This window comes from Lineus longissimus, chromosome 7, assembly GCF_910592395.1.
Source record: "Lineus longissimus chromosome 7, tnLinLong1.2, whole genome shotgun sequence".
Lineage (NCBI taxonomy): Eukaryota > Metazoa > Nemertea > Pilidiophora > Heteronemertea > Lineidae > Lineus > Lineus longissimus.
In genome coordinates this window covers 15,725,267-15,797,355 of record NC_088314.1, presented here as the reverse complement: position 1 = coordinate 15,797,355, position 72,089 = coordinate 15,725,267, and the positions used below count along the sequence as shown (strand labels likewise).

The following is a 72,089-nucleotide window of genomic DNA, read 5'->3' as shown; positions in this document are numbered from 1 at the left end:
TTGCTTGGAATAAGTACCATAAGAATATCATCAAAAACAAGTCACTAATAAACGAGATATTGCACTTTTTACCTATTCTATTTTTGGCCTCATGGTGGCCAATCTGAGTACCAAATCAGATCGAAATTCGGTGTCCGAGGTAACATGACGTAGGGAGTCATGTGTACTAAATTTCAAGTTCATAGCTTTAGTGGTTAAGAAACGTTCCATAGTTACACTCAAACGACTAATTTACGCTATTTGACCTCTGTGACCTTGAAAAGAAGGTCAAATCAAAAACTCATATGATATGTGTTGTATCCTTGCCAGGAGAACCTACCATAAAAATGTTATCGAAAACGAATTACTTATAAGCGAGATATCAAACTTTCTAGGTTTTCACTTTTGGCCCTGGCCCCCTGGTGGCCAAGTCGAGAATCAGACCGGACTGAAATTCAGGGTCATAGATCACCTGACCAAGGGGGTCCTTTGTACAAAGTCTCAAGTTCATAGCCTTAGGGGTTAAGAAACGTGCCACAGTTACGCCAATTGCCAATTTACGCCATTTGACCTATGTGACCTTGACGAGTACGCCAAATCAAAAACTTATACCATATGTGATGTATCTTTGCTAAGAGTATCTACCATAAAATTGTTACCAAAAACGAATTGGTAATAAGCGAGATATGGCACTATTCAAATTTTTGCCCCCTGATGGCCAAGTTAAGAATCAGACCGGACCGAAAATCAGTGTCACAGGTTATCTGACCTAGGAGTCACGTGTACTAAATTTCAAATTCATAGCTTTAGTGGTTAAGAAACGTTCCATAGTTACACACAGACGGCCAATTCACACCATTTGACCTCTGTTACCTTGAAAAGTAGATCAGATCAAAAACACATATGAAATGTGATATATCCTTGGCAGGAGTACCTACTATAAAAATTTCATCAAAAACAAATCACTAATAAGTGAGATATCACACTCTTTATGTTTTCATTGTATTCATATTTATGCTTTCATAAAGAGTGTTATCACACTCTTTATGGTTTTGACCCCCTAGTGGCCAAGTCAAGAATCAGACCGGGCTGGAATTCAGTGTCAAATGTTATCTGACTTAGGGGGTCATGCATACAAAGTTTCGAGTCCATAGCCCTAGCGGTTAAGAAACGAGCCACTGTTTTTTAAATAGGATACGACGACGACGGCGACGGACGCCCGACACAGCGATGTCGACTAGACTCCCCGTACCGGTGAGCCAAAAACAAGGATTGCAGTTGGTTTACAAACAATGCTGACAACTTCAAACAAGATTTGTGACCCGTCACAGCAAAACAAGGCGCATGTCGCTCTGAGCTTGGCAGGTTGAGACGGCCAGTTAGTTCATTTCTCTGTTGTCTGCTTTTTGTGAAGTATGGGCGCATCGATTTCTTTCATTATCTCTTGGTGTCATTTAGGCTTATCTTCTGTGCGACAAGCGCCTGGTTCCGCTGTGAGGGTCACATTTGCTAAGGCCTGCACAACTTCTGATTCATTTTGTATCAGGTCGTTGTCAATGGCATACATTTTTATTGACAGCCAATTACAGTGTACCAGCTGACTGGCATGCAGCTTTCAACATTACGGAATGCGGACGACTGCCTATGGAACTGATCATACGTCTATTTCCCAAGGCTCCCGACAACATGTATAATGAAGAATAGAGACCTATTTTGATATCTGGTGGTGGCAAGCAAATGCAACGCATACAGTATTGTGCGCATGACAAAAAATATAAGCTTATATGGGAGGAAAATCTTACCAATATAAATTTCAACTGTCGGGGCCAAGATACCGCGCATACTAAGTAGGCCAAGCTCCATATATGACATCTAAACAAAAAGACAGACGTGCCAATAAGTGATCCACGCAGATTGATCAGCTATTGAGTACATAGGTCGCATTCAAATGTACAGCTTTCTCCGTTCAGTTTATAGTGGAATGAGCCGTATACATAAATACCGGCTGGACATAATGGTAGTCTCTAATGTTTGGAACGTTCCAAATGGAACGACCCAAATGGAACGACCCAAATATCTATATGAACCAGCAAAACTCCCATCAACCTCGTGCCCATATCATTACACAGGCGTCTGGAATTAGACAGGTTCATGAACCAGAATAACTGCTTTGAAACGACAGACTGCCGATAACGTGACATTGGCGGTTCAATTTATGATAAAGACTGTGCTTTTTTTCAGCATTACTGCCATTTTTAGAGAGATGTATGAGGTAAAATCGTCCCAGATCATTGCATAAGGCCTACGGTAATCAAATGCCTGTGTATTTTAGTTTCAAAAGTCACCGATAGGTGGCTATTTCCATCCACACGTGGCAGAGTTTACTGACCTATGTTTTGGAGAGTGCATAATGTCAACACTCCTGTCCATCTGAACATCGGATACGCCATGACTGTGCATCAAATTCCCGCCAATTCATGCGCCTCGAAAAACTATAAAAGTTCTTTGAAAAGATTGTTAGTGCCTAGTATTGATACCGAAATGCTATGTATCTACTATTTACTTGATTTGAATCCCAAAACTAGAGAAATATTCAATACAGTCACCAATTGACCATACAATTGACGAACTACAACAACTGAGTAATCCGCCGGATTCTAATACACCAATGTAAATAGGCTATGGCTGCCCATTTATACAGTCGAGCATTGTTTTTCAACGGTCTGTCCCGAATCAAGGCTCGATGACGTCGATTGATTGGCCTCCTAGGCACGAGGTCTCGTGGTTGCGTATAGATTGTGGAATGCCAAGTTGGTAACGCTGAACGGTTGTTTTTTTTCTCCAAAATTACTAGTCTGAGGGCGAAAAAAAACCTCCTGCATGTATATCGGGATATATACAATCTGTTTTAAGCTAAATTGATTCTAATTCCGTGCGGAAAATTACAATTTGGCAGATTTTGGGTCGTTCCATTTAATTTTGGGTGGTTCCATTTGGACCGTTCCAAACATTAGAGACTACCGGACATAATACATTCAAGGCTATCGGGACTCATTAGTCAAGATGTAAGGACATTTATGTGTATACACGGTGCACAAACGACCCTGCTATACAAGTGATGGGCTACAGTACACTTCCTCGAAATAAAATTTGTGAACACAATAACCCAACACAATATACATTGCGGTAGAATTGACTCTCAATGTTGTCACATTACTGACAGTTTCAGCATCAGCAGCGCATGTTCGTCACGTTGTGTTCACTATGAAGATAAGTCAGACATGTAAAACCCATCTTGTGATGTTTTGGATCGTGTTTTAGCACAAAATAAGGAGAACATAAGTCTTCGTATATTTCGAGGTGTCATATATTGGTTTAGAGGTGGCTTCGTTGTCGTGACGCTATCCGACTGCGTGAAGTTGGCGAAGGCAGCAACCAAGACTATACACATATAGGGTACTTGATTGTTAACTTTACTTGTGAGGGAGGATCATCCTGTCCCTCAAGAAAAGGTGTCTGGCCATGGGTCGTATTTACGGCCGTAGGTTGCGTTCTGCCCCTTCCCCCTTCCATGAACACAACAGTTAAATATGACCTTGCCGATTAGACTATATACTGACGGATTACGGTATGTCATTTTTGAGTAAATAATATGTAAATAAGGGTATATAGACTTCAAAAATGAGATCTAAGAAATAACTGAAGTCCAAGATACATGTATAACAAAAACACAAAGAAATATGTTGCAAAATGTTTGCAAACTTTGATCTTACAGGTAACAAAAATTATGGATCCTAGTGTGCAGACACAAACAAATTGCCACATTGATCAGTATTGATTTAACGCTATCGATCATTATCAAATCAATTGTATTCTCATTTTTCATATTGTTGTTTGCCTTAAGGCGGAACTGTGGTTAGTCACATATTGTATGCAATCAATTTTCTGAGTTTGTACATCTAAATCAGTAAACATAAGTTTTTACCCATTAATGTACCAGCGTGAGGTCCTTTGCCTGTCCTTTGCCTGTCGTTTTTAGGACATCAACGTGTAGGGGATAGCATATCCACGAAACACACGTCGGTTCATTTGGATATATATGTAAAAATCTCTATTACGTCTACAGTTCCTTAATTGCTAATTTGCGTGTTCGTACTACTTCAAATCGCTGGCGCGCATTCAGGAAACGGACGGGTTTTATTATAGTGCCCGGCCCGTTCGTCAAGTGATTGATATTAAGGACGGGCTTGATCTAGGCGCATTGGCTGCTTTCACTCCTTTTGCAATAATGATGTTGACCTGCTTACCTCACTGTGTGATACTCATAATACATCCTGGAAATACGAGTAGCGTGATAGAAATATATTTTTGTACAAGTTGTCATATCGAAATCGAAATATTTTCACCAAAATACAGATTTGGATGTTTTTGGGGACCTTAGAGCAGTTTAGATAGATGCAAATATTATCGTACCGACAGAAGTGCATTTCATTTTCTAAGGCCATTCACAAAGTTAACTCATAGTACGTATGGCATTTCAGCAAAACGTTAGCTCACATCAGACATCTTATTGACATTACGTCAATGGCAACCAATCATGTATATCGGATAACGTTTCTATGTATATCTGATAACGACTGGTACATTCTCATGGTTAAACTTCGAAAAAAAAATTGTGTGTTTTATTTTGTAATCCTGAAGCTTTTGTACGGACTATATGAGTGGCAATTAAAAAAGTAAAACAAGGTTAATCACTGATACAGTGATTTGTTATGCGTTCTACGAATTTCGATACCCAAGTCATTTTTATTAAGTCATTGAGGATGATGTAATGATATTAGATCATTAGTTATATAACAACCCTTTAGAGATTAATACAAAATGTAAATGTCCGTCTACTACCGAGATATTTAACCATAAAAAACTGGCTTTTTTGGCTCACCGTCTATGTGAGTCTATACAATAACGCAGTGTTCGTCGTCCGTCGTCGTCCGTAGTCGTCGTATCCAATTTCAAAAACAGTGGCATGTTTCTTAACCGTTAAGGCTATGAACTTGAAACTTTGTACACAGGACCCCTCAGGTAAGGCGACCACTTATAATGAATTTCAGTCTGATTTTATTTTTCACTTGGCCACCAGGGGGCCAGAAGTGGAAACCTAAAAAGTGTGATATCTCTCTTATGAGGGACCCGTTTTCAATAAGATTTTCATGGTAGGTACTCCTAGTAAGGATACATCAAATATAATACGAGTTTTTGATATGACCTAGTTTTTAAGGTCACAGAGATCAAATGGTCGTTTGAATGTAACTATGGCATGTTTCTTAACCACTAAAGCTATGAACTTGAAATTTGGTACACATGACTCCCTACGTCATGTTACATCGGACAGCGAATTTTGATCCGATCTGATTCTCGACTTGGCAACCAGGAGGCCAAAACTAAAAAAGGGTAAAAGTGCAATATCTCGCTTATTAGTGACTGGTTTTCGATGACATTTGTATGGTAGTTACTCCAAGCAACGATACATCACATGTCGTATCGACTTTGGTTTGACCTATATACTATACATGTAGCATGTTTCTTAACCAGGATGAATCCCTAACCACGAAATATCTATACGGTGAGCGCAATGGCCCTTGGCCATTTCATTCTTCTTATCATTACCCCCATATATGGCTGCAACATCAGAATGGTGATTGTCGTAATGCAAGTCATAACACACTTTAAGCGGAATGCAATAGAATGGGAATATGACAATATCGTGATGTGATGATAACTCTTTTATATTGACATGTTGCCAATATTTTTGAAAAGACATTCGGTAAAAATATTTCGGTGTACATTTATAGAGGATCAGAAAACGGAAATTGAAAAAAATATAAATAATTTTAAGCAAACAAAATTATCAAAGCATACGCCAAAGAAAGTATTATATCACGCAATTAGTTGTTTCTAAGATTTATACGGTTTTCAAAAAACGCTTCGCTTGCTTGAGATTAAAAACATGACCATTGAATGACATAGGCCGACGCAACTGAATTCAATCAATTTTCATAAAATTAATGAAGCACAGCCAGTATTTTATTCGAAATCAAAAAATTGAAATCAACTCACTTAAGCTGACAAGCCAGGCGGTATGAGTCGGTTCCAGTATTGTATTTCATGTAGTTGTCATCGCGGTGAAGCAGGTCAAAGAGTATGTTTGCTTCTGCATCTTCGCCAGCGCTACGACTATTCTAATTTCACCAGGGACACCTTGGCTCTGGCAATGCTAGCGGCTAAGAGATTTAAACCAAGATTACAAGATCATGTCGGAGAGTGTACCATCTAAAGTCGAAAATCCAGATACGAGTCTTTGTTCGAGTTAAGATTCTAAATAAGAATTTTACAGGAATATTGTTAATATTGTTCAGGTATAATTATCGTATACAAATGCTGTATAGGATTTTCCCAACGAATGCGTAAAAAAGACCTGAGGTTTGGTCACAGTAATATTCTTTTAAGATGGACAACTTAAAAAACCATGTGTTCTTACTTGTTCTGTTAATTGCAACGCTGGCGAAATCCATCAACTACAGTTTCATTCTAGTCGGGCAAAGTAAGTTGATCGCATTTCCGGATTTTGCTCAGCGAGATCAGGATAGATCGCTCCTAGAATGCGCCAAAAGTTGCCTGATAGCACTTGACCTCACCTTAGTAATGTACAATTTCGGAAAACGAAGCAAAACCTGCCAGTGCAGCTCTAATTATAGGCCGGCGGAGTCCAAATGTTTTTCGTATAGAAAGGTGTCGCGTGGAGGACAGTACAGAATGTACCAGCGTTACATCGAGCAGGTACGTTTGGGTAGTCCACAGGACTAGCGTGGTAGGTAAATCTGTCCTCTGATAAATCAAAAGTGTGCCAATATCCACAAGGCTTGGCGAGGTGGAAAATCTGTCCTATGATAGAGTGTACCGATATTCACAGGATTGGCGAGGTCCATAAATCTGTCCCATGATAGAGTGTACCGATATCCACAAGATTCTATTGCTGAACTTTGATAATCTGAGTAAGCAACACAATGAGATGACATATGCTTATACTGTGACTTGAGTAACTTTGTCAAAGAATGCAAATCTGCAAACATCAAGAAGAAATTATTCAGAAAAAGGAGGAGTACTTTGCATTTCAATTCTCATTGAAAAAGAAAGACAAAGTCGACACCCTTACAAAAAAGGACTGTGACTGTCAATTGAGAAAATATGGCTTCTATTTTACATGTTATTGACTATTTCCAAAAAACAACGACTGTAGTCAAGATGAGTTATTCGAGTTTGAGCTGTCCACATTTCCTCGTAATTAGTTCAAGAGAGACCATGGCCACTTCGTGAAAAGAACAGACCACAGTTTGCAGGTATGAGAAGAAGCAGCTTGAAGTGGAGAATCTGTGAGATGGTGGTCTCTACTTGGTCAGCTACTTAAAGCAAGGGCACAACCTTTGATGTCATCATGGAAAAGCAAGTGATGTGAAAGACAACGTAATGGGTGCAACCATAGTTTTTGATCGATACTTCGGGCAATCTTCAAGGGAAGACGTTACCGACAAGTGCTCTTAGACATTGTGTATACATTACATGCACATTGCTGTACATAGGTTTTGGTAAAAAAAAGTACCCCTAGGGCCAGTCAATCCTCATCAATTTTTTATGTGTATGGAAGAACTCACCAATATCATAACAAATTTTCACAACATTCCAATATCAATTGCCTAAGAAATAATAACTTCTGTACAGCATATCCGTCAAATCGTCACTCGTACATTGATATGGCCTTATCAAAATATAAGTTCTAAACTGACTAGAGAGACCACATTTTCTTAAATATACTATCAAAAAGCATATTTCTGTGATGGCCTGACTCTGTAGATTTAGAATCGACCACAGATTGAGAATTAATTCCATTTTGATCCATCCCAGCCATGTATTTACCACAACCTGATATTTTAAAAAGCTCTATTTGACTTTGACTCACTTCGGGTCGTAGATGAAAACATGCCTCTGCGCGCCCTGCATAGTGGTAGTCGTATTGTTATTGGTCTCACTATCAACCAGTGGGTGCGAGGTCCGTTTTGTTCTCCCCAAAATATAGTTCTTCAGGCGCATGCCGTTTCCATGGATATGTATGGGCCAGTCCTGTTCTAAATACTATTTACTTTAATGCCATCATCTTAGTTTCCATGTACAGATGATGCTTTGGTGATTTTATGGGACCATCTTCTGTGAGTTTGGGATCAAGTCATCGCCCTGTGTTGGGCCTCATACGCGATGATACGTCCACCTTCCCAAAGATGCGTAGGTTCTTGTATTTAATTTCCATTTCCTGTGGAAATGTCATTTTATTAGTTCATACCAACCCAGGTCAGACTACCCGCCCTGCCTGTCCCCTCAGCAACGGGACTTACTCTTGCGCTCGAGTGACGGTGACTTACCATGTAGTGAATTGAACTGTCTCCAGAGCCGCATAGCAGAACCCAACGGGTGAGACCAAGGGAACACAGAAAAATAAGCTTGGGGGCAACTCGGGCTAATGGCCAAAAGACCCTTTGAGAAAAACCAAGAAGAGCCAAACTGGGGAACCCACCCCTCCTAGAGCAGTGGAAAAAAGCGCACTTGGTAAATGCTCAGCACATTTCGTCAAGAGGCACACTGTGGAATTACAAGAAATGCTGCGATTCAAATTATGGGAACCCAAAAATTGGACACACGGGATAACTCCAAAGAGTCCTAGGTGGCTTAACCCTAAGACATCCGGACGGGGCGAATGCGCGGGCATGACAGCCCGGACAAATGTCTATGTCCCCCCCCCCGCTTTTTTTAACTCGGGGTGTTTCTACGGACGCCGCCCCGCCATGTTTTTTGTCATTTCACTTGCTGTAAGCAGTTCCGGTGCGTGCACTACCTGTCGGGTAGGCGGGCCGGCACTTTGAAATAATATTATTATTTTGTTCTGGTTGAGTTAATTTTTGGGCGTAATCCCAGTCGACCATATTTCGTGGAGTTGAGGAGACGTTTTTTACTGCACTGCCGTGTTCGTTTGGTGTTGTCCTGTTTTTTGTGCAGTCCTGTTTTGTGAGCGTGATGTGAATTTTATTCAAAAGGATTTGAATGGGTCGCTACAGGTGCCTTGCGGCACTGTAGTCTTCTTGAAGGACCGCGATAGGCCTATTCTGTCCAATAGGCCTCACCTTTGTAAGTAGTTTTTATGGTTGGTTTAATTCAGAACTTAAGCACATCGTTGACGTTACGTATTTATAAAACCCAAAAAATAGTTACATAGAGAATAGATTTATATTTCGAAACGTGAAATAGTTTCATGCGTGTGATGTATTACCCTCCGTTATTAGAGGGCTGTTTTAGATTGTTGTTGACATAGAGGAGGGGGTTAGAATCATAGGCCAAGAATTGATTGGAACGTCCTGTCTAGGATACCGACACTGTGTCTATTCGTGAGAGTAGTATCACCCTGGCTTTATCGAGGTTTGCTGCAGCATATAGTCGATAGATGGCGCCCGTGATGTCTGGATCGCTGCGTGTATATAGATGAGTGCTGTTAAGAGTCTCGCCTGTAGGACGTCCACCTGCTGATTATAGATGAGAATAGTCTCGCCCTTTTTACGTCCCGTTCCGTTGTTGCAGAATATATTTCCAGAACTACTCTTTGACACTAATAGTATCACCAGGCCAGCATTGACTTCGTCATCGTTTCGTTTGGTCTAGTGATAGGCTAACCCTCTGTAATTATGCAACAACCCGTTATATATATATCAATTATGTGTGTGAAGCACTACGTGCTGCTTATATTGGCTTAACGCCACAATTTACCGAACTCGACACTGATCTAAAAAATCTTGCCCTCTGGGCGTATAATCCAGAGTGTTACCAATCAGAGGATATAGTCCTGCTCCACGCCTGATGTCGTGACTTGTGTACGTTGAAGCTGTCTTGCCGAGGGGACTTCCGTGTTCGATCGTCACTACTTGACTACTGGGGTTGGAAATGGGTGCCATCTGGCGAGGTCCAATAGCAGCAGATCGACTTCCGGTTCGGTGAGTAAAAACCTAATTATCTCACCTTTCGTCATCGTAAAAACACGGGGGGTGGGCAGAAAACACGCGGAGAGAGAGAAATTCGACGAGTGGACTAGGCAGGGAAACACCTGGACCACGTGCTGTTAACACGGAACAATCGCACATATAAAACTGGGAGAAAGTGGAGTGGGAACTCCACGTAGCCGCATCTAAAACCTCCTTTAGCGCCAATCCCTTGTACTCGGCCCAAGAAGTAGAGATGGCACGAATCTCGTGGGACGTTATGGCGCCCAGACGGCGATGCTCTGGAGAAACGTCAGAGAAAGAGTCACAGAATAGGCCAGCCGGATGGTGGCCACTAATCACCTAGCGACCGTAGCAGCAGCTATCTCCCTAATAAACCCCTCCCGATGAGACACAAAGAGGCGCTTCCTGCCGAGGCGAACGGCAGGCTCCATGGTCTTATCAAAATATAACTTCAAGGCCCGGACCAGGCAGAGAGTTCTGTGCGGGAGATCACTAAAGACCGCAGCGGACAAGAAGGGGCTGAAAACCGGGCGCATGAAGGTGTAAGGCGCCTGGTTCTTTGCAAGAAAACCTGGGACAAATTCTTGGACCGCGCCCCACTCATTAAATGCCAATTTATCAATGGCTAAGGCATGGAGCAAGGACCGTCTCTGCACCGTGGCCAAAACCACGAGAAAGAGGTCTTAAAGGTCAGATGTTTAAAATCTGCCTGGTGCATCGGCTCAAACGGGAATTTCATGAGAGCTCTTAGCACCACCGAGAGATCCCATTTGGGGTACGCTGAATGGAACGGGGACGTTCCAGAGACATATTGCGAAGCAATAATGAGACAGCGTCATCCCAGGACGGTTGCAAGGAATCGGTCAACTTTAAAGTAACCGAAATGGCAGAGAGATAGCCCTTCACCCCTGAACCGAAAACTTCCAGACTGAGAACAAGAAGTTCAAGAAGTCGAGGAAGTTGGAAAGAGAGGGAGCGACCGGAGAAACTCCGTGCTCCCTACACTAGTCTCGAAAGACATCCCACTTGATGTCGTATGAAGCAAGGGTAGACTGTCTCTGAGGCTGAGCGTCTTTACGGATAACGTCCTCCGAAAAGCCTCTCTCTCGGAGGAAAAACCCGACAGTCTCCAGGCGTGAAGCCTGTAGAAAGAAGGGTCTTGATGATAGACCCGGCCGATCGGGTGATACAACAGACGTTCCAAACCCGGCAGACAGCGAGGGTGGTCCGTCAGGAGCTCTGGCAGGACCGGGAACCAAGCTTTGTTCGGCCAGCACGGGGCTATCAGACAAACTCTGACCCGAGAACTGGCCACTTTATTTAGTACTGGAAGCAACAGAGAGGTTGGCGGATATGAATAAGCATTGAGGCCGTCCCAGGAGTCCGCCAGGTTGTCCACTCCCAATGACTCCTCGTCCGGAAGATGCGAATAATACAGGGTGAATCACTTGTTTAGCCAAGTCGCGAACAAGTACACGACCGGGGCGTCTCACATCCCCGCCAGACGGGAGACCACCTCGCGGTGAAGGGTCCATTCTATCTAGACCAGACGGTCCGCCCTGGAAAGGGCGTCGGCAAGGATGTTCCTCTTGCCTGTGATGTGACGAGGAGGAGTTGAATGTCCAAGCGGCGACAAAGCTGCAGGAGCTCCCAAGTGAGGCGACACAAAGTGTCGGACCTTGCCCCCCTTGTCTCCGAATATAAGCGACCACTGTCGAATTGTCGGAGAAGAGAGAAACACTGTGACCCCTTAACCGAGACGTGAAGGCCCTCACCGCGAGGATGACAGCCTGCATCTCGAGAATATTGATCGAGAGGCGCGAATCCTCCGCTGACCACGTGCCCTTGTCGGTCAGGTCCCCTTCGTTCAGATGGGCGCCCCAGCCATAGAGGGAGGTCCATGAACAGGGACATCTGAGGGGAGAGAGGACTGAGCTGCACTCCGCGGAGGAGCTCCGTCTCGGACCCCCAGAACTTCAATACCTCCTCCAGGAGAGAATTCGGGATCGAAATCCGACGATTGAGAGGGTCCAAAAAGGGGCGCCAACTCGAAAGGAGGAGAAGCTGGAGGGGGCGCATTTACAGGCGGCCGAAAGGAACCTGGTCCGCCGCCGAATTGAGCAGGCCCAGCAGAGACAGAAACTGTCGAGCTGAGACGCTGTCCCGACGGCGAAATACCCCGACTAGGGACCGGATCTTGAGAATCTGGTCCGGAAGGGGGACATGAGACCCTCTCGTGTGCGAAAGCGCACACCCACGAAGACATAGTCCTGAAACGGATCTAGCTCGGACTTGTCTAAATTTAAGAGCCACCCCGCTCGTCTGGTTGTCTGAAGCAGGAACTTTGCCTGCTTTCCCAGACGGCGATGAGCCTGGTAACGCAGCAGCCAGTCGTCGGGATAGCAATGGAGCTTGAAGCCCATAGCGTGAAAAGGCGCAGCGAACGCCTTAACGACTGCAGTGAAAATAAGCGGAGCGGAAGCCAGGCCGAAAGGAAGGGCCTGGAAATAATAGACCTTTCCTTCGAAGTAAAACCGAAGGAAGGGTTGAAAATCAGGATGGATAGGAACGTGAAAATACGCGGCCTGGAGAGCCAGCGAGATTGCCCAATCTTTGGGCTGCACCGCCGCTGCTACCGATCTGGTTGTCTCCATCTTGAAGCTGAGAACCCGAAGGAACCGGTTCAAGCTGGACAGATCGATGACCATGGGACAGGCACGGGAGAGGGGGGAGGGGGAGGCGAGTCTGTGTGACAGACCCGTCCGCAAACCAATGGGCCAGACAGGACAGGGTGGGGGCGTACCGGCGAAATGGTGGGCCTAACCGCACCGAAGTTGGGGGAAACGTGGATTCCTCGCCCGCGAATAATGCGCCCTAACTAAGCCCCTGCCTCCGCCAGGTAGGACACCTCCCGGCAGGGAAAAGGGCGGCAGGGACCGCGGTGAACCGTGGCCCTGCACCACCAGGGGACGCCAAAGGCGGGACCGTCGTCCCCAAGGAGGGACGAGGGGTCGGGCGTGCCACCCGCCAAACGGCGAAGGGCTGGTGGTCCCTCGGGGCAAGCGCAAACGAACAAGGGGAACTGGCAGTGCCAGTTACGCCCAAGGACGAGAGCGATTGCAACCCCGTCGAAAGCCCCGGAGGGGGACAGGGGAGCACATATGTGAGGACAGACGGCTCAACACCAAGGGTGGCGCTGCTCACCGACCTGAAAAGGTCAGGAGCGGATCCAGGGGCTGAAGAAACGGCCCCAACGTCGGCGAGCTGGAAGAGCTGGAGGGCGTCCTGCCCCCCTAAGAAGGGAGGGGGCGGACGAAGCCTTTCGGAGCGTCCCTGAAACAGGGTGACCGACTCTCGACGTCAAGGCCTCCCCAGAGGCACACCCCCGAAAGGGGGTTCCCAGCCTGGGTGACGGGGTCGGGAGAGGCCGAAACCTCTCCAGAGCCCCGGGGACCTCGCCGCTGAACAGCGGGGGTTCCGGTGGAGGAGGAGGAGGGGGAGACGAAGACTTCTCCCAAACAGCCTTTATAGGCCCTCCACGCACCGACTTCTTCAACTTCTCGCCAGAACTATTGGGAAAAGGAGAAGTCGCCCCGGGGGCGAAACGGTCTGACCCAACAGGGGCTGACTTGTCAGCACCCGGACCCGGGGAAGAACTAGGGTGGCGACTATGAATCCCAGACACACCGGACACCGGGCCATCACAAACCTCGAAGGGAAGGAGGCCCAGAAGACACGGTGGAAACCTAGAAAAAAATAACAAAGATGTCAATAATGAGTGGACGGAAACCATCCTCATATGATTCTAAACCACAAAGCTACGCAGCGAAGTGAACGGGTCACGTGACCAGAAGCCCGGGAAGACACTGGAAAAATTTCTGTGAGAGACGGATTAAAACCGCTCACAAAGGCAAAACGAGGAGAAAAGTGAAAAAAACGATCTCACCCGCGTCCAGAGGTAATCTTCCTGCGTTAAGCGTCCACGGGAGGTCCTTCTTTGACCCAAAATTAGCTCAGATGGCCGAATAGATGGGAGAAACTCGGCACAGTGTTTAACAATGCGCCGTGCAATACACATGCAGAAGTCTGACCTGGGTAGAGTATGAACGACATAAAATGACAACAATTACGTCTGGGTCAATCAGTACATGCCATGCGTCCCGTGGCAGGGGTACGTCTGACGTCACGCATCGAATGTCATAGAGCTAACGTTCGATATATCGCCCACTACGTTGGGCACCATGCGTCGAGTTTGCATTGTCTCACATTTCTACATGTGGATTAGTCCTTTGTCGTTTAATTTCGGCCTGAAAGATTTTCTGGTTAACCGGTTCGAATCTCCCATCCCCTTTCAAAAGAAATAAATAATATACTTCTTTTTCATCGACCAAAATGGGTATAACATTTACATTAAATCAGGGCCGAAGCAGAGCATAGTGGCCATGAACTTTAGATGCAGAGGATAATAAACTAAATATTGTCAATAAATATACTAATGCATGTTATCAAGGTTTGTCTCATCGAAAGTTCAAGACCGAACTGACTGATAATGTCAGCTAAGGACTGAGACCTGGTATTTTCTATTCAACATTTTAATGCACTCCAACACTTTATGAAAACCCTAGTTTAAAGTCTGCTCTAGCTGTTTGGCAACTAACCTCTGCCACATAAATCTCTGCGATAAACGACATTACGTCATTTTCGTAAACGTTGTTGTTAATTGATCGAGTTCTTTTCTTTTCTACCGGGCCGCCTACCACTCGGAGAGTACATATTTCTACGTATACCAGCTAAACTAACCAAACATATCGATACATATAAAAAAAGACCTGCTTCATTTTCAAAGCTACCCGAACAAATGGGAAATTCCAAATTACTCTAATTATGATGAAATGACGAGTTCGAAAGATTGGATAAAATGTTGTTGATGGTCCGTTTATCAGGTGGTATCAGTGTACTTGGTGAACATTCTACTCAAACCAACAAAACAAACCGTTCGTTTTTTTTCGATCAATATAGGTGTGACATGACCTCGCGAACATCTATCTCTGTGTGCCCCAAACCTTAGTTATAGATTGACGAGGATTCTCTAAAGGAAAACGAAAATACCGAACCTGTTCTGCGACTCAGCGCGCCACATTTATTGAACGTTTGATCTTTCAGGAATCACGTCCGCTTACATATAAACACTGCTACGCATATGAGGATAACGCCTTTCCATGGGGTGGTCGAAAAGTCTTCACATTATATAACAACTACCTAGCAGTCCCAATTCGATGTAGATGCGATACATACAGAAAGATATGCTTTATATCTAAAGCTGACCCGAAAAATGGGCAATTCCAAATTATTCAAAAAGTGGTCAATCTATTCTTTAGTATTAGAATGCTTGGTGAATATAAGCAGTATATCATATTCCTTCACGGGCGAAAGCCTAGAATTCAGGTGACCGATATTCTTAAGGGAGGTTCTGGACGTATTCTAGAATTTCCCAACTCTGACAAATTCACCAGGTCACGAAGAATATCAAAACCAACCATTATTTCAGGGAAAATAATGAGAATAGGTATGATGGAAAGATTTGTTTTAGTGCATTGCATGAACCAGAAACACTACCTTATCAAGATATACCAACAGCAAATTACAGATAACTTTATACGCTTGAACAATGCATATATTCAATTGCAGATACACAATCCTGTTCAGTTAAGCCTCAGTGATGTGGTGGACAAATGTCTACTTTTATGCGATGAAGTGCGTAAAAGGCAAGCAACATATCTTAGGGTTCATATGCTACAATTCGACGAAGAAAACAAGTCCATTAAAATGTCTGAGGATAAGTTACCGAAGCCTAACTCTCGGGCGCGTGTCAATTCAGTTCACTACTATAAAGGGTCTATAGTGGTTTGCTTAGCTCATTCTTCCCGAGTAATATACGTGTATGTTTATCAAAAGAGGAATGGAGGTGGTCGATTGTTAAAGACACATTGTCATCCATTTGTCATCAGGTGCATTGACCGCTGTCGTCAGCTTCACATTACCAAAGAAGGTCAATTTGTTGAACCGATTGTGAAAAAAAAACGTGTCCGTCTCTACTACTTCTAAGATCTTGCTTATACTTCGCTCACGACATTCACCAGGCAGATTAAAGGAGATTCTCGCCGACAACACAGATTGCCATTCCTCTGATCTGTTCTGGTGTCTCTCCTGGTCATCAGCTAAAAAGTAACTTTGTTGAATCTGGACATGTCTAAACAAAATGAACATACATCGTAAAAAATCCAGATTATATTCTTATGATCTTCACTTTCATATTACTGTAGAACAGAAACAAATTGCGTGCATGTTTTTATTTCTCGAATTTCGCAAGAAGGATCATCCTCGCGAAAACATTCTGCTTCGAAAATCTCTTGTTCATCAGCACAAATGCCATGTGATTGTTGCCATGTTTTCACAGGCATTACATCTAGCTAGTCCATACATGTATGATATGTTGATCTCGGACAGCATAAAGGGTGATTGATAAGAGATTGTAATAGCCTGTGCAATTACAGTATATGTACGTATCAAATTACACCAGACAAACACAAATTCCATGAAAATCTTCTCAAAGACTTTTGCCTCACAAATGTCTGCTTTGTGTGCTATACATGTCAGATCAATTACTAAATTCATAGAAGTTTGCTGACACTGGATTTGAGTATATCAAATCCTATATACGACTTATATTTTATAATTGGAAAAGAAATTTGAGTCGCGAAAAATAGTCTGCCGCGAATATGTCCATCGCCCGCGCAAATCTTATGTTTTTAATGTAATATGCATGTGTAAGGTCTATACAGGAGTAATCTTGACTTTTTTCTTACATTCCAAGATCGGATCTTTTAGTTAAACATATTTAAGTGTCTTGAAAGAACCTTATCTGGATTAACGACATTGGCTTCTTAAAAGTGCCTGGTTAAATGTGACCCAGGCGGGCGGGCTAGTAAGAAACCCTTACGGCAAAAACGTTCCTAATGCCAAGAATATTATATACGCCATCATTCCGAACCATCTCCCTCTGTCGTTCCACCCCGGCTTCTACCAAACAAGTGATCAACGATGAATGCTCGTTGCGCAATGTCACTCGATCGTGACCTGTATTGAATCAGCTCTACTTCATTTTTCAATTCATTTTCATTTCATTCTTGAAATCAAAAGTGTGCAAAAGAGTAAAAGATATACCAAAAGTTTGAGTCGTCGAAGTACATTATTGTATAAACAGCAAGGGCGGTAGGGAACGACCCCCCCCCCCCCCCCCCCACACACACACACCTTGGAAATAATCTCTGAAATTAAATGAGGATTTTAATTTTAAATTGTGGTTGTGTAAAATAGAACACGTCCATAACAGCTCAGCCCAAGCAATAAAGACTTCAGCTCCACTCGCCAAATCACTGATATTTAGGACAGACCTGAGGCATATTGGCCATATTTATATAGTCCTTATGTAGAATGATGTTCACATACTCACTTACCTGCTTAATACTTCAAAGAGATCCTGGAAATATCACGCTAGAAATATATTTTTCTCCAAAGTTATTATATCAGAATCGACCCTTTTTATCAAAACACAGATGTTGATATTTTTGTGCACCAAATTGCGTTTAGATAGCTGTGAATACCAAATCGTAGCGACGGAAGTGTAGCAGAGGCACTAACAGTTGTGATGCAATAAGGTTCTGTGGAAAGATTTTAGATAATAGATACTCCGACGCTTTGTGTGGTACGAGCAGGAGATTTTCAGTAAACATAGTTAAAAAAGACCAACCGAAAATCTCATTCATAACGCCACCTACAATACATTGGCTTGGCACTTAACTGGCAGTTAGAAGAATTCAGGCCTGGCCCAATCATCGTCTGTTGTTATTAAACAAAGCCCACGCACACCAAGGCCTTAATTTCCATTGTTCTACTGTCTTAATAAATGGTCATCCGGGAAAAATGGTCAACAGCAACCTCCACGAATGAGCTCATAAACGTAATGTAATGAATGAGCAGCCCAAAAATACAGTATTTCCTCGCATAGCTCGCCGTCTGACCAAGGCCTGATTTGAAAATTTTTCTAAGTGCAGCGAAGTTGTCAATTTTTACTCTAACAATATCGGGTTCGAGACGGGGCATTGATCACCCTTCGACTGGGATTATAGACGTAATTTGATCATAATTGGTCAATATTCTCGCACAAGTGTAGCAGGATAATGACGACTCAATAGTACCGATAAGTGACTGAGACCTGTGTGAAGCGTTTGTCCGATCAGTATTTTGATAACTTGTTTCATGTAAAGTATTGGTGAATAAGAAATTATCGCTCTTTTGTTCAGTATTTGCTGTTCCTGAGCCGTTGCACATGTACATTTCTGATATCATCCTCATTCGCTAACCAGTCCCGAAAGGTTCGTCGATGAATTTGATATCTCCGCGGGAATGCTGTAGGTGTCTGTGGATCAGCGTAATAAAGGTGGGCCTGGATGTAGTCATCCAGATACCAAATCTTCTGGGCAACCGAATAAGCATTCAGACATCTTCGCAGTCTTCATCACTCTCAGTATCACCATCAGCTACCATAGACAAGCATGGTGGCAAGCAACAACAGTGGCTCAAAACCAATGAACCAAAAACAAGAACTTTCCGACGAGTCATTTTGACAGATGGAACAAGTGATAAAAATTTGGACTAAGTTCAAGTCATAGACCCAGAAATCTATACATCACTATTCGGAGTAACTACTATGGTACCTCTAAAATAAGGTTATGTCTTCAACCGCAAGTGCGTATGGGGTGAATCCCAATCTCTTACCCTTGTTAGGGTACAGATTGGGCCAGGATCATAGTGGTGAAAGATCAGTTCCTCAAAAATGGTTCAAGGCATACATTGTTTCAAGATCCCGTGTAGTCATAACCATAGACAACTGTGAAAAATGGAGTTCACTACGTCACGTCGAAAGCTTCTCTTTAGCTGGGTTTGGATGAAGGGAGTCTGGGGAGTGCAAGCGGATATGGCAAGCGGAGTGTCCAGTAATTAAAAAATCCTAGATTTATTCAAAAAACCTTGTTTTTTACCTAATAAACTAAGTTTATTTGGAAAAAATATAGGTTTTTTTAAAACAACCTTGTTTATTAGCTAATAAACCGAGTTTCTTTAATAAAACCAAGTTTTTAACTTAATAAACTTTGTTTCTATCCACAAATGTCAAGTTTAACAAATAAACTTGGTTTTATTCCCTAAAATGTAAGTTTTTCATCCAGTGGTAATAAACTTAGTTTTATAGCAAAGAATCTTGGTTTATTAACAATAACTGGACAAATGGCCAATAAACCTACCTTTTTACGTAAAAAACTTGGTTTTATACAAAACAACTTAGTTTTTTGCAATAAAACCTGGTTTTATTATAAAAATGTAGGTTGTTTTGAATAACTGGACAAACGGCGTGCACAAACCTACTTTCTATCGAGAAACTTGTATTTTCTACCTCGCCCCATGTACACAAATATGCGATGTTATCGGGACGAGGATGGGCAACCTCGGCACCACGTGGTACTAATGCTGCACTGCACTGCACTCTGTAAACTAGTTAGTGAGGCCCTAACCTCATCCCAGTCAACTCAATGTAGGTAGGATCGAGGTTTAAAAATGTAAGTTTTCTAATAAACCAGGTTTTTAAAAAAAAACTAGGTTTATTAGTAATAAACTTAGTTTTTTTAAATAAACTAGGTTGTTTTGGTAATAAACCTTGTTTTATTGAATAAATGGACATTTCTGTCTAGAAACTTACATTTTATACGATTATGTGGTAAAAAACCAAGTTTTTTAGGTAATAAACCAGGTTTTTTAGCATAAAATGTTAGTTTCTGTTAAAAAACCTACTTTATTAGGAAAGAAAGTAAAAAAAACTTGGTTTTATTAAAGAAACTCGGTTTATTAGCTAATAAACAAGGTTGTTTTAAAAAAACCTATATTTTTTCCAAATAAACTTAGTTTATTAGGTAAAAAACCAGTTTTTTTTGAATAAATCTAGGTTTATTTAATAACTGGACACTCCGCTTGCCATAAGCGGAGGAGAAAACACTTTTTTAAAGAAAGAGTTCAGCTCCAAACAGGCATTTTTACTGGGGCAATTGGGGGGGGATCGGAATCGTACTAGAACCCCTCTGGATACTGGCATCATGAAAGCTTTTAAATGCCAACTACGTGCTATCTGGAAAGCCTGGAAAATCGGTCACACCGAGAATCGAACATTGAGAGGTCGTGAAAATGATCAGCTTGTTTTGGGAGAGGATCAGTGTTGATGCTGTGCGCACTGCTTTTGGAGCTGGAGACAATTGGAAATAATTGACGACAATGTAGGTCAACAAGTTGAATTTGGACAATAAGCTGATATTTGAGAATACGATAACCTAACACAATATACATACAAATGCTATATTCCGCGCATCTGGACAGATGGTATGTGCTATACCCAGCATTGTCGTAGAGTTGACTCGCAATGCTGTCACATTTCTGACAGTTTCAGCAGAAGCTCATGTTTGTCACTTTGTGTTAACTATTAAGATAAGTCAGACATATAAAACCCATTTCGAGATGTTTTCGAACAAGTATTAGTCCAGAATAAGGACATACATGAATATAAGTCTTCGTATATTTCGAGGTGGCTTATATTGGTTTAGAGGTGGCTTCGTTGTCGTGACGCTATCCGACGTCGTGAAGTTGGCGAAGGCAGCAACCAAGACTATACACATATAGGGTACTTGATTCTTAACCTGACTCGTCAGAGATGAGTGACTGCCGGCCCCTGACCGAGACATCGTCAAAAACGTGTTTTTCATGCCTATCTGGAGCCTTTTGAGACGAAAATTGGCGTTCTACCGCCCTCCCCACTCTCATAAACACAAAAGTTAAATATGACACTGCCGACTCGACTATATGTTGATGGATATTGGTGTATGTCATTTTTGGGTAAATAATTTGTAAATGCGGGTATATACACTTCAAAAATGAAGTCTATGATAAAACCAAATTCCAAGATATAACCAAAACACAAAAATTATATGTGCCAAAATCCATGCAATCTTTGATCTTACAGGTTATAAAATTAAAGATTCTAGTGTATTCAGACACACAACTAAATTTCCACATTGATCAGTATCGATTTCACGCTATCGACCATTGTCCAATAAATGATATTTTCATTTTTCATGTTGTGGTTTGACTTTAGGCGAAACAGTGGTTAGCTAACACGTTGTATGATAACAATTCTCTGAGTGTGTATACGTCTAATCAAGTATACAGAAGTTTTAACCATTAATATCCCTACGTGAGGTTATTTGCCTGTCCTTTGCCGGCCCTTTTTTAGGACCTCAATGTGCAGGGAATTTTGTATCCACGAAATACACGCTGATTCATTCGGATATGCTTGTAAAAATCTGTATTACTTCAACAGTTCCTTGATGTGTTGAACTTGCGTGTTCGTGCTTCAAATCGCAGGCGTGCATTCATGAAACGGTAGTGTTTTATTATAGCGCCTGGCATGCCTGACCCGTTCGTCAAGTGACTAATTTAGGACGGATCTGATGGAGGCGCATTGGTTGCTTTTACTCCTTTTGCGATGTTGTTTACCTGCTTACCTCCCTTTGTGATACTTCAAATACATCCTGGAAATAGCGCGCTTGAAATTCATTTTTCTACACGTTGTCATATCGAAATCGGAACCTTTTCATCAAATGACTGATTTTGATGTTTTTGTGTATCTTATTGCGGTTTAGATGGATGCGAATATCATATAATACCGACATAAGTGCAGTTCATTTTCTAAGGCCATTCACCAAGCTAACGCCTATATATAGTACGAGTAACATCCTGCAAAACGTTAGCTCACAGACATATCATTAGCATCACATCAATGGCAGCCAATCATGTATATCGGATAACGTTTCTATGTATATCTGATAGAGACTGATATATTCTCATGGCTTAATTCCGAACATTTCGTTTGTTTTATTTTGTAATCCCGAAGCTTTTGTCCGAGTGTGGCAACTTTGAAAAAACCAAGGTTAATCACTGATATATACAGAGATTTGTTATGCGTCCTACGAATTTAAATACCTAAGCCATTCTTAATAAGTCATTAAGGATGACAGTCAATTTTTATTTTTATAATTGACAATATATCATCTTCATTCGCTTTTCCAGTTTGATATATGAACCATGAAATCAAACCTTCCCGTAATTTCACCGAATAACAACCTTGAACTAAGCTTGACCTTCAACTTGGCAAAGACTCACTAATTTGGTAGCGTATAGAAAATAACTGTGTGATCAGGATACGTTTTTGGCCTTTAACATGTTTAATTGGCTCAAAATGGGAATGGATATTCACTTCAGTAATATCAAACAGGGGTACATTATAGCAGACTCGAAAGCCTTCAGCAAATCGCCATGTTTGCGCCATTTTGTTCAAGCAATCTTTCCGCGTACATCATACATTGAATACACGTGCAATGGAAACCATTACTGGCAGATATAATATGCGTGTATAGTATATTATCGCTGCTTTAGAGAATGGATATATGGTTGCAACATCAGAGTGGATATTGTTGCAGTGCAGGTCATCGTAGTCAGTTTATAACACACTGTCTGTTTGATACTGTCTGACACATCCCTGATGTTGTCAGTAACTGATAAGGACATTCCAGTGGTTTACACCTTATCTTATCTCTTTCATTTAGCTTAAAGGACATATATCAAGGTTTGAAAACATGCTTGATACTCATGAAATATGTTGAGGGTTAAAAAAACAAGATCCCAGACATTAAAAAAATTCTAATAATAAAGTCATTATTTAGTTATTTCAATTTTCAATTTTAAACTATTTGAATTTCCCACCACACACAACTTTTGATTAGTTCCACATGTGGCCGCTAGGGATTTTTTGATGACGTAGATCAGGCCAGTCAGAACAAAGCAAGATGGCTTCCGCATACAGTTTAGAGAGTGAGAGCAGTGAATTTGAGGATGTTTTGGTCGATACAGAAGGATATTTAAACGTTGAGCCGTACATGTTCGAGCCATTAATATCACTAGATCATAATGATAGTGATCATTCGGACGAAAGTGATTAGAATTTGTGGTTAATCAATTGAATTTGCATGGCAGACCTGCCGATATAGCAAAGAAGACATTGATAGACGGTTGCAGATGCATAACATGTGTGATTTTTGAACAGACTAATTTTGCACAATATTGTTTCGCCTCGTCTGTGTTGTATCGCAAGTTATGTCATGACACTGAACTACTATTGAAAAGTGACGGTATTATGCACAATCATCTTCACGTGACGATATAATGCCGTGCAACGTTAGATAGGCCTAGATGTCAGATGACAATAATCTGTCATTGACAGTGGCTGTCACTGACACTGACCTGTGTCGCTGTCACCTTGCTATGGCTGGAAAACAAGAAGACACTATGCGGTATCACATGCCCCAATAGGGCCTACACATTATGTATAACAACCGACCTCAGCAGCCTCGGGCATTAAATGCAATTGACATGGTTGTGTAGCCACTGTACAGTGGATGACATGTGCCATTTGGTTAGTATGAGTGTTGTGTGCATCAGCAGTGTATAAATCATGAAATAGTGTTCAACTCACTTCTTGATGTTTACGTTTTTTGGCTAACGAACGTTCCTTTGGAGGCTGTCGCATGTTAGTGGGGTTGGTCAAATTGAATACAGATGGAACAGCTGTTTTTAACAAGTGGCATTTAATATTCAGTTGGATGCAGATATCCGGCTTCATGTGATAATCCGTATCGATAAAGTGATCACTGCAAAGTTTGGCCGAAGGCCCAGGCTTCCAACACTCCACGTTTGCACTTCCGAATCCACAGCTTCCTCCTCTCTCGTTCAACTGGCTTTGGAAATTCATGAAAATGGGTCCCATCCGTCATTCGATTGTTCTTTGTGCTAGCCTTGACACAATTCGGAGCCACACAATACACCATAGTGAATGAAACACATTACTTCCAGGTGTGCATAATTAATTAAGGCCCTCCTGCTTTTTTGATTGCATGACATGTACAGATAACCTGATCTACATCACAACTTTTGCTGAACCCGCCGCCTGGCTCTAACAAGCCAGTTGCTAGCCTGATTAGGTAATCAAGTTGTCAAACACATAATTGGCTATATCTTCAAAATGGATGGAGCTAATTGCATTTGGTTTTCTGTATTGTATAAAGTGTTAGGTACACTTTTGAAATCGTCTTACAGCAGAAAATGGCAAAAAACCTAGATATATGGCCTTTAAGCAGAATGCAATAGAATGGGAATATGATGATATCGTGATGTAATAATAACTTTATAGGCCATATTGACTTGTTGGCAATAGTTTTGGTGTACATTTATTGAGGATCAGAAAACGGAAATTGAAAAAAATGAAAAGATTTTAGGGAAACTAAATCATGAAAGCATACTGATGAAATAATGTATCATACACTTACGTGTTTCGATAGATCTATACCGTTTTCAAAATACGCTTTGCTAGTTAAACAAGACTTTTGAATGACATAGGCCTACGCAACTGAATTCAATCAGTTTTTTTATTCGAAATCAAAAATAATTGATATCAACTCACTTTAGCTGACAAGCCAGGCGGTACGAGTCGGTCCCAGTATTGTATTTCATGTAGTTGTCATCGCGGTGAAGTAGGTCAAAGAGTATGTTAGCTTCTGCATGTGCGCCATCGCTATGACCATTCTAATTTCACCATGGACATCCTGGCCAAGGCAGTGCTAGTGTAAGAGACTTCAACCAAAATGACAAGATCATGTCGGAGAGTATGCCATCTATAGTCTAAAATCCAGATAGAAGTTAAAGACGGGCCCATACAACTTCGTAAACAATTCAGAAAACACTTTGTTTGAGTTAAGATTTTCACTGCGAATTTTTCAGGAATATTGTTGACATTATTCATGTATAATCATCGTATACGATGCTGAATAGAATTTTCACCACGAATGCGTAAAAAAGACCTGAGGCCTGGTCACAGAAGTACTCTTTTAATATGGACAACTTGCAAAATTATGTGTTCTTAATTGCTCTGTTAATTACAACGCTGGCGAAAGCTACCAACTTCAAATTTATTCTAGTTGGGCAAAATAAGTTGATCCCATTTCCTGATTTTGCTCAGCGAGATCAGGATAGATCGCTCCTAGAATGCGCCAAAAGTTGCCTGATAGCACTTGACCTCACCTTAGTAGAGTACAATTTCGGGAAACGAAGCAAAACCTGCCAGTGTAGCTCTAATTATAGGCCGGCGGAGTCCAAATGTTTTTCCTATGGAAAAGTGTCGCGTGGAGGACATTACAGAATGTACCAACGTTACATGGAGAAGGTACGTTTGGGCTATCCACAGGGTTGGTGTGGTAGGTAAGTCGGTCCTCTGATAAATCAACAGTGTACCAATATCCACAAAGCTGGCGTGGTAGGTCAATCTGTCCTATAATGTAGTGTTCCGAATTACAAAGGCCTGGAGAGGTTGGAAAATCTGTCATGTGATAGAGTGTACCGATATCTACAGGACTGGCGAGGTCGGAAAGTCTATCCTATGATACATCAGCAGTGTACCGATATCCACAAGGCTGGCGTGATAGGTAAATCTGTTCTATGATAGAGTATACCGATACCCACAAGACTGGCATGGTATGTAAATCTGTCATATGATAGAGTGTATCGATATCCAAAGGCCTGGCGAGGTCGGAAAATCTGTCCAAAGATAAAGTGTACCGATATCCACAGGACAAGCGAGGTGGAAAAATCGGTCCCATGATGGAGTGTACCGATATCCACAAAATTCGATTGTTGCACCTTTAGAATCTGAGTGAGCAACAGAAGCAGATGACACATGCTTATACTGCAAATGGAGTAGGCCTAACTTGGTCAACGAACGCAAATCTGCAAACAGCAAACGTAGCAATTATTCAGAAAAAGAAGCAATTCATTTCTCGTCGAAAAGAGAGACAAAGTTGAAGCATTTGCAAAAAAGGTCTGTGACTGATGGGTTCTATTTCACAGTTTGTTGATTATTTCCAACAATAGTACTGTATTCGATAAAATGCAGATATGACTATCACCATGATAATGTGCAATACTAGTTTTTGACGAATCCCTGCAACAATAGGCCCGATTGAAACAACTTCGTACGTGGAAGCTGGGACCTAAGTTTATCACTGAAAGCACGTCCAGTGTGCACCTGGGAATAACACTGAATAAGTATCCGAAAGCGACCAACATTGCAATATCTGCCTCTCAAAAGCTGAAAGGCACGCTCATGTCAATCTTAGAGCCAGGTATCCAAGCCAACTCGTTTCAACCCGATTTGCGGCTTAAAACTTTATCGTCTAGTTTGCATTCCTAGAGCACTTTATGGATGTGAACTTAGGTCAGAGCATACCGATTCGAACCGTCTAATTCTCGAACGAGCCCATCGCTTCTGTTTAACAAGTATGCAGGGCTTCAGCAGACACACCAGAACTGTGATAACGCAATCTATGATAGGACAATGCAGCATGAGAGGACTCTTGGACGAAAAATGTATTCTATTCTTCAAACAATTTTCTACAATGTCCGAGCAATCACTGCCGCTCAAAGCATTTGCATTTCGCTATAACTCACTGTGTCAAGGGGAAAACAATGCTCAACTTGGTTTCATTCCTTACTTATGCGCTACATTAGATAGATATGGTCTCTGTCATACTCTTGAAAGTTTCATTTAAGCAGTGGAACATTTTGTTTATCTGTCGGTGGATTGCCGCCTGGCCAGGCGCTTAAATCATTGATTAAGTTATCCATTCCCAATCACGAGAACATTGCTTTCACAGAAGACTGTAGAAAAAATTGACTTAACAGAACTTTCAAAATTGATAAATCATTTGACTATTTTTAACTCATCTGGCTTGCTGCTTTAGAATATACGTGCATTAAGGTCGAAGTATACCCATGCGGGGCGCAAAACTGCCGAACTTCAACTCGTGCTAATTCAACGGTAACATTGATTCAAAACTAAATTATGGTACGTTATGTATGAAGCATCTAAGTGAACTTTCCCCTTGATAACTGGATCCTATTTCTGGATTACCCAGAATGACTTGTTTGGAGGGTAAAAAAATCACCTTGAGCAATTTTATTTCAACATGCTATGTCGCATCGAAGCAGACTCCGTTGGAAAGGACGCAGGCATTCCTAGCGCATGTCCGTATAACCACCAATAATTAAAAAATTATAATTATGCATATAATTAACAAAGTAGAGCTTTTTTCTCCACTTCATTGATCTGTTTCGGAAATTTCCCGGAAATCTATTTGAAAAACCCCAAATCCACGTTTATACGGACAAGCTCCAGTTGGTTAACATTTCCATTTTCAAAATCATAGCAAAAGACTTGAACAATTTAAAGTAAAAATAAGTAAAATAATAATATGCGAAAAAAATTAATTGAAAAAAGGATTCCAAATGGAGTCGAACCCACGATGTACTCTGCAAAATAACATGCCATGCCAGCAGTGCTACTGAGTGAGCTAAAATTGACAGTTCGGAAAGTCCGCGTCTAACTCATCCAGGATGTACTCTGCAAAATAACATGCCATGCCAGCAGTGCTACTGAGTGAGCTAAACTTGACAGTTCGGAAAGACCGCGTCTAAGTCATCATTTTGACCAATAGAAATAAATTAGATTCGCTGTTCGTCACACTTGAATACCCTCGAGATAAATTTTTGAGGCCAACAATACTATTGAAATTCTCGATTTCTGGGTTGTATATAGGTAGCATTATTGGAATCATCATATAGCTCAATAAGAAATGCTCTGCTTGAAAGAGCCTGTTTTGTCAATAACGTTCTCTAAGATGATTATGAGGGACAAATGCAAGCAAAAAAACCTTCTACCATTCTACTTATGCTAACAAAACAAACCGTTCGTTTTTTGTCGATTAATGCAGGATTTTAAAGACATGACTGTGTGACATGATCTCGCGGACATTTATTTCTTGTGCTCCCAGCCTTAGTTGTAGATTGGCGAGGATTATCTACAAGAAAAGAAAATACCGAATATGTTCTACGACTCAGCGCGCCACACAAATTGAACGTTTGCTTTTTTAGGAATCTCGTCCAGTTAAGATGCTCAAATATAGGCACTGCTACGCATATGAGAGTGCCTTTCATGGAAGTAGTCGAAATCTGTTGACATATAACAATTACCTGGCAGCCCCAATTCGATGTAAAGCCGCTGGATATAAAAAGTTATGCTTTATATTCAAAGCTGACCCGAAGAATGGGCAATTCGAATGTGTTAAAAAAGTGGTCCATCTACCCTATTGTATTAGCGTGCTTGGTGAATATAAGCAGTATATCATATTCCTTCGCGGGCAAAAGCATAGAATTCACGTGACCGATATTCTTAAGGGAGGTTCCGGACGTACCCTAGAATTTCCCAACTCTGACGAATTCTGGTCATCACGAAAAGAATCAAAACCAACCATTACTTCAGGGAAAATAATGAGAATAAGTATGATGGAAAGATTTGTTCTAGTGCATTGCATGCACCGGAAACACTACCTTATAAAGCTATATCAACAGCAAATTACAGATAACTTTATACGCTTGAAAAATGGGTACATCCAATTGCAGATACACAATCCTGTTGGATTAAGCCTCAGTGATGTGGTGGACAAATGTCTACTTTTATGTGATGAAATGCGTATAAGGCATGGAACATATCTTAGGGTTCATATGCTACAATTCGACAAAGGTAGCAAGTCAATTAAAATGTATGAGGATAAGTTACCGAAGCTTAGCTCTCGGGCGCTTGTCAATTCAGTTCACTACTATAAAGGGTCTATAGTGGTTTGCTTAGCTCATTCTTTCCGAGTAATATACGTGTATGTTTATCAAAAGAGCAATGGAAGTGGTCGATTTTTAAAGAAAGATTGTCATCCTTTCGTCCTCAGGTGCATTGAACGCTGTCGTCAGCTCCACCTTACCAAAGAGGGTCAATTTGTGGAACCGATTGTGGAAAAAAAACGTGTCCATCTCTACTACTTCTAAGATATCACCATACTCCGTTATCTTTCGCTCTGACGACTGATATATATATATATTTCTTTATTTCCTCCTTGTTAGAAGATTACAGAACAACAGTAATGTATAGTTATTTACAACAAGCAACAAAACAAAATTGCACGAGACAAATCAAGAAATTAAAGTAAAGGTGTCTCTGAACTATTTCGCCTTAAACATTTCCTCACGGCCGCCAGGTGGCGGCAGTAACACCCTAAACTTGTGACATTTCGTCAAAATCGAGGCTATCTGTTTGCCTCCCCAGCAATGTTTCGACCACCAAATCACTGTCCATCATATTCCACAGTTCGCTACTAACATTAACGTCGCATTTTTGCCCAATGCTGTCCCAAAACCGGTCCCTGTTACTGCTAAAGGCAGTGCATTGACAAAAAAAGTGAACTTGAGGGTCCCTGTAGACGCTGTTACATTGTTCGCAGGATTTTTCGGTTGGTTCGACACGCAGTGTACACAACTTTGTCAGAAAGGCATAATTTGATGCTACGTTCGGATCGTTCTTTGCACAAATCCAGAGCATAGACGGAAAGTCTAGAGACTTTTCAATGTTCAGTATTCTCTGATGGCCATTTTCTTGGCAGTCTAACACAAATCGTTTATTTTCAAACAGTAATGTTGCTTCGTTCACTATAATTTTCCAGATTCCTTTATCTGGAAAGCTACATGTATCCGATTCAAAGTAATCGGTCAGATATTCACGGCAATTATATTTGTCCATAAGCTTTACGAGGTTTGGAACATAGCCTAAACTTTTATTACTGTCTTTACCCGCACGTTCGACCATATTGGCATATCGGCATTTTAGAACTTTCAAAGGAAGGGAATTTTCAGACATTTTTGCAAGTTGCCTGAAAAATTGCAAACACCTTCTGTCCAAGTAACACTGTAGCGTAGGACTGCCTATCATTGTTTGGCACACGGTTGTGCTCGTTAGCCGATTAAATCCTTGCATCCTTTTAAGACAGTAACGGTGGGCTCTTTCTAGAATTAACAGCTCTGAGAGAACAATTTCCTGACACCAAATTTCAGCTCCATAAAGAGCTCTGGGAAGGCAAATCGTTCTGTACAAGTTGTGGCTTATTATTGGACTGAAACCACTTGGCTGCTGGTTTGGCCCAATTATGCTCATGAGCGTATTCTTCAATTTCTGAGCAGCTTCAATAGTTCGCTGCGTAGACTTAAGGTATTTATCAACTAGTATCCCGAGGCGAACATGAGAGGATTTTTCATTGACCGACTGGTTACCTAGCGCCCATTTCCTTTCATTTTTTGTTCGCTTCCATTGCGCAGCGGTTTCCCCTAGAACTATAACACAGCATTTTTCGGCATTGTAGTCATAATCCGGATAAAAAACATTTTTTTGGCTACATGCCCGGAGAATGCATTTTCCGAGCATTTCAGAGCCAAAAAACTCACGTGCAAAAACACCGGTTTTCCTACATGAATTTTTGGGTGTCTATAAACCGAAGACCAAAGACCGAAGACCGAAGATCGAAGATGGAAGACCCCCCCAAAACTATAAAACGAAGATCCCCCCAACTATAAAAGGAAGACCCTGATGTCAACTATAAAACGAAGATCCCCCCAACTATAAAAGGAAGACCCTGATGTCAACTATAAAACGAAGATCCCCCCAACTATAAAAGGAAGACCCTAATGTCAACTATAAAACGAAGATCCCCCCAACTATAAAAGGAAGACCCTAATGTCAACTATAAAACGAAGATCCCCCCCAACTATAAAAGGAAGACCCTAATGTCAACTATAAAACGAAGATCCCCCCAACTAGAAAAGGAAGACCCTAATGTCAACTATAAAACGAAGATCCCCCCAACTATAAAAGGAAGACCCTGATGTCAACTATAAAACGAAGATCCCCCCAACTATAAAAGGAAGACCCTAATGTCAACTATAAAACGAAGATCCCCCCAACTATAAAAGGAAGACCCTGATGTCAACTATAAAACGAAGATCCCCCCAACTAGAAAAGGAAGACCCTAATGTCAACTATAAAACGAAGATCCCCCCATCTATAAAAGGAAGACCCTGGTGGTTTTAGACCCTCAAGTTCAGTTACTGCAGACTTGCACGTCATAACACGTGACTGAGCATCTGTATTTCAACAAGCAAGCTAGCCTGAGTGCGGCGTAGTGACATAGGAGATCAGATCATTCAGGTAAATTCCGGATTTTCCGAACACTGCATTTAGGAGTTGGCGACCGACCTGCCAGTCTCGACCCATGATGGTGGAGCCTAACCCCTGGGGACGAGATTCTAAATTACCAAGTCACCCAGAGCAGGGAAACATTGAAACTGTTGGGGGGGGGGGGTAGCTATGGGTCGATGCGCTGCTCGGAGAAAACAAGTGTTCTGGCAATCTGGCAGGGGTTCCGAAGGTCTCCCAAGTCTTGAAAACTTTTTTTTTCTCTTATCTGTAAATTCCATTATGGAGGTAAATCACTTTTTGTATACATGTACCTCCAGGATTCCATGGAGCCGACACATGTAATTATCACTTGGCTCACTCCAAGGAATTGTCAGTTTTTTCAAAACAGAAAACAACTTGTTTGTGTAAAACATGATGATCAAACTTTATTCACTCAACAACAAGAAATCAGCAGTAAAATCATATCTGAATGATTGAGTACAGAAGTGGAGGCTTCTCATTAATTTTATGCACACATGTATTAAATTTACATTAATGGACTAGTTCTTATAAGTGTATTCGATTGATATGATTACCTGTGACTGGAAGAGACCGTACGAAGATCAATTTTTTTCATGAACCAAGATAGTGCTCACCTTGGTACTGGTATTTTTTCATTAGGAAATGGTCAAACTTGTCAGATGACCATTTGCCATGAGATATCCATCAATTATGCTGGACTTGACAAAAAAAATAGCTGGACTTGATAAAAAATAGACGACTTTTACCTCAGCAACCCTGAGAGAGACTAAGCAGTGACCCTGAGAAATACATAAAGATCACGTGAAGATTATTATACTGTTATATATGTTGTCTCATCGCTAGAAATACTTAGTAGCCATTAGTGCCACTAAGCTGCTAAGGCTAGACACGACTGGTGTAGTACCCGGTACACTTACTTTCTCAAATCATTAATGTAGCATGGACCGAAAATGAAAACAAACTGTGCAGTAACTGAACATGAGAATGAAAACCATCAGGGTCTTCCTTTTATAGATGGGGGGATCTTCGTTTTATAGTTGACATTAGGGTCTTCCTTTTATAGTTGGGGGGATCTTCGTTTTATAGTTGACATCAGGGTCTTCCTTTTATAGTTGGGGGGATCTTCGTTTTATAGTTGACATTAGGGTCTTCCTTTTATAGATGGGGGGATCTTCGTTTTATAGTTGACATTAGGGTCTTCCTTTTATAGTTGGGGGGATCTTCGTTTTATAGTTGACATTAGGGTCTTCCTTTTATAGTTGGGGGGATCTTCGTTTTATAGTTGACATCAGGGTCTTCCTTTTATAGTTGGGGGGATCTTCGTTTTATAGTTTTGGGGGGGTCTTCCATCTTCGATCTTCGGTCTTCGGTCTTTGGTCTTCGGTTTATAGACACCCTGAATTTTTGAAAATCGGCAAAAGAATACATAGATAGTGATAAATATATGTCGTTGAAATGTTATGAAAATACAGCTGATGAATTCCATCTCAAGTTGTCTGTTTGATACTGTCTGACACATCCCTGATGTTGTCAGTTACTGATAAGGACATTCCAGTGGTTTACACCTTATCTTATCTCTTTCATTTAGCTTAAAGGCCATATATCAAGGTTTGAAAACATGCTTGATACTCATGAAATATGTTGAGGGTTAAAAAAACAAGATCCCAGACATTAAAAAAATTCTAATAATAAAGTCATTATTTAGTTATTTCAATTTTCAATTTTACACTATTTGAATTTCCCACCACACACAACTTTAGATTAGTTCCACATGTGGCCGCTAGGGATTTTTTGATGACGTAGATCAGGCCAGTCAGAACAAGGCAGGATGGCTTCCGCATACAGTTCAGAGAGTGAGAGCAGTGAATTTGAGGATGTTTTGGTCGATACAGAAGGATATTTAAACGTTGAGCCGTACATGTTCGAGCCATTAATATCACTAGATCATAATGAGAGTGATCATTCGGACGAAAGTGATTAGAATTTGTGGTTAATCAATTGAATTTGCATGGCAGACCTGCCGATATAGCAAAGAAGACATTGATAGACGGTTGCAGATGCATAACATGTATGATTTTTGAACAGACTAATGTTGCACAATATTGTTTCGCCTCGTCTGTGTTGTATCGCCAGTTATGTCATGACGCTACACTACTATTGAAAAGTGACGGTATTATGCACAATCATCTTCACGTGACGATATAATGCCGTGCAACGTTAGATAGGCCTAGATGTCAGATGACAATAATCTGTCATTGACAGTGGCTGTCACTGACACTGACCTGTGTCGCTGTCACCTTGCTATGGCTGGAACACAAGAAGACACTATGCGGTATCACAGGCCCCAAAAGGGCCTACACATTATGTATAACAACCGACCTCAGCAGCCTCGGGCATTAAATGCAATTGACATGGTTGGAACAGCTGTTTTTAACAAGTGGCATTTGATATTCAGTTGGATGCAGATATCTGGTTTCATGTGATAATCCGTATCGATAAAGTGATCACTGCAAAGTTTGGCCGAAGGCCCAGGCTTCCAACACTCCAAACGTTTGCACTTCCAAATCCACAGCTTCCTCCTCTCTCGTTCAACTGGCTTTGGAAATTCATGAAAATGGGTCCCATCCGTCATTCGATTGTTCTTTGTGCTAGCCTTGACACAATTCGGAGCCACACAATACACCATAGTGAATGAAACACATTACTTCCAGGTGTGCATAATTAATTAAGGCCCTCCTGCTTTTATGATTGCATGACATGTACAGATAACCTGATCTACATCACAACTTTTGCTGAACCCGCCGCCTGGCTCTAACAAGTCAGTTGCTAGCCTGATTAGGTAATCAAATTGTCAAACACATAATTGGCTATATCTTCAAAATGGATGGAGCTAAATGCATTTGGATTTCTGTATTGTATAAAGTGTTAGGTACACTTTTGAAATCGTCTTACAGCAGAAAATGGCAAAAAACCTAGATATATGGCCTTTTAATAAGATATATTTTGAAATCATTACTCAGCAAAGTTGAGGGGGAAAGCCCCCCCCCCCTCAACTTTGCTGAGGAGGGCTAGTGCCCCCTTGCCCCCCCCCCCCCCCTCTGGCAGAAACCCTGCAATGTGAGGTGTATTGTTTTTTTATGTAAAGTGTCTTAATCAAGGGGCAGGTCGATCTCTATCATGCATTCAGGTAGCTTCATGCGCTTGTGGTTACTCTAGATATTTCGGAAAACAATTTGTTCTGGTGTCTCTTAATGTGACAATATTAGGAATTGCTTACTACATTTGTATATCTGTAATTATTATTTCTGTGTTTCTCTCTAGCCCTGTTGAACCCAGACACCCAGGATCGTTTAACCGTTATGAGTTTCAACACCTGCTTTCTTAATTGCCCCTTTTCATTGTTTTATAATCTCTATCTTTTAAGCTGTTTGACCCCTTTTATGATCTTCCTGATTAGCAGCTGGTTACTAGGCTCCTGCCCTTGGCCCTGTCTGATAATCTTGTATTGATGCTGCTGTGTACTGATTGGTTGTTTCCTTAATTACTGAGTGCTAGTTGGCTCAGAGCCTGATCTTTGGGCTAGGCTATTTACCCATGAGGGGTGTGTATAATTAGGTATAAATAATGATGTTCAGATGTTTTTAGTAAGTCCTGGCAGATCCAGAAAGCCAGCCTTCACGCTCTGTAGCTAAACAAGACATCTCTCTTGAAAAGCGCCAGAGCATTTTAATTGACTTCACCCTCTGTAGCCAAACAAGACATTTCTCTTGAAAAGCGCCAGAGTATTTTTAATTGACTTCACCCTTGACCTTACAGCATGGTAAGATTCTTTTATATGATCCCTTGTTGATATTTTATTGTGCGCCTTATTTTTGTAATATTTTAGTGTCGGTTGTAGATATGAGGTTAGAGGGACGTGGATAATAAATAATGTAAATATATATCTTAGTTGGTTTAGTCTTTGGGTTCGAGTTCAGAGTTGCGAAGTTTATACGGTGACAAATATTATAAGCCCTTTTACCGCTACATTTTTGGTGACAGCTGTGGGATTGACAAGTACTCCTTATTTATAAGGACAAACCTCAATCCAGTGATACGAGCTCTGCCACAATATTTAGAATTTTATTTACAAACTCATTTTATATATTTTCAAGATGGTTAGACGTAGGAAGACCCCGAAAGTTCAAAAGTCGGGCAAATCCCAAAATACTGAACAATCAGATGATGGAATAGAAAACAAAATTCCTGAAAAATTAGAATATAGCAACTCTGACTCGGAATCCAAGGCTAACACTCCAGATAATAGCGATAATGATCACTCTGACAATGAAGATGGTAATCATGATGGGGATGATGAATCTTCAGATAATGAAGGTGATGCCATTAGAGCTGACCCTGATTTAGTAGGTCGTGAAGGTGATGCCAATAGGGCTGACCCTGAGTTAGTGGATAGGGGCGATGCCGCTAGGGCTGACCCTCATGTACTAGATAATGCAAGCATTCATAATGGTGATATGGCGGACCCAGGGATAAACCATGACAAACCGATGATTAAATACCTCGTAACCCTCACTAGTGCACTCGAATCAGTGAAACAGGAAATGCTAAATCAGACAAAAATACTCTCTGACTTAGTCAATCAAAAAAACCACCAACAAGATGCTACAGTGGGTAGACTAATTTCTGCAGTCGCTCGAAACCACAGCGCTGTTATTCAAGGGCAAAGCGAAAACAAGCAAGCGCAGGCTGAACAGCTACATATAATGCAGCAAAACCTTGAAAATCACACCGTGTTGATCAATGAACTGCGCTCGAAAACTTTCGACCCCGCAAAAGAGATTCGGGCTGAACATAGTAAACTTCTGCCTGAGATATCCACTACGCAAGCGCAGAACAATGTCCAACTAATCAATAGTATGGAAAAGGCTCTTTTCCAGAATACCGAGACGATGGGTGCAGTTATATCTAAGGCTTGCACTGATCTGATAAAAAATTCGAAGAATGTAGCCTCTGAAACGATGCCAGGTGAAAATGCAGACCCTGTAATTACAACTCTGCCGAACTCACCAAAGCGGGTCAAAAACTGTACTAAGCCGTCGATATCTAGTACCCCTAGATCAAACCTTAAACTGAAAGAGAAGACCGTAGACCCCGAATCTGACCTGTCAGGCTCTGACAGTAATGACGACGGAAAGTCTTCTGCTTGCCAATCAACAGTCAGCTCCAACCGCTCAAACAAGTTTAAGGCTTCTAAGCGCCCGAAATTATCTGCTTTTACTGGTTCAGAACCTTGGGAAATATGGTACAATAGATTTTCAGATGTAGCTACTCGCTACGGTTGGGATGAGGATGAGAAGTTAGATGAACTTTTACCTCGACTTGAGGGAAAAGCTGGCGAATTTGTCTATGGACAACTACCCAGTAAAGTCAGGGGCAAATATACTAAACTTATCGCCGAATTGAACAGTAGGTTCAGAAAGATTGAGTCTACTAAGACCTACGCGATGAAATTTTCTAACCGTAGACAGAGAGTAGAAGAAACTCCCGAAACATATTGCGCTGAACTAAAACGTCTATACGATAAGGCATACCCGAACAGGACCCAAGTGATCCGAGAAGAAGATCTTGTTCGAAAATTTTTCGATGGTCTGCACGACCAAGATACAAAGATTCAGATTGAATTCTTTAAATCACCCGAGACAGTTGACGAGGCCCTTAGTCTGGTAGTCAATTACAATGAGACGCGCCAACGGTTTTCATCTACTGCTACCAGTAGAAGTTCAAAACAACATCCCCGAGTTGACGGTAACGTTGTAGTTATATCCGACTCTGATGACAGTGACAGTACCCCTGATCCAGACGCAGCAAGGATCACCAGGGCGAGCCCACAAAATCAGAAGAAGTCAGATTCCGCAAAACATGTAAAACCTGCCAATATCAGTAGCTCGGATACTGATGGAAAGTCAGGCCTTACCTCAGCACTAACAGAGCTAGTCCAGCAAACGATTGTGTTTGAATTTGAGAAATATTCAAAGGGCCAGAGATCTAACTCAGATCAGCAACATCATCATAACCGGCAAGGTAACCATGATGGGGGCACTCACCAAAATAGAAGGAATACTCAGTACCCGCCGCAACTGTGTTGGACATGCAAAATGCCTGGTCACGTAGCTGCGAACTGCCAATCATATGATGACACTATCGCCAACCTTGGGAATCAACCCAACAGAGCGCGACAGTCTCAGAACTCCCATAATCAACATTATCTAGACAGACCTAGACCGCAATCACAAAACCGTAATGGGCCAACAGGCAATGCGCGCTACCACAACCAGCAGGGAAAGTGGTAAAGGCTAATTCTGCGGGCGAAGAGTTAGCCAATTCTGGTGAAAGTACTGATTTAACAACTAATGAGATGAGAAAAAGTGCCAATGACAATGTTATAAGTGACGAATTAGATTTGCAGAAAGCAAGGCGTGAGAAACCGAGGTGTAGTGGTGTTTATATTGAAGGCTCTGTTCAAGGTGTTGATGTGTTACTCACCGTTGATACAGGAGCAACCAGGACGTTTATGTCGAAGAGAGTGTATGAGAAAATTCCTCGTGAAGTGAAGCCTGAGCTTATAGCAAATCCTGAATCACGACCTATGACGGGCGCAGATGGGACTTTAATCTCCCGTTTTGGTAAAGCAGTATTTAAACTAGGGTTAGGCCCCCTCCAAGTTGAGAGAACAATCATTGTCGCTGACATTGAAGATGAAATTTTAATCGGTGCAGACATTCTGATCCGAGATCCAGCCGGCCCGGCCGACTTGTTGTTGAGTCAAAATAAGATGGTGTTTCATGGAAAGAAGATTCCATTGATTAGGATAGGTACTCCCTATCAAGCCCGGAGAGTAATGGTAGCAGACCATTTTGTTGTACCAGCATTGAGTGAGAAAATGGTTGATTGTTTTGTTGAGTCAGATGGAAAACAAAGTACTACAGATGACTCATGCTTATTGATTGAAAATAGTAAAACGTTTATTGAGAAAACAGGCATGCTCATAGCTCCCTGTCTTGTAAACGCCGCTGAGAGTACCACTATTAGGATAAGAGTATTAAATCCTTTCAAGGATGATAAATCCATTAAGCAAGACACGGCAGTTGGTATAGTTGAGAAAGTTGCGCCACCTGAACAATGTGTCGCGGTAGAAGAAAATCCTAAACTATCCGAGAATTTTGAAAGTATCCGAAGACTATGCCTCCAACAACCTAAAGACTGCAAATCTTATGAAAATAAGAAAAATGCACGATCTAGGCCAAAGAAACGAGACAAGTACAACTCTGTACAGTCTAAAAGAACCAGCTCAAAGTCACCCGAAATAACGCATGGTGAGCTTCCCCATCACCTAATTGACCTCTATGAAAGGTCAAGTAAATCCAGGTCCCATTCAGAGAAACTCGAAATCCTGAAACTCTTGATTGAATTTCAAGATGTATTCTCAAAAGACGAAGATGATATAGGGCGTACCTCCCTCATTGAACATAAGATTGAAACTGGCGATGCCAGGCCTGTTAAGCAACATCCTCGTCGCGCCGCACTGGCATTCCAAGATGAAGAGAAAGACTGTATAAAGAAATTGCTGAGACAAGGAACCATACGTCCATCAACTTCGCCATGGACTTCAAACTCAATGGAATTAACAATTTTGTTATATATGAAAGTGCTGAGATATTTAGTTTTCCAGTTGTGCTGGTCATTAAGACTTTTGGACATGTATTCGATTAATTGTGCTTAGAGCAGTTCATCTCATGTGATTAACCGGATACCTCGTTATCTTTCTTAATTCATTTTCATTTCATTTAATTCGATTTAATTTGATGTATACTTATTTCATTCTTGTCACTCATTTATTATGTATCTGTTTCCTTAAGTTCCATTATTGATGAGGACATCAATTTTCGTTTGTGGGGGCAATGTGACGATATTTAGAGTTCTTGCATTTACTTGTATTAACTGAATATTTTTCGTCGTCAAAGTTTTGCATATATCTATATTTGTACAGTATTTGTAAATTTTACAATTCCTATATTTCACTTGGATTTTATATGTTGATGGGGACATCAATTTTTCGTTTGTGGGGGCAATGTGACAATATTAGGAATTGCTTACTACATTTGTATATCTGTAATTATTATTTCTGTGTTTCTCTCTAGCCCTGTTGAACCCAGACACCCAGGATCGTTAAACCGTTATGAGTTTCAACACCTGCTTTCTTAATTGCCCCTTTTCATTGTTTTATAATCTCTATCTTTTAAGCTGTTTGACCCCTTTTATGATCTTCCTGATTAGCAGCTGGTTACTAGGCTCCTGCCCTTGGCCCTGTCTGATAATCTTGTATTGATGCTGCTGTGTACTGATTGGTTGTTTCCTTAATTACTGAGTGCTAGTTGGCTCAGAGCCTGATATTTGGGCTAGGCTATTTACCCATGAGGGGTGTGTATAATTAGGTATAAATAATGATGTTCAGATGTTTTAGTAAGTCCTGGCAGATCCAGAAAGCCAGCCTTCACGCTCTGTAGCTAAACAAGACATCTCTCTTGAAAAGCGCCAGAGCATTTTAATTGACTTCACCCTCTGTAGCCAAACAAGACATTTCTCTTGAAAAGCGCCAGAGTATTTTTAATTGACTTCACCCTTGACCTTACAGCATGGTAAGATTCTTTTATATGATCCCTTGTTGATATTTTATTGTGCGCCTTATTTTTGTAATATTTTAGTGTCGGTTGTAGATATGAGGTTAGAGGGACGTGGATAATAAATAATGTAAATATATATCTTAGTTGGTTTAGTCTTTGGGTTCGAGTTCAGAGTTGCGAAGTTTATACGGTGACAAATATTATAAGCCCTTTTACCGCTACATTATGATCATCAGCTTAAATGTAACTTTGTTATCTGGACATATCTAAACAAAATGGTGAACATTCATGACCATGGTCAAAAATACAGATTAGATTCTTAGTTGCTAATTGCTCTTCAGCACGAAGTCCATATCATTGTTGCCATGTTTTCACAAGTATTGCATCCAGCTAGGCCCTACATGTATAATATGTCGACCTCGGTCAGCATACTAAACCATTATCAAGAGGTGATTAATAAGAGAGTGCGAATAGCATGTGCATATGGAATGCCAAAGCGGAATAAACTCAACACAAGAAAATATCTCAAGATATTCTAAATTCTCTACCAACAATCATGAACTTCAACCAAAACTTTAAAGAAACACCCTCAAAACAAAAAAAAAGACGCAAGAAAGAGGAAAAAATTCCCTCAAGATATAAAAACTCTCTCAAGATATAAAAAACTCCCTCAAGAAAAAGAATTCGCCTCAACATTAAAAAGGTCCCTCAAGGCAAAAAAATCCCTCAAGATATAAAAACTCTCTCAAGATATAAAAACTTCCTCAAGAAAAAGAATTCGCCTCAACATTAAAAAAGTCCCTCAAGACAAAAAATTCCCTCAAGATATAAAAACTCCCCCAAGACTCACGTGACCAGGATCAAGAATCACGTGACCAGGAAGTTATGTCACTTGTTGTTGCTGCTGCTGCTGTTGTCGTTGACCCCGCTGGTAGTGGTAGCTGGCGCCCTATCCCTGCCATGTACGGATGATCGAGCAGCTGCCGGACGATGCCACGTACGCCTTCGGGAGCATCGGTCGTATTACGACGGAGATCTCTTAACAGATCCTCCATTTGAGAGTCCTGGAAGAGTCGATCAAGCTCAGCCTGCTGCATGTGCTGCCTCGCCATCCTCAAAATTAGGCCATGGGACGAGTGTGAAAAATGTGAAGTTCCGTTTGACAAATTAGCGGGCAAATTGAAAACAGTCGTTTTTGGGTAATATGGGGGTGCTGATTTCAAAAATCAATTTTTCTCCCGCGTAAAGTTGCACATTAGGTCAGAAATGAGACCCTTAATAGGGCCTAATGGTCCCAAAGTAGGGGTCAAAAAGTTGATGTCATCGAAACATGTCAACATGGGTATCAAAATGAAGGTCTATGGGGGTACTTTAACATTGCATAGTTTTTGGCCCCCTTAACGAACCGTGGGACCCCCCCAGGGAGGGTCAAAAAGGGCAAAAGTGGAAACTTTGACCGCCTCCCATGAGCTTCATGGGCACCGCATGTGGATAAAAACTGTTTTATTCAACAGTACTCACATAGACCTTTTCATAGATACCCATGACGACACCCTTGGGCAAAAGGTTTTCGAGATCTTAAATTTGGAGCCTAAAAAGGGGTCAAAATTACTATCTCGGCAACCCTTACCCCGAGAGTGTTGTCATGGGTATCATTTTGAAGGTCTATACGATTACTGTCAAATAAAATTTTTTTATCCATTTATAGTCCCTATGAAGATCGTGGGACAGGGTCAAAGTTACCACTTTTGCCCTTTTTGACCCTCCCTGGGGGTCCCACGGTTCGTTAAGGGGGCCAAAAACTATGCAATGTTAAAGTACCCCCATAGACCTTCATTTTGATACCCATGTTGACATGTTTCGATGACATCAACTTTTTGACCCTTACTTTGGGACCATTAGGCCCTATTAAGGGTCTCATTTCTGACTTAATGTGCAACTTTACGCGGGAGAAAAATTGATTTTTGAAATCAGCACCCCCATATTACCCAAAAACGACTGTTTTCAATTTGCCCGCTAATTTGTCAAACGGAATCCTTTTTCTAGACACATTTTTGCCACTCGTCCCATGGCCTAAATGTCAAAGCTGACAGCTTGCGCGCCGACGTCTGACGTCAGGGATTTATGCGTGTCACGTGATTCTTGATCCTGGTCACGTGAGTCTTGGGGGAATTTTTATATCTTGAGGGAATTCTTTGTCTTGAGGGACTTTTTTAATGTTGAGGCGAATTCTTTGTCTTGAAGAAGTTTTTATATCTTGAGAGAGTTTTTATATCTTGAGGGAATTTTTTGTCTTGAGGGACCTTTTTAATGTTGAGGCGAATTCTTTTTCTTGAGGGAGTTTTTTAAATCTTGAGGAAAATTTTATATCTTGAGGGAATTTTTTAATGTTGAGGCGAATTCTTTATCTTGAGGGAGTTTTTTATATCTTGAGGGGAATTTTTTGCCTTGAGGGACTTTTTTAATGTTGAGGCGAATAATTTTTCTTTGAGGGAGGTTTTTTTTTATCTTGAGCTGTTTCCTCTTTCTTGCGTCTTTTTTTTGTTTTGAGGGTGTTTCTTTAAAGTTTTGGTTGAAGTTCATGATTGTTGGTAGAGAATTTAGAATATCTTGAGGTATTTTCTTGTGTTGAGTTTATTCCGCTTTGGCATTCCATATGTGCAGTAAGAACGTGTCATAATTCCACCTGACAAAGATTGCACTACCTGCAATCTTATTCACTGACCTGACTCACGCCAACCTTTATTAAACTAAATTTCGGAACCTTTATTAAACTAAATTTCGGGAGAAATTTCTATAAGTAGGGGGTGTATGTGGGAGAATGGGTTAATGTCTTTAATAGTTGTGCTGCCCATTCCAGATGGCAGCACAAGCTGGTCTTGCCTTTTTCAATACACTAGTTTTAATGCTCTTTAATACCTTTAATCATTACATAATATATATACTTATACCTATTTAAGTGAATGTTTGGTGTGGCCCAGTGCCATTCCTTGAGTTTATCACTCTACTATAACATTATTCCTTGCTTATCCTTAATTCTATGTGCTTGCAGGTATGTACATATTCGTGTTCTGTAAATTGTAAATATATTCCGTCATTCCGTCATTAAAAGCCATTCCTTGAGTTTATCACTCTACTATAACATTAGTCCTTATCCTTAATTCTATGTGCTTGCAGGTGCCTGTATGCCTGCAAGCACTGGCACTGGGCCACACCAAACATTCACTTAAATAGGTATAAGTATATATATTATGTAATGATTAAAGGTATTAAGTGTGAGTCCACGGTACAACCAGGCAATATCTGCAAAAAGTGATTAAGTGGGGGGTCAACAGTTCTGGCTCAAATTCCTACCATGGACTGGTCTTGGGGTAGGATGAAGGCAGGCAAAGCCATTCGGCGAAAAATCACACTGGTCAGGAATGGGGGGTATTAACTCATCCTATTTTTTTCTATGCATTAACCATTAGAAAAAATGCACAGTTTTGATGAAAATGACAAAAAGTTTTTATTTAAAAAAAAACTTTCTGGACAAAGAAGTCCACTTTGCTTGGTATCATTGGAAAGGGGACATCATGGACAATTTTTGGACACTTTTGTTTTATCATAGATTTCACCCTCTTTTGCGGAAGAGCACATGTTTTGGGTACGTTATCATAAAAAAGTTAAAAGATAGCCTACTTCCACGGGGTATACCTCACCCTTTGCAGGGTGTTGGGCAACACCACTTCTGCAGGAGATCAATATGGGACCCTATTTTCAGTTACAGAAATAAAATCGTTGGCCGCTCTTAAGATGAGTTTGTGATTGCATGTATATTGCGAGGTGTTTGCTGCTTTTTGTACTATTTGCACTGCATTCCATGATGGATTTGGAAGATGCCCTCTGGTCTCTTCTGGTTTATTCCTGTCTAAATAATCCTCCTGACATCATGGAAGAATATACATAAGCAGCAACAGGTGCTCAGGACTACTGGTGATTGCGTACCAGGGCACCCCCACCCCATACCGCAGGCCTTCACGAATGCGTCATTCAGGGCAACATCACGGCCAGTATGGAATTCATCACGCAAGTTTACTACATGGTGGTCACACAACACAAGCAAGCATGGCTGATATCATTGACACTTGCGAGCCTGAGCCCAAAAAACCAAAGATATCATTAAAGTGCGGATTTTCCGCTATAAGCTGTGGGGTAGATTGTGGTCCGTTTACCCAATATCCAAAGGACACTAGTGTAGTTGGGCTGAAACATTGCAAGAAAGATATTCAGGCGCATTTGACCCGTCTAAAAGTTTGGTCATCCAGCAGGCGTGGGCATGTTGAACATGTTGAAGCTGGCACCATGGGCATTGCATGCAGTGACGTGGTTGAGTACGAATGGCAGCTCATTGCGCTTCGAGCAGGAGTGTTCGACTTTGAATCCCCAGATCTCGACACTACGATATGCCCAGTTCACCACTACAAGTTGGGCCTTTGCTGGATTCCGTCAAGAATGTGTAAACATCCTCTGCACAAAGCCACTTCCACCAGACGCCCACAAAAAGATCGTGGTATTTCAGCAAGCGCATCCAGGATGGTGTTCGAGAAGTGGAGAGTTCTTTTGCCTGTTGGTTCTGGTAAGCATCTAGCTCTGATTATGAATGGCTCATCAGCTCATTAGCTATCTCTTATATACCGGTACTATACTTGCACTTGGGCTACTAATAGAGGCCTGTGTCGTGAAGGGCTTTCTAAATAATTTATTTTCTCGAAGACACCTGGAGAATCAATCGCTCGTGTTGTGCCTCTGAGGTTGAGTCCCAGCGAGGGTCAACAAATTTGTCGCCTCCAACCAGACGGCAAACCACTTGATATCATGATATTGCCTTTCCTACAATGTAGGCTATGCACCCATGGTGATGACTACACAGTACACTCGAGCATCTCATGTTCATTCATTCTAATATTTATTGCAGCTATTTGTAAAGACTGCGACAAAGAACAGCACAGGCCTCATCCCTCTTCGAATATCTCAACGGAACAGAAGGTAAGCAAGTGGCTGAAGGAGCTCCTGACCCGGCTTGCTATGTTCCTGTATAAATGAGTATAAATGTTTTCCTTGAATAAAAGGAGAGTGATTTTGTCAAAAACATTCCTTCTTCAATTTTCATTAATTTCAAGGTCACAATGTAAAAGTTCAAGCATTGAAAATCAGCATTGTAACCAGTGATATTCATGACATGGGCTGGACATGCCAATAGGAAATACTTGCAATGGGATGATTGGACGAGACGCCATGTTCACTCTACATACAGTGACGTACATTTATGTTGAAAGATTGTTGTCCATACTGTTTGCTTTAGTTCACAATTGCTTTTTCAGCCTGGCACTTCCTCCGCCTATGATGAGCCTCTACCATGTTCTGGTACAGAGGAAAGTTTTGTGGGTACAGTGATTGTCGATATCGACCTTGAGGTGAGCTTGGTGTAGCATGATGTTCTCAATTACCTTAGGACCTCTTGGTGGTACCACACAGTCAAGTTTTATCGTATGTTCTTTCACTTTCAGTACAGGGCACACTAGTGATACTGATAATGAGGAAGCATTTCTGTTAGTGTTACTGCTAAAGTGGTAGATGATTGTTTTACTCAATGAAAAGTGTGAATCATAGTAATCCTTACTGACATTTACATTGTGACTGATCAGTATTCAGCTAAGCCAATCACTGAAGAGTTCATCCTAATCCAACGCTAACACCACTCAGTCAATTCCACTAGTAGTATTCAATGAATGAAGCTCAAGATCATAGCAAACAGCGCAGTTGCATGTACTCGGTATTTTTTTTCCAGCATCAGAGTCGATCACCAGTAACATCTGACAGACAACAAGTCAAGTTGGTTTCTGATGAGATGGGAGGCAAAGGTGATGATAATTCATCAATTTCTTCTGCTGGGTCTACATGTATCATCCAGGTAAGACCACTTGTGACAAGAAAGAAAATGCCAAGGTCATGTGCCTACCAACACCACGTCTGATCATGATGAAGCTAGGTTGATAAAATGTACCAGTGAAAACATGCATCCATATACCAGGGGTGGCTAGGAAAATTCGTCCCCGGAAAATTCGTCCCCGGAAAACTCGTCCCCGGAAAACTCGTCCCCTAGGAAAATTCGTCCCCGGAAAATTCGTCCCCGAGGAAAATTCGTCCCCGGATAATTCGTCCCCGAGGATAATTCGTCCCTGGAGAATTTGTCCCCGAGGATAATTCGTCCCTGGAAAATTCGTCCCCGAGGAAAATTTCGTCCCCGGAAAATATGTCCCCTAGGATAATTCGTCCCTGGGAAATTCGTCCTCGAAGATAATTCATCCCCGTAAAATTAAACAAAAGTTGAAAGTTTCTGACATTACTTTCTAGTAATAACTACTACTTACTACTTTCGACTTTTCTCATTCATTATATCTCTCTTTACTACCCTACTAGCTAGTTACCTACTCCACTCTTTTCATACTAGTAGGTAGAGGTAGGCAGGCGAAATAATTTTTTTTTTCAAATAAGTATTTTTACTGGTCAGAATGAAAGAAAAGCTCTAAATTCTTCAATAGAATATTTCGCCTGCCTACTTCTACCTACTATAAAAATAGTGGGGTAGGTAACTAGCTAGTATGGTAGTAAAGAGAGGTGTTACACTGAATGAGAAAAATCGAAAGTAGACCTACAGTCCATTCGACAAGACTTAAGAGTCTTAGAAAGTAAAGTCAGAAACTTTCAACTTTGTGAAATATTCTTGGGACGAATTATCCTCGGGGACGAACTTTCCAGGGACAAATTATCCTCGGGGACAAATTTTCCGGGGACGAATTATCCTCGGGGACAAATTTTCCGGGGACGAATTATCCTCGGGGACGAATTATCCTCGGGGACGAATTTTCCGGGGACGAATTTTCCTTGGGGACGAATTATCCGGGGACGAATTTGCGGTGACGAATTTTCCGGGGACGAATTATCCGGGGACGAATTTTCCTGTAACCGAGAACCACCAGGGGTCAAGGAGCATTGTACATTCACATCCTATGCACTCCAAGCAGGCCTTGAGTACTTACTGTCAGTCCCGCTATTATGTGCAATGCGTTAGCAGTTGTTTGCTATTGTGCGATTCCATCATTGGGTTACCAACCAAGCTAATACTATGGCCTTTCCTAAGCCAGTTTTCACCATATTGAATTTAATGTCTTGCTTCTTTCAGTGCATAGGACGAGGTCGAGATATTGATCAGAGAAAAGATTTCTCAGCTAGAAAGCATAATTGATCTACACTTTTGAATGAAGGGCAGATTTGTGCTTCATATAAAAAATGAATGAGGATATGCCCTTCGATATTGTCTGAATACATGACTGTATGACAGTATACTTCTGAAATTATGTGTATTGTAACTTGTCTTTCACAAAAACTGAAATGTCGGCGCTTTAATTTCAGGGACGTCACCTTTTGTCATCAAGTAATGGAGAATCACCCAGCTCCGATAATCTGGATAATGGTGATAAACCACAGGAATTCGACATGTCCTGGGCCCCAACTCCAGCGCCAAAGAATATGCATCTTGGCTTCCTCAATCAGTTTCTGAAGCAAGGGGGATGTAATTCAGTTTCAGGACAGCTTCTTCTGCCGCTTGATGATGCTTCCTCAAGTACTCTTCGTTATTACAAAAGGAAGGCAAGGGAAGCGGTTGCTTTAACGTTGCACTGCATAGCCCCTGGACAAGAAAACGATCTTATGTCACTGATCCAGCCTGCAGTGCCTTCTCCAATGGCCGATGAACTGGACAAGGTTGTGGTGAAATGCTATAATGATGCCTCGTCATGGTATATTAGACGACAGATATTGTCCATTCTTGCTCCACATAGAACCAAAGAGCAACTAATGGTGAGTAAAATACTTCATAGCGCCCCTATTGTTATGAATAAAACAAATTGCTAGAAGAAGAATTTACCCATGTTCATCACAAAGGTGCACCTTTTATGAAAGAGCAAGTATTACTGGTATTTGGGAATGGCATTCAATTCTTCAACCCTCTACAGTGGAACCCCTAAGTCTTTTGGCAAGGCACAGTTTACAGTTTTTCATACAACGTATTTTTCATATTCTTGGGTTCTGCACAGGTTGACCGCACGATGCAGTGATGGATCCTACAGGGATCAGCTATAAAGAGCAGATGATTTTGGTAGCACTTACACATTTCATGCAGTTGCACACTGCTAAATAACTTTATCATTGCATTGAGTGCCAGAATTCAAGGTGAACTCAGGACCCATGACATGCATACATGCTGCTGAGCAAAAGTGTCATTTTAGTGACATGTAAGTTTACAATACTGTAGAATAAGACACATTGTGGCCATTCCATGGAACCAATGATGCATGGTCGGACTGGGGCCAGCGAGATAACATTGAGAAACAAAGCATTTCTTTCTTAATCCTAATTATCGATTACTTTCTTGATTTTTCAGGACATGATTCCTGGTCTCACGAAGTACAGGGTAGATGAAGCCCGTAAACATGCAAGGGAGGTTGGCCAGGCTCAGCCAGTCGAGGTTGAAGGTGTTACTCGTTCACGCCTTAGTGAAGTGAAGGTCGACCATTTTCTAGATTTCATCTCCCGCCCAGACTTCCTACAAGATGTTGCATATGGGACTAAAGTTGTGAAATTGAGCCACGGTGAAAAGCTTGAAATCCCCAAGGTTGTACGAACAGTGATAACATCAAGAATAATTCAGCTTTACCAAGCCTACTGTGAAGAGGTTGCCTTTGAGCCATTGAGCAGGAGCACACTCTACTCAATCATTCAGGTGAGTGTATCTCTGAGGTTTCAGTGAAAATTCAAGTGGCATGTGCTTCTTGTGAAGTGCTCTGGGTCAGCTGGTGAGGTGACAGAGGGCAGCACAGCCACTGCAATGCATAATACAACCTAAGACGACACCACCCTCTAGAATGTCACAACCTGACCTGTAGCACTCCACAGTACATGAAGGGTAGACTCTGTACCTTAACCTCAGGAAAAGGGTGCCGTGCACACGAGCAGTAAATGGCACATGGTGTGACACCGTGTCAGTCTGTCATTGTGTCATTGTTGATGTATTGAGGAGAATGGAAAAAGGTGCATTGTTGGAAAGTCTCGGCCGGTTCTCACTACTGGTTTTGAAAGGCCATGTGGAGGAGTGGAAAATTAAACAACCCAGCACTTGCAGATAGAATGTTTTATATCCTACACAGTGTTCAAATGAAACTTGTCAGATATCAATGACATTTTCTCTTACCATATTTTTTCAGGTTTGCGCAGCTTCCCAACAGAAATCTCTTTCTGGTCTTGACAACATTGCAGCTGAGGGGTCGGAGGCATTTGATTCATTGTTCACCATTGCAGAAAGTCTTGGTGATCTTCGTAAGTAACAATTACTATATTGTGTCATCCTCAGATGGGAAGCTGGCATTTTATTTCATAACCTGATCAGTGCCAGATCCAGACTTTGATAATAGAGGGGGCATGAAATTGGTTTTCTATTGAAATAATGCTCTTCTTCCTTGCTGAATCACCAAGGAATGCATGAAAAATCATTATTTTGCAGAAAACAGGAGGGGCATATGTTGTCTCCATCTAGATTCAGCCTTGCTTACGCGGTGCCATGCCCAATTTCTATATGAAATAAACACGCTATCAACCACTTAGTAATGAGGGAAAAAGCTTTTTGTCAAGCTGACACGTGATCATTCAAACACATTATTGTGTACTGAGGATGGTAAACGATCATGGCTGTTTCTTGTGCCATAATACTTCGTTCTGTCTAAACCCTTCATCTCAGGATGAACCATTGCTGGAATTAGCTACTTTCTCACAACTGTTTGGTAATACAAGTGCTTCCACTTCCAGAGTATCCAGCTGCTTCTCTTGAGGACCTGAAGAAAAAGATCCGTTCTTCCAAACAGTATCTCAAGACAGATTACAAGTTGCACATCAGTGAGGCAAACCCGTGTGCAGACCACTGCATTACCTTTGCTCTGTCAGATGGACAAACCAAGTGCTCCCATGACCATGACTTGGTGTGTGAACGTTGTGAGGAATTGAAAGAAATGCTTGATATGATGGAAGTTGCATTTGATAACCCAGAAGTGGTTTACAGGTAAATTGAGCTGTCTGCTACTGTAAAAATATTTCAGAATATAATGTACAAAAATGTTGACCCTATACTGGTACCAGTGGAAAAACTATGCTCATCTAAACTTGTCATACCCTGTAGTTTTGATATCCCAGAATTGCATAAACCATTACCAGTAGCATGTTCTGGAATGGAATGATGCCATAGTCCATACTATACCCATAGTCCATACTATACCTGAACACGAACAAACATTGATAATACATGTACGTGTATCTAGCCTTTGTAGGCCCTATTTCACTTTATTCTCTTTGATAATTGTTATGCTCTTCATTGTAGGTACGAAAAGCAGTTAGAAGAACTGAAGTACGACTTCGAAGCCGGCCGAGAAAAAGTTCTGCATCTGAAATCCCATATAATGAGAGCGAAGAACCAAGAGAGATGCAAAGTTCAGATTCTTCAAGAGCTGCAACCACATCAGGCACTAATAACAATGGATTGGACCATGAAGTTTCTGCCAACGAAATATAGGGAAGCGCAGCAGGATTGGTTTGGAAAAAAGGGTGTTTCCTGGCATGTGTCTGCTGTCATAACTCGTGTTGAGGGGAACGAATTTCAGGTGTGTATAGAATCAAACATTCTGAGAAAACATCAATGCAGAGTGAAGTGAAGCTTAAAATGAAATGAAAACTGATATTGGATCTAGATAAATTACTTAGAAAAACCCGAAACATGCACTATAACTCTGCATTATAGGAAAGGAAGTGTCTTTATACAATAACTTTGCTGACTGTCGCTGCTGTACCTGTGGTCTCAATGGTTACATCCTGCAGCGCAATCAGTCCTTCCACGCGACTGTTTTGATACAAATGATACTTTTAGTAGTTATGAGTACATGCGTATGAGCTTCATTTATTTAGGTAGTGCTATCTTTTCTTCAGATCCACTGTTACGTCCATGTCCTGGACAAATGCAAACAAGACTGGTTCGCAGTATTCTGTCTTGTGGAAGCCACACTATTGAAGGTGAAGTTGGAGACACCTACAGTGAAGGACGTATTCTTACGCTCAGATAATGCAGGTTGTTATCATAATGCATCCTTACTAATATCGATGAAAAACCTGCAACAGATCACAGGCCTCACTATCAGGCAATATGACTTTTCTGAAGCACAGGCAGGAAAGGACATCTGCGACAGGAAGGTCGCGCCCATGAAGTCCCACATACAACGCTTTGTGTGTGAGGGACATGATGTTACTAATGCATCTGAGATGAAGGATGCGCTGGAGTCATATGGTGGTGTCAGATGCTGCTTTGTTTCTGTTGTGACACTTGCAGCTGGTGCACCTAAGGCTCTGACATGGCCAGGAATCACGTCATTTACCAACTTTCGTTATGAGGACGGTGGAATCCGTGTTTGGAAGGCATACAGTATTGGTACTGGCGAGTTCTTTCCATACCCCAAACTGGAGAGCAAGCAAGCTGCTCCATTAGCTCCAACTGGAGTGACACTCAGTGTGTATACGCGGCCTAGTGTAGGTGTTGGAGCAATGAAGGCACAAGGTGAAATCAACAAGGTGGAAATCCCGTGCCCTGAAAATGGATGTGACCAATTTTTCAAATCACAAGAGGACCTGACAGAACATTTGGCCTATGGCTCCCACACAAGTGTGACACTCAAGGAAACCGTGATTGACAAGTTAAAGCGGAAATGGGCTGGGCGAGTTGGTGCCATAGCCAAAGTTGGACAACCCTCCGCATCTGTTGTAGTAAGGAGCAAGACAGATGCAGATTCAGAACAATCTTTGCTTTTTGCAGGCTGGGCTCTTCGAGGACAGAAGACCTCAAGACGGTTTTCTGCAGAAGTGCGGAGATATTTGTATGAGGAATTTATGAAAGGTGTGACTGGGTTCAAAGAAAATCCAACTAACGTTGCAAAGCGCCTGAAGATGATGTTTCCCAAGGATCAGTGGCTGACTTCAACACAGGTCATGTCCTACTTCAGTCGCCTCTCTGCAAAACAAAAGCAGGGACAGCTTTCAGAAGTATCGGGCCACTCCGAGGAAGATGAGGCACAAGAGGATGCCCAAGAAGAGGTACACCAGGAGACAGTCAAGCGCTACAGTCTTCGTAGAAGGGTTATGACAGAAGTATGGATACTAGTATAACCAACTTCACCTATTAACTCATTGGTTTTGATGACTTCGTTTGGAACCATTTTATCATGATTGGATTGCAGACAGCTAGTCTTCAGTCAAGTCTTTTCGTTCGATCTAGCGTTATCATTCCATTCAGCTGCGTAGCTTATGGGTTGATCGCCATGCCCCTGCATTTAGCGTGAATCTCTCAATCTTGTTGCAGCTTGCCATACCCTTGACTAAAGTGATCATGGGTGCACTAATCAGCATAGTATCCTCTTGAGTGTACAATAATAATGTGCATTGTATTCAGAAAGCATTTCGAGTCAACAATAGTAATGTACAGTACCGGTCCCATAAGAGGATCATGACTACTACCCCTCACAGTGGTTAGAATAGCCTAGCTGGTGGTTTATTGTCGATGAACAGTTGAAGCCTGCTGTGAAAATCCATAGCCCAATTTCCACTTATTTTGGTTTTGAATTCGAAAATTGAGAATGTGAGTATGAAGGGCTTGCCTGTATCGATGAATGACCAGTATCTCTTGGTGGACAGTGGCTGAGGAAGTTTCAGTATAATGCTGGTTCTTTGCACTGGCAGGTGCCTACCCGAGTAACCCTCAGAGGTCAAGACTATCAGGAATGTCAGTTATGAATCTGTGTAATTTTCAGACATGTTCCCCATCCTCAATTTTGCCCAGCAGTATTTATACCATTGACAGTACTTTACGTGTTTCAGAATTCCTGAATAGTGAGCCAGTCTTTGTTGGCATGGTTAATGCTGTTGTGAGTGCTGCTCTGATTCAAAGTGGTTATTCCATTTTTTGTTTCCATGGTCTCTGCAGGTGGTGACATACCACATCCATGTATATGCCCATGTACACATCATGTAAAGAGTATTATTTCTCGATGCAGCGATATCTTTTTTTGTAATTAGTCTATAATAACATTATATTTTCATATTAAAAGAAAATAATCTTATACATCACGTTGTTCATCCATCTCTGTCAATAAGGCTGGAAGTAGGCCATGATTTGTATTGAAATGAAGAAATGATGCTGAAACTAACAATATAAAACGAGAAGCCGATGGCCACGCTACCTCAGGTTAGGCTTAGGGGGCCTTACCTATTCCTTCAAACAGTTCTTCATTGTACCTAGTATTACATGGGTACCTAGCCCTGTGATTGGACATAACGGGGATATTTTTGCCGATGCAATGACTGTTCAGCTCCATGTCTTTCACCACCCTGATGACACCAAATGTACTTCTGGTAGCATGTACATGTTGTGATGGATCATCTAGTACAGTAGAAGCGACATTCAGCTAAATAACCCTTTCTAGTTTGGTTTAGAATATAAAGCTATACTTCCTAGCTGGAGCATGTGCATGGATTAACCCCATCAGCAAAATGGGCACAATCTGAAAGAAAGGCTGTGTCCTGCCATATGAAGTGGGGATGGGGCTGAAGTTCATTTTATCATTTTCCTCTACCTCTACTCCGGTAGTACAGCATATTATATTGTTTATTATACTACATTTAATCATCTGTGCCATTCACCACTGTCGTGTCTATTTTGCCCTTTTGGAACTGAAGTTTCTTTTTTCTGTCCTCGAGCATACTTGACATTTTTTACCTGATCTTTTTGATGAATAAATTGAATTTGAGGGGGAGGGGGGTCGGACCCCAAGACTGGGTGACCTAGTCTTCTTGGCCTCAAAATACTGTTGAGATGGTCCCTAAGCTTATATCTCCCGCAGGGATATCGGTGATGCACGTATAATCAATTTCTGTAGAAAATCATACTAGTTCAAGTCATTCCCAATAGGTGGCGACAGCCCAAAATGATCAAATTTGGCCTAACTTTCAAGCTTTGGCATTCCTAGCTGAACAGAGCGGACAACGTTTTTATTCTTGATTTTAGATCTTGACATCATAAAGTATCCGACAGGCAAAGAACCATTGCCCAATTCCCTGCAAAGGGTGAGATATCCGGGCTGAAAGTTCACCATGTTTCATTGACCCCTTTGAGATAGGGGTAGGGGTAGGCCTAGTACAACAACATCGAAGGTCATTTGGCTATGCTTTTTTGTATTTGGGTAGCTCTTGTCATGTATTCACTCATAACAACAGGTCAATCCAATATTCTATCCATTTCCTGCGCAGGGTCACTCATTATCCCCACTAAAGATCTCTATAAAAAAAGGTCAAAATCACCCCCAAATCAACTCTGACCCATATCTCAGCCCCTGTTGGAGGGATTGGTGAAATATTTGGCACGATTTCATTTCTCACCTAAGGGGCTCCACCCACCAAATATCAATGAAATCTGTGAAATTGCTCTATCACCCACTGCCTGGTGCTATCGTGGACTTGCACTTAATACCTAAGAGCGTTATATCATAAAAATATGGAACTGATTATTCATACGGCAGGATCGTGCCTACACCGATGATACGGCGCTGTGCATCGTGTTATTGCTGACATTATTTGTACGGCAAGATTAGTTTTGACAGAACTTCGACGTCAGCGGCATACCAATAATAACCACAGTCACATCGCCGTGCCTTGAAATATTTCTTCACTGCATGCACGGCCATGCCATATGAATAACATCCAGTATTGTAACTTTTTTTTTGTGTATGAATAAAAGTGGTGGGGGCACTGGAAGATCACACCCTTTTGAACCCCTTGGAACCCCCATCATTATTCAGGAAATTGGAAGTACCAGACCACCAAATTATTGATGAAGATTTATAAAGTACATTTCGTACCTCATTTAGCAATTCAAAGTATTCAATTGCAATTGCATCTCCTCCATCAAGAGTGGATAGGCCTTTAATAAACAGCTGTTTTGGAGTTTTATGCCTTTCTGTGCGAAGTTTATGGTTGTTCCAAGCCTCAGTGAACCGTGCCAGTGCTAGGTATATTCTTGAACCATAAATGTAGTGGAGACAGAAAAGATCAACATCGCTGTCACAGTTCAGAATGCCTTCATCCTCTAAGTTGATGAACACGCCATAAAATGTGGATACAACAGTTGTGTAAACGTCCCGCCACATCCTCTCAATGCGGGAGTTGTGAACACTCTTTCCAGTTATGAATGAGCCACGATTAAGTCCCCGCAATGGATGACACAGCATCCATTCTGCAACATCTCTATTCTCAACCCCTTTGTCAGCACGAACTCCTGATGGAAGTCCCCATGTATTCACTGCTTCCTGGAAGGCATGTAGCACTGTGGAAGACCTGTTATTGGTACTGCATTTCAGATACACAATGAGGCGGCTAAAACCATCAACTTCTCCATGGATTACGAACTTCCATCTGAAATGAAAAAAAATCACTTGAGTGGAAAATTTCTATCCATGAAGTCAAGCATGTGTAAACTTCAAAACCTTGGATGTTTTGTGCCAGTGTTGGTTGAGGCTGGGCTCAATTATCGGAAATAGTGCTACATATGCACATCCCTATCACTCCCACCCAAAAGAGATATGCACATACAATTACGCATACATGTACTATGTACCAAGGCCATCATGTACATACTAGTATGTAATATATTAATTGCACTCTTACAGTTTGACTATCATGATACCTAATAGATAGTTGATAGTTGTAATACAATTCTCGTCGGTGAGCAGGTTTTGGGATGATTCTCAGATGTTTCCTTACTGCAAAATATCTTACCGTATCAACTTGTGGTGTCCATCGATGTGCCAAAGAGATAAAGGTGACTTCACCTGATATTTGCGACGTCGTATGTGACGAATTTGTCTAATGGTGCCCCCATTTGGGTCAACCCTCCACATAGAACTACGAAGCCTGTGTTGTTGTACTCTAATGTCTTGTCGACGAAGGTCACCCTCGATTGTCTTAAATCCTGGAATTATAGGAACATAACATTACAATTGGGCTACAATCATAATCCTGAGCCAAGTAGTATTGAAAACTATGACATAATAGATTTGATGTCTGAATTGGTGAATACTGAAAAGAGGTCATTTTTAATCAATGATAGCCACATTTGGTTGTTGCATTACCTGCCTTGCCTCCCAGAAGACTGAGGTAATAGATTCCTGTAACGCACAGTCTATGATCGACCAGTGAGTCTACTGTGATCCATTCAATTGTGAGGTAAGACATGTAGGCCTATTGAATGGGAATGCGATAAGAAGGGGTGAAAAAGTGACTGTTGCCCTAACGTTAATCCAATACAAAAGAAAGACAAGTCTATTCAAGGCAGACATCAAGCCCCACTGTACACCAGAGGGTCGATCGGAGAATATAACATAGCACAAATATTTTTGTCCTTGAATTGTGATTAAGGACAACGATTTTGACCATATGGTGCCACATGTATAGCGATAGCGGAGTACAATCTATCTTTGCTTGTACAGCAGTACAGCGATCCATCGTGGGTGTCACCCATAAGGGCTGCATTTCTAATGTCGTTTGTGGTATGGATAACTGATTGAGGCACTACTTTATGAATCAGTATTGATACTGTGCCCACTTTAATATGCATACACTGTTCCTTTCCTGATAACATAACTATCACTGCAATTTTTTTTTGCAGTAGTTTCAACACACCCTCACCTACTTACCAGCATTTGGAAAGATTGACATTACTGAAAACACCTTGGAGTCGAGAATTTGATCATCTATCTCGGTATATTGGGCACGTATGGATAGACCACTATCTCTCATTTTGTTCTCAATGGTCCTTTTAGAAACATTCAGTATGTCAGCAATATCTTGCACTTTGAATCCTTCACCTGAAATTACAAATGTATTTGTAATATGGCAAATTCACCAATTCCACCAGTAATATTTTTTACAACTAGAATTGTCCCATCATACCACAATTCAATTTCAGAGTGAATAGATCTATTACAACAAAAGCTTAAATATACAATTACAAATATATAAAGTATTTTAGTACTGTAACTGAGCTTAGCATGATATTAATGATACAATGTACATTGTAAGAATAAATCAATTTTGTGGCCAATTTTGTGTGGAGTCAGATAAGGCCTGGCCTGGTACTGGTGTGAAAAAAATGGGTGAATACCATTATTTTTACACACTTTCAAGAATTGTTCATTTGGCTGATTGGGTGCAATAAATAATGGAATGGATAAACTGCAATATTATCAAGGTCGTAGGTGCTTTTGACACAGGGCAAAATTAAATGGATGCAGCTAGGGAATGACTAAATGGCAGGCATTCCATTGACAGACAGAAGGGCAATTTTACAGGATAGTCTGACTGTGGCCATCAGTGTGGGTGTAATGACAGTGGGGGCGGGGGTCCACGGGGCACAGCCTATGCTAGCATGCTAGGCAGCAAAAATAAGCCAGGAAAATCAGTCTTCAGAACAAACCAATTAATTCTTACCCAATAGATATCCAATCTGCCTTTCTGCTCCGGAAGTCAGGATGGGACGTCTACCCCTCTTCTTCATTGGTTCAGCACTGACAGCAGTACAGCCATCGGGAGTATGCCTGCTGGCAGAAAGCCAACTGCCACCACTGGCCACAGCCGAAGTTCCATCTCCATCATCTATTGAAATCAAATTCAATACCTGCAGCAAAAGACCTGGGATCGTTTCCACAATCGCATTTCCAATGCACACATCAATGGAATCACGAACCACAGACTCCACCATAAAAAACACATTCTCTTCAACATCGACATCTCTGTCGATGCAGCCTTCAATCTCTTGAATGATACGACTGACACGCCCCGCCAAGTGTTCCATCAAGGCCATCTTCTCCGGATTAACGCAAACCCCGAGTGTTTTGACGAGATATAAAATCAGCAAAAAAATAATCAACAATCTGTCTGCATTTCCTGACAATACATAAGCATCAAATGCAATACATGCAATAACGCCGCCGCTTACCGCAATGATAATGTCAATATCGCTGTCGCCGTCGTTAAAATTGATTCCAGCGCCCCACAACGTTTATTTGGGGAACTTCCATTTTTGCGGAAAAGCGCCACCAAACGTCTATTTGAGTTATACACAAAAATCTGAAAACACGGCAGTATATGTTTATTTGAGATACGAGCGCCACCAAACGTCAATTTGAGTGTATGTCTATTTGAAAAGCGCCACCAAACGTCTATTTGAGTTATACACAAAAATCTAAAAACACGACAATATATGTTTATTTGAGATACGAGCGCCACCAAACGTCTATTTGAGTGTATGTCTATTTGAAAAGCGCCACCAAACGTCTATTTGAGTCATAACACGACATAAAATGTCTATTTGAGACAACCTCTATTTATGCGTAAATAACCGCCCATAGATTACCACATGAAGCCGGATATCTGCATCCAACTGAATATTAAATGCCACTTGTTAAAAACAGCTGTTCCATCTGTATTCGATTTGACCAACCCCACTTACATGCGACAGCCTCCAAAGGAACGTTCGTTAGCCAAAAAACGTAAACATCAAGAAGTGAGTTGAACACTATTTCATGATTTATACACTGCTGATGCACACAACACTCATACTACCCAAATGGCACATGTCATCCACTGTACAGTGGCTACACAACCATGTCAATTGCATTTAATGCCCGAGGCTGCTGAGGTCGGTTGTTATACATAATGTGTAGGCCCTATTGGGGCCTGTGATACCGCATAGTGTCTTCTTGTGTTCCAGCCATAGCAAGGTGACAGCGACACAGGTCAGTGTCAGTGACAACCACTGTCAATGACAGATTATTGTCATCTGACATCTAGGCCTATCTAACGTTGCACGGCATTATATCGTCACGTCAAGATGATTGTGCATAATACCGTCACTTTTCAATAGTAGTTCAGCGTCATGACATAACTGGCGATACAACACAGACGAGGCGAAACAATATTGTGCAACATTAGTCTGTTCAAAAATCATACATGTTATGCATCTGCAACCGTCTATCAATGTCTTCTTTGCTATATCACTTTCGTACGAATGATCACTCTCATTATGATCTAGTGATATTAATGGCTTGAACACGTACGGCTCAACGTTTAAATATCCTTCTGTATCGACCAAAACATCCTCAAATTCACTGCTCTCACTCTCTGAACTGTATGCGGAAGCCATCTTGCTTTGTTCTGACTAGCCTGATCTACGTCATCAAAAAATCCCTAGCGGCCACATGTGGAACTAATCTAAAGTTGTGTGTGGTGGGAAATTCAAATAGTTTAAAATTGAAAATTGAAATAACTAAATAATGACTTTATTAATTTAATTTTTTTAATGTCTGGGATCTTGTTTTTTTAACCCTCAACATATTTCATGAGTATCAAGCATGTTTTCAAACCTAGATATATGGCCTTTAAGTATCGTGGACTCAAACGTCCAAATGGTCGATCTTTATCGAACACGGTTGTGTGGAAAAGCTAAGCGTCTTCGACCAACTGAGTGTCCCCCGGGAGAACCGTTGAGGAGGAAAACCACAAAAGCTGCCAGCAAAACATGCAAATTCGCAATGGACTGCTACGTGCTACAGGCTTTCATTGATGGGGCAGCCATCGATGATGTGAAAGAAGTTTTCTACAGTCACGGTAGATCACCGTTCAGTCAACAACATAGTGATGGAGTCGTCACGGTGTTTTCACAACCTCAAACTACAGGCATTAACGAGGACGAAAGTGTCAACAACGAGCGCCAATCAGCCCTATCACAACAAACCGCAATAAGTGGCTTAAGTTCTCTGGACAATCCATCGGCAATTGGAGCAGAACGTTCAGTGGCGAGTGCCAAAACAAAAGATCGCCGAATAAAGGCCAGAATACCAACACAGAAACGAAACCGGCTGAGCTGTTCGAAACAGTCCGTAGAATCGAATCAGATTTAACTCTGTTGAAAAAGCGTGATAATTCTGATACAGTGCTCAAAAAGTGTGAAATTTTAGTAAGTGAAGCAAATGATAGCGCAAATATAGTTACCCTGCAGAAGGATGTGGAGAAGTCGAGGCAAGGCCGTTCAAAAGGATTAAGCAAATTCAAATCATTCAAAGAGGATGTGGATTACCATATTCTCAGTCTCACGAAGGAGAAATCATTCCTCAAGGAGGAATGTGATAAATTAAAAAAAATCAATAGAGAGAGAAAAGGAAAAAAGCTGATAATTTAGAAAAAACGTCTTGTTGAACAAAAGACTTACTTTGCGAATCAGCTCAACCCATTATTAGGCAAGGTCAATATGTTTGGTAAACTTCCGGGTGAATTTGCTGAATGCAAACTTTCGTGCGAAAGAATTAAGGATATGCGCGATTCCGGCATAAGCAAACTCCGTAGTGATATCAAGCTAATGAAAGCGGACATAAAAACAACTGCAGAAACAATGGAGAAGTTGAATAACATTGATCAATGCGTCATTCCCGAAATGGAGAAAGACTCAACGTCACTGAGAGCCAGGATCAGTCAGGTGGCCAGCGAGATATATGCCGCATGAGATCGTCGTCGGACAGCTACTCTACCGTTACCGCAAAACCAATGCACCCCACGCCGCATATACTTCAACAACAGGATCTGTCTGAACGACAATCATCAAGAGCTCCAACACTGGTAAAAGAGTAGAATAACACGTCGGATCGACAAGCATCTAAGGCTACACCGCTTGCAGAAGAGAATAACCCAATTGATCGACAAGCATCTAGAGCTGCAGTACATGTCAACGAGGAGAACAGAACAGCTAAGCTGGTTGAAAAGGACACTCCGATCGATCAGAAAACTGGTACCCCACAGAAGATCACCACAGTCACCGGCGTCAGCAAGGAATGCGGTTTCAAGGCGTGGCCCGGAAACAACGTCGGAGAAGAGCAGTGATTTTCGTAGGACGTATTGCGCTCAACAGCAGTGCCGAATCCATGGTGGAATTTCTTATCAATCAAGGAATTCATAATCCACGCGTTATATTAATCAAGAGCAAAATACGAGGGACTCAGTCTGCGAAAGTTATCATTGACGAAGTAGATAAGACTGCGCTATTAGATAAACAGTTTTGGCCGGAAGGAATTCAGTGTCGGGAATGGTGGGACTAAATCTGCCACGTCATTATGGCCATAGTTACACGAAACAATTTAGCAATAGCGTGCTGGAATGCACGAGGAATAATGTACGGTTCCCTGTATGCGGATAATCTGATTATTTCGCGCAAACTTGACATTCTTGGAATATGCGAACACTGGCTACACCCTGATTCTACGAAATATTGGAGTCGATAAACAATGCGTTTTCATGCCATGCAGTCTGCTCTGCAGACCTGTTTTCAGTTATAAAGTGCGCAGAGGCAAAGGTGGGGTTGCTCTCCTTTGGAACAAAGACCTTACGCCGTACATCAGAACGCTCGACTTAGAAAGCGATAGAATAACCGGAATCACTGTGAACCTAAATAATAAGAGGATGCTCACGATATTCATGGTTTATCTACCGAGTACGAATTACCCAGACGAATTCTTTATCGAATACATCCATTACCTGTTCCAGTTATACGAATTCTATAGCTCGCTCGGCGAAATCGTACTGATGGGGGATTTTAATGCGAAAGCCACAGGACCAAGGATCCCAGCACCACCAGACTGCAGAAGGACTCGTACGCTAGACTCATTTTTGTGTCGGACTGGGCTTTCATCGATCCCAGTCAGCTCACAATGTGAAGGACCGCATACACGTTCGATCCGTTTGAAGGATCAAACAAAACGCTTATAGATCACATTTGCATAAACTCGCTACTGCTTGAATGTTTGAAGACATGTGAAGTGGTGGAAGATGTTGATCCAAATACATCCGACCATTTAGCCGTCCATGCAATACTGAAACTCAGTACCTCAGAAACAAAGGATCATTCCAATGAGGAACCATTGGTACAGCGAAAACGAAAACGATTCAAATGGAAGTATTGCGCCCAAACTGATTTCAGCAAAATAGTACAATACCGGCAGGAACTGAAGCGTCAGCTGCCCGACATAAGTCAGAGATATTTCTACACCAGTCGCGACATTGACAATGCGTATCAGTCAGTCGTCAGCGCTATGTTAGTGGCATCCGCGCGAACTATACCTGAATGTGTGTTTCGAAAGAATATCCGTCCAAATTGGAAGGAAACGCTCAAGCCACTTCACCAGAGAATGCGCGACGCCCGGCTAGCCTGGACAGCAGCGGGTAAGCCCAGGGACTCAGACTCGACTGTCTACAGAGAGTTTAAAGAGAAGAAAAGAGAATTTCGCGCAGAGTTTCGCCGACAAAATGCAAAGCTACAACAAGAGTTCTACCGGAAACTTAATGAAAGCGCAGAAATTGACCAAACCAAGTTTTGGAAACTGCTCAAAGCCAACCGTCGGACCCCAAATAAACTACCGCCACCAATGCGCTTTGACGGAACAATCTTCTATAGTTCCACCGACATAACGCGTAAATGGGCGGAACACTATGAAACACTCTACACACCAAAGGTGAAACCGGAATATGACGCCGCCTTCAAACGATTCGTGGATACCAAACTATAGGAAATGATGCGAGAATCGGCTGCCAATCACGACCCCTCATTGGACGCCCCCTTCACCACTGAAGAGGTAAAAAGTGGGATTCGACAGCTAAAGAACGGGAAAGCCAGAGGGCATGATGGAGTAGGCAACGAACACATCAAATATGGCGGGCATGCCCTTCATGTCAAAATCACAGAACTCTTTAACCTGTTCCTCAAACATGAACATATTCCGAGAGATGCAAAAAGGGGAGTTATACATACAATGTTTAAAGGTCATGGGAAGAACAGGAGTGATCCGAATAGCTATCGGCCTATCACATTGTTACCAGTCTTGTATAAGTTATTTGAAAGGCTACTTCAAACTCGGTTGCAAAACTGGACCGCAGACAATAATATTGTCTTTCCGAACCCACAGCAAAGCGCCTATCAGAAGTTGTGTATCCACAAGCGCAGTTGTGTATCCACGTCATTTGTCATGATGGAATCGATATACCATCAGATCGAAAAACATTCCAAAGTGTACGCTTGCTTCCTGGACACCCGTAAAGCCTACGATACCGTCTGGATTGAAGGTCTCCTGTATAAACTATTTATGTTTGGTATAAATGGGAAATTCAGGCGAGTTACAAAGAATTGTGATACAGAAATAGAAAGCTGTGTCACAGAAAACGAATTCTCCCCGCCGTGGTTTGCGCTTAAACAAGGCGTGAGACAAGGTGGCGTCTTGTCAACGTGGCTTTACTTGTTGTTTATCAACGCGCTAATAGACGAGCTCGACGACACCAGAGACGGATTAAACATTGACAATATAAACTGCGGCTAACCGTGTCCCGCAGATGATCTCACGTTGCTCTCTCTTGCAAAATGTGGCCTTGATAGGATGATGTCATGTTCGTTTTGGTATTCAGTCAAGTGGCGCTATGACCACAATGCCGAAAAATGCTGTATTATAGTTCTAGGGGAAACCGCTGCGCAATGGAAGCGAACTGAAAATGAAAGGAAATGGGCGCTAGGTAACCAGTCGGTCAATGAAAAATCCTCTCATGTTCACCTCGGGATACTAGTTGATAAATACTTAAAGTCTACGCAGCGAACTATTGAAGCTGCTCAGAAACTGAAGAATACGCTCATGAGCATAATTGGGCCAAACCAGCAGCCAAGTGGTTTCAGCCCAATAATAAGCCACAACTTGTACAGAACGATTTGCCTTCCCAGAGCTCTTTAGGGAGCTGAAATTTGGTGTCAGGAAATTGCTCTCTCAGAGCTGTTAATTCTAGAAAGAGGCCACCGTTACTGTCTTAAAAGGATGCAAGGATTTAATCGGCTAACGAGCACAACCGTGTGCAAAGCAATGATAGGCAGTCCTACGCTACAGTGTTACTTGGACAGAAGGTGCTTGCAATTCTTCGGGCAACTTGCAAAAATGTCTGAAAATTCCTTTCCTTTGAAAGTTCTAAAATGCCGATATGCCAATCTGGCCGAACGTGCGGATAAAGACAGTAATAAAGGTTTAGGCTATGTTCCAAACCTCGTAAATCTTATGGACAAATATAATTGCCGTGAATATCTGACCGATTACTTTGAATCGGATACATGTAGCTTTCCAGATAAAGGAATCTGGAAAATTATAGTGAACGAAGCAACATTACTGTTTGAAAATAAACGATTTGTGTTAGACTGCCAAGAAAATGGCCATCAGAGAATACTGAACATTGAAAAGTCTCTAGGCTTTCCGTCTATGCTCTGGATTTGTGCAAAGAACGATCCGAACTTAGCATCAAATTATGCCTTTCTGGCAAAGTTTTGTACACTGCGTGTTGAACCAACCGAAAAATCCTGCGAACAATGTAACAGCGTCTACACGGACCCTCAAGTTCACCTTTATGTCAATGCACTGCCTTTAGCAGTAACAGGGACCGGTTTTGGGACAGCATTGAGCAAAAATTCGACGCTAATGTTAGTAGCGAACTGGAGCGAATGGACAGTGATTTGGTCGAAACATTGCTGGGGAGGCAAACAGATAGCCTCGATTTTGACGAAATGTCACAAGTTCTGGGTGTTACTGCCGCCACCTGGCGGCCGTGAGGAAATGTTTAAGGCGAAATAGTTCAGAGACACCTTTACTTTAATTTCTTGATTTGTCTCGTGCAATTTTGATTTGTTATATATACTGTCTTCTCCCACTTAACCGAGCGCCAGGAAAATGGCTCGAAAATGACTAAGTCCAGAAACATGGCAGTCTGTAGTTCTTACCCGTGGGCTGCAAACATTCAATATGACAGCCAATTATATTGATCAATGGTTATAGGAAGACAACCTTGTAAATGTTGTCAATTCAATAACGCCTGGTCGCGGTCAGGGCCAGTAATCCCTGCAGTCAGGGTGATGATTATTGAAGTTACGTAAGTTCATGTAAATGGTTGACCAATCCAGAGTCTTTCAAATGAATTTATTTTATCTAATCGATTACGGAATCGTTTTCTTGTGGGGGAAATCCAATAAAGGGCACTTTCGTGTCAAATGTCATAATTGTTGTCTGCCATCTTGCTTTGACCTCGTTCTTCTGGTAAGATGCACGCAATGCGATGGATTTTGTGGGTAGGCCTAGCAGGCACCCTGATGATGTTAACGTATGGAATGGAGCATGGAGATGATGTTGACAGCCCTGACCCTGATACCACTACTGATGATGATGATGATGATTTTGATGATGATGATGATGATGATGATGTACAGTCCTTCAAAAAAGTAAATGGACACACAAAAATCAAATTTTCTTTAAAACGGCTGGTGATAAATCGATTCGGTTTGCTGCATTTGATAGGACATTTAGTTGTGCATCATGGTATCTACCACATAAAAATTAGCCATTTTATCTAATACCGACTTTTATTGATTTACAAAAGGCCCCAAAATCAACTTTTTCGTTTCCGATTTTTTTCGTACTTTTTCTTGATAGGATGAATCACCATGATGAAAAACCCACGTCCCCATCAAGGTGATGAAAATATCTTGTGTTAATTGGTGGGAAAACAGCATTTTATGTCAAAATTTTGCACCTTGTTTATTGACTTTGGAATTACTTTGGAGAAGTCGACCATAGCCAATTATGTCAGTTTCAACATGCAGCCCGAGTGTTAATTCCTTATTGGCTGAGGTTTTGAATGGGGGTGGAAATGTTGTTAACATTGATGTATTGTAAACGCGAGGGTAAAGTAATATTGGTGAACCCATTGTCCAGCTGCCAAATCCAGGCCTGGGAGAGCTATTCATAGGCATATTAAACAAGGCCATTGAAATGGTGACATGATTCCGGTTGTCTGGGCCAGGTGAATAATATCAAGGGGGCATCTCCGCAGTAGAAGACCGGGTAACAAAACCCTTTTGCACAAATGGGTTAATAAGTTGCAGATTCAAGTGAAAACTGTGGAATTTCTTAGATATTCACTCATAACTCAACAGAAGCTTCCAGTCAATATAAAATTTGCCCCCAAAAAATGCGTGATAAAAAAGTTGATTTTGGGACCTTTCATAAATCGAAAAAATTGACTTATAGGTAAAATAGCAAATTTCCAAGTGGTAGATATCATGATGCACAACTAAATGCCCTATCAAATGCAGCAAACCGCATCGATTTATCACCAGCCGTTTTCAAGAAAATTTGATTTTCGTGTGTCCATTTACTTTTTTGAAGGACTGTACATGATGCTAACCAGGCTGTACCTGGTGCATGTAGGCACCAGAAAAGCTACAGTCTCAATCAGAAGATTGACCTTATCGAGACATACCAATTGGAGCATGCTATAGGATTACGTCATGCTGAAACTGCGACATCCTTTGCTAGACACCACCGCATAGCACCGCAGACATTTAGACGTTGATTAAGCACACAGGATGACTTGTTTGCCCTCCGAGATAGATCAACTCAAGACCATAGAAGACGGAGAAGACAACGGCAACACGGCACTGATGCACAAGGTAGTGTTTCTACAAGCACTATATTCCTCGCTAAATGAATTTCCTTCCTTGTTGGCCTATACCGACCGGAATAAGTCCGCTTCTGTGTCATGGACGGAAGAATAAGTCGCACTATACATCAAAGCGACTGACCCTGACCATTGCCTTTAACAATATCAGTATTATTGTTCCTGGGACCTTTATTCCTAGGACCAACATTTCGTTCATACCTGTGGTTATCGGCAATCAATATTTCCAAAGATGTTAAACGTGTTAGCTTTTTTATTTCAGCATACTGGCCCGAAATGGAAAACAATTTGAACACCTGGTTCCTTGAGCGCCGAAGACTTGGTTTCCCTGTTTCCGGTGAGGATATTAAAGGGCAAGCTGAAAGAGAATTTCGGCAATGGTGCGCAGAGCTTCCGAACGAAACGAAGGCCGAAAGACAAGAACAGAGACCCCTGCGATACCTTTTCCATGCATCTGCACATTGGCATAGCAACTTTATGGAAAGGTGAGTTTCATTCCGCTGTTGCATGGATCGGCCTTAATGGATTGTATGCGGTGAATTTTAACAATATGCAAATTCCATTTAAGGAAACAAATCAGCTATCGAAGGAAGACCAAAGATTCAAGGGGGTTACCTGACAACGCCCAGGCTTTGGTTGCCGACTACCGGGGAGATTTTGCCGACCTAATCAGAGACGCTGATTTTGATGTCATCATGAACATGAATGAGACGTTCGTGTTGTTTGATATGGTGCAAGATCAACAATGGAAGCGACTGGGTCTCAGAATGTTGACATTAGATCATCCCAAGGCAACCCGAAACTTGGATGCACGGTGACTCTAGTAGTTACGACAGACGGACGAAAAGGACGAGCCGAGGTCAACTTCAGAGGCTTGGCACCAGATGGTGACGTAATTCGGCAGCTTCAGGCGAATGCTCCAGACAATGTGCGAGTGAGTATTGGCATAGAATACAAGTCCGTGCTTGTAGTACAGGACATGTACCTGACGTCATCAGTGTTGTCATTGACGGTTATTCTAGTTAATGGTAGTATTTTTTAGGAAAATCAGAACTTCTTTGACTAAGACTGTTGTAGGTTTGTCATGGATGCAACCAAAACATTGTGCGTGTCTGACTGTTCAGAAAAGTAATGTAAATGTTCATACTTGTTTATTTTTCCAGGTAACTGGTAGTCCACAGGGTTGGGCCCGACACCAATCGCTAATCGAGTGGTTGCAGGCCCTGGTTGTGCCATTTGTAGCAGGGGCCACGTTCCTGTTACTTTTAGACAGGTATCCGGCGCATCGAAATCAGCAATTTCGTGATGCAATCACCGCAGAGAATGGGACAGACACTTTCATTCCAGGACGATGTACTTCGCTGCTGCAGCCCTTGGACTTGACCGTAAACAGGAGCTTCAAGTGTCACCTGAGGACCATTTGGAAAGTGTGGAAAATCGGCCACACTGATGATCAAGGACATTGTGAGCGGATCACCAGGCGGGATGTGGTCAGGATGATCAGCCTCGGCTGGGAAAGGGTCACACAACAGACGATTATGAACGGTTGGAGAGCCAGTGGCCTAGTTCCTGAGGACGATGACGAAGTCGGGGAGGGGGTAGAGATGGTAAATGATGAGCTTGAGCAGTTTGTTGAGGGGATTGAGTTTTCGGAAGGAGAAGAGGATGATGATGTTTTTTATGATGACGTGTAAATCCCGTTTGGATAATAAAATTGATTGGTAAATTGATAAGTAAATCTTTTCTTTAATTCATTCGTTATCAGCAAGACTTCTTTATTGGGACATTCTGCAGACCCATGAAGCTGGATTTATTATAGACCCCAGATTAGAAATTTCTGGTCAACGAACACTATAGGCATAAAATGAGGACGCTAGTTGTATTGTATTCATTCATTCAGTATAGGACTACCCCATGTCAATGTTCATGTCTTTTATCCACTTACGTGGAAGGCATTGGCATTGCCCACGAAAAGGGAGTCAATTATCAGCTGTGGCTGTTCTTTCTAATGTTCGCCTGCCACCAGTAAAATCGCCCTATTCATTTGGACTTAGTCATTTTACGATTCAGCCGCGCTCGGTTAAGTGGGAGAAGACAGTATATCCCCCCCCCCCCCCCCCCCCCTATCAACCGTCCTACAGAAAGCACGCACTTAACCCAGCAAAGACGAGAAATAATGTGAAATGTATTTTTGTATGCAGAGTGTCTTAATAAATTTAACAAATGTTTAAGGAGCAAGTCGAGATTTTCTCCGACAACTCAGATTGCCATTCCACCAGGACAGTATACTCGCAGGCGTAAGAAGATACCAAAATCACCAACCGCTATACCATCCAGGTATCTTCTATCATGTGGTTACTCTAGACATTTCGGACAACAATCTGTTCTACAGGGTGACCCAGAATTATTTTCCTTTGGGCAATAGAATTGTATTGTGTATCCATTGTGTGAGGGAAAATAATTATGGGCCACCCTGTAGTGTCTCTCTGTACTTATCTGATCAGCTTGATCTAACGTTTTTCTGAAAAAGTCGTCTGGCAGACAGGTTCCATTCTGCTTACGATTATGGCTTGCGCGAGTGGACACAATTCAGAATTAATTATGCCACGGCATAAGTAGGAATTGTGGTGCATCATAAATCAACCAATCAAAACATCGGATCTCGTGAATAATGCCGCGGCAGAATTCAGAATTAAGCCACGGCATAAATAGGAATTGTGGTGTGGCATAATTACACAATCAGAAAGTGGCAATCGTTTTATTTATGGTGCGGCATAGATCACACTTCCGTCCACAATTCCTTTTCATGCCGCTTGCATAATTCACGAGATCCGATGTTTTGATTGGTTGATTTATGGTGCACCACAATTCCGATGTACTTCCGTCCTCCATAATTGCCACTTCCGTCCACAATTCCTTTTAATGCCGCGGCATTATTCACGAGATCCGAGGTTTTGGTCAATTTATAGTGCACCACAATTCCGATTGATGCCGTGGCATAATTCTGAATTCTGCAATGCATTCATGTCATTTTTACCAATAGTTAGAAAATTGACTCCTAGATAATTAGACAACTTCGTGACATAGGAATCATGAGAAGACTCCAACTTGATTAATAGATGTAGACTCATTTAAACATGATTTTAGAAGGCTATTGCTCATCCATCACTGTATCTAAGTTTTAATATTGTAATATAAACGGCCTTATTCCCCTCGGACAGCCATATGACAGGATCCTTTTGGAATTCCAAGTATATATTTACAAAATGATATGTGTATTATTTCAGCTGGTTGTTTATCAATTTACATATCAAAAAATGTACAAAGCAAATCATCAGACTTCTATCTAAAGACATTTTCTGCACCTTAGATCTCTGATCGATATAAACAGATAGGTCTAAGTAAGTGGTCAAAGAGTCGAATGCATACCATAGAATTAAAATCATGACCTGAAATATTAGATCTTAGTTTTAACAAGGCCTTCCGAGCCTTATTAGCTAATGTTTGTTTTGTGTGTGAAAAAGACCCTGATGCAATCAAAATGATGACCAGATAACGATGATTTTGTACATTGTCAAGTAACGCACCATTCAAGTGAAATCTATCAATACACTTACATGTTCTAGGCCATCATAGATCAATTTCATTGTTCGTAAACTTTATCAGGGAAGTAGGCCCAGTGTGACTGTGACATAACCAGGGGAAAATTGACATACCAACTGGCATCGATTGCACAACATGGCTTTATTAACCCTCTGACAATAAGAAAGTGGTACGGCAGCTACACATTCTGTCGATACAACTGTTTACAACTTACTCATCAACATGTTCCATATAATGCAGATCATCTTCATTTTCGGAATCAACTGCAGCATCCTTTTGATCAGGCGGATTTTGAGGCCGACTGCATGTTCACCAACTGACTCTCCATGTGCTATGGATTGCTTCCTTGGTTTTTCTTGAACCCCCAAGCTATTGATATCATTTGAACCACAGCCCCTCTGGTGATTTGTGGGAACGGCCTTTCACTTCGTTATTTTGAATTTTCCATTCCTTCCATAATCGTCTCATTGTGCATTTAAATCTACGGATGATAGTCAGGTCCAAGGGTTGTATAGTAGTACACCTTCCTGTTATCAGCCCAATGAACCCGCGAGCATCTTCTCGGTGATGACGGTGCGCAGGGAACATGTCCCAAATTAGGAGGAATGGAAAGTTGTCTCCAACAAATGGTATAAGGCAGTCATTTTCACCATTTTTACCACCAGCATCTTTTTCATTATCCAATGGGTCTTCCTCAGACTCACTTCATACAAATAATGCTTACAACATCAAATAAGATTGCTAAGGCTTGTACATCTTCTGATTCATTTTGCATAACGTCGTTGTCAATGGCATACAATTTTTATTGGCAGTCAATACCAGTGTACCAGTAAAAAAAAAACATTCCTTAGCTTTCAACATTTTACTGAATGCGGAAACTTCGGACAACTTATCATTTCCCCAGGCCCCCTACAACATTTGAATATAGACCTATTTTGATCTATCTGGTGGTGGCCAGCAACGCGATGCATACATTATTGTGCGTATGACAAAGAAATATAAGCTTATGGTCGTTGATAAAACTTGGAATCAGTGAAACCATGTAACCTGTGCTAAACCATGGAATCAGTCCGAAAAATGCATAAAAACATGAAATAATGCCATTGGAACCTAAGGTGGTTACGAATCAATATTTGGAGCTTATTTTTACATGATCAGATCTGAATTTGACGGTAGTTTAGAAATCAGTCGCATTTCCGATTCAACAATCTATATTTTAGAACAACCCAGTCATACTTCGCCTCCAGTGTACATTACTGATCTCCCAAATATGGGCATGCACGTCACGACACGCGCACCACACACCCATAATATGAACTAATCAGCGCTCCGCTTACTACGCCACCACACGGGGCCTATTTGAACTACGGAGCGGTGTAATCATACAGGGTGATACAGAGAAGATTGACTACATCATGCAGTACCGGCTGGCATTTCTACGTACATCATCTTAAACGTGACAAGAAACGTATAAGAAGATTTATTACCGAAGGTTTTAGCCGGGTTTAGAGATGAAAAATGAGAACGAATTCCTTCACGGTGATTTCGTACATTTTCATGCACACATCGAGGGATGTAAAGATATTTTCGTGATGTCACCATTTCTAAGCGGAC

General features: G+C 41.6%; 1 protein-coding gene across 1 annotated transcript; it reads right to left on the bottom strand.

Moving 5' to 3' along the window:
* Positions 1-52,245: 52,245 nt before the first annotated feature.
* On the bottom strand, positions 52,246-57,022 carry LOC135491608 (uncharacterized). The gene is made up of 4 exons (XM_064777580.1): positions 56,990-57,022; positions 56,073-56,265; positions 55,157-55,709; positions 52,246-52,257 (listed from the first exon to the last, which is right to left on the bottom strand). Exons 1-4 carry the CDS (start codon positions 57,009-57,011, stop codon positions 52,246-52,248), a joined length of 780 nt encoding a protein of 259 aa, XP_064633650.1. The 5' UTR covers positions 57,012-57,022.
* Between the last annotated feature and the right edge of the window lie 15,067 nt (positions 57,023-72,089).

Coding starts and splice junctions, on each gene's coding strand:
- LOC135491608 (XM_064777580.1), bottom strand. CDS start 57,011: ATGTCAATCTTTCCAAATGCTG. Junction 56,266..56,989: donor GTCAATCTTTCCAAATGCTG/GTAAGTAGGTGA, acceptor CTATAATTCCAG/GATTTAAGACAATCGAGGGT. Junction 55,710..56,072: donor GGACACCACAAGTTGATACG/GTAAGATATTTT, acceptor TTTTCATTTCAG/ATGGAAGTTCGTAATCCATG.